The following is a 72,089-nucleotide window of genomic DNA, read 5'->3' as shown; positions in this document are numbered from 1 at the left end:
TTGGTGCACAGATCATCCCTTCACTTAGGTATTAAGCCCAGCATCCATTAGCTCTTCTTCCTGATGCTCTCCCTCCCCCCACCATGCCCCGGACAGGCCCCAGTGTGTGTTGTTCCCTGCCATGTGTCCGTGTGTCCTCATCATTCAGCTCCCACTTATAAGTGAGAACATGCAGTGTTTGATTTTCTGTTCCTGTGTTAGTTTGCTAACGATAAACTCAGTAAACTAGTTGGCTTCCAACTCTATCCATGTCCCTGCAAAGAACAAGATCATGTTCCTTTTTATGGCTGCATAGTATTCCATGGTGTATATGTACCACATTTTCTTTATCCGGTTTATCACTGATGGGCATTTAGGTTAATTCCATGTCTTTGCTATTGCCACAGCTTCCTTTTACTGAGTGCCTATTATGTGCCTGGCACCCTCTCTCTTCTATGCCCACAAAGCCAACTTGACACTTCTGGGCAATCACAAGGGACATCAAGAACTTACATGGCAGCAGACTTAACCATTTCTCTAGCCCCAGGCCAACTCACACGGGGCCCCAGGACAATGAGCGCTTCTGTACCACCATACAATATCCCTTTCAATGTCAAGTTCTGGACATTCAGAGCAAGTGAGGCAACAAGGGTTTATAAAAACTGGATTTATTGGCATTAACTCTGTCCAAACCTCAAACAAAACCACAGGATGGCCAAGAGCCACGAAAACTGAGTGCCATGTTTTTGGACCCAAGGCAAATCCACTCACTTGGGGTCCCATCCTTTGCTGGAACACAGATACCTCCCAAACTTCTTGGGTTTCCTCCAGCATGGGACTACCCAGCCACATCTTGGACCTTCCCCAATTATTATTCAATTCATTTGCATATGAATGTCTTTTTATCATATTATTAAATAAAAAGGTAATACTGTTTGCTGAGTCATAGACCCACTGTGTTCTTGGCTTACCCTATTTTCAAGACTGCAAGTGATTGAAAACAAGGAAGCCTCTAACCTCTGTATGTAATTGTTGAGGGCAAATTTCACTACCCACTCATTTTACATTTATTAATGCATCGTAAATCTTAACAATATGACTAGCCCTCCTTATCTTTCTATTGAGCCACCTATGCAAACTACTGAAGACATAATCCTTAAACTTAAGCATCTTAGTTATGTTTTAAACTGTTTTTAAATAATGTTAGATTTATGGATGTGTTATAAAGATTGTGCAAAGATTTTTTGTATACCCTTCATGCAGGTTCCTCCAGTGTTAACATCTTACTTACAAAACTAAGCTACTAACCTTGGTACCATGCTATTAGCTAAACCACAGGCTTAGGTTTCATCACTTTTCCCACTGGTATTCTTTTTGTGTTCCAGGACCCAAGCCAGGATACCATATTGTACTTAGTTACCATACCTCCTTTGTCTTCTCCAACTTACTGCAGTTTCTCAGCTTTTTCTTTTCTTTTTTTCTGTTTTATCTCATATGACCTTGGCACTTTTGAAGAATATCAGTCACGAATTTCATAGGATGTCCCTCAAATGGGGTTTGTCTGATATTTTCTCATAATTGGATACAGGTTATAGATTTGGGGGGAAAGAATGTCACAGAGGTGAAATGTCCTTCTCATCCCATTACATCAAGGAGTACATAACATCAGCATGACTTATTACTGGTGAGATTAACATTTATCACTTGATTAAAGTGGTACCTGCCAAGGTTCTCCACTCTAAAGTTACTATTTTTCCCTATTGACACTCTTTTCATAAGAAGCAAGTCACTAAATCCAGCCCACATTCAAAGGGAGGGAAATTGAAATCCATCTCCTTGAAGGATGAGTATCAAAGAATTTGTAGACCATCTATTTACCACCACCAGAATTAATAAATTTGAGGAGGGGAAGATATTTTAGGACTGGGCAACTCTCCTGTTTCTCCACAACGTTATCCACTAATTTTAGTGTTCATCTGTGAATCTGGCATGAAGCAATTATTATTACATTGTTGTCGCAATGGTGATTTTCTATGTCCTTCATTCCTTCTAGTTTAATTGCTTGAATTATTCTCTAAGGAAGATTGGTCTCTTCTCCTGCATTCATTTATTACTTCATTTATTTATTTATATCTGTATGGACTTGTGGATATTTATTTTACCTCTGGGTTATAATTCAATATTATCATTGAATTATTTATTTTGCTGCCTAAACTGTTCCAACCTAGCCATCGGGAGTTCTGTCAGGTTGGCTCTTAGGTCCTTTTGACCTGTCCTCATCTTTTTATTATTATTTTTTCATTTCTGGCACTTTCTTACTTACTCACACTGCAGGATGCTTCAGGTTCAACTTCTATTATCCTTATCACAGCCGTAGATTCAAGCATCTCTCCAAAGAGCCTTAATGTCTTTAGTTGGAGACTAATATTTAGAATCTCAGATCTAGGTGTTAATTATATTTTATCATCTATTTCTAATAATAATCCCTGCTATACTTCCCTCTTCCAATAAAATTAATTATCATTACTGCGTAAGACACTACTCAACATCAGGGCTGGTGCTAATCTTCTTATAAAAATACATACATTCGCTCAGTCGATCCTCAACAAATCCAGAAGGCAGATGCTAGTATTTATCCTTATTGTACCAAGCAAGGCTCAGAGACAATTATGTTTTTCCCTGTCACACAGCTGGTAGGTGGTGGAATTGGGTTTGAGCCAAAGTCTTCGTCTGGACCTCACACTCTTTCCTATCCACCTCTCCTGCCTTGGGATATAAGTTGAGTGGATTTGGAGTTAAACGAACCTGACATTGGTCCCTGGTTCTGCCACTTCCTAGCAATGTGACCTGTGTGAGTTTTAGCATCTGTAAAATGTCATTAATAAAACCTGCTCTGCAGGTTGCTGTCAGCATTAGGGAGTGTGTATATGGCACACCTAGCACTGAGCACGTAGGTGAGGACCTGTGGCTCCTGTGGGGCAGTACAAGCTTAGTAGTTAAGGGATTAGCCTCCGAAGACAATATTTAAAGCTTAAATGCTGATCTTCCACATCTAGCTGCTTAATGTCCCTGGGCCGCAGTTTCCTCTTCTACAAATGGAGTCACTCTATAAGTGGGATTATAGGGAGTACCCAATGCAATAACATCTCTGCAGAATTTACCAAAGTGTTTGATGCACAGGAAGAGCTGAAGTCATACTGATTGTTATCAGGATTATTATTTGAATCCCCAACACCTGCAAGAGTGTCTAGTTTGATATATTTGAATGAGCACTAAGCTCAGCAAGGGAAGCCCATCAAACACCCTTTTTTTGCTTCAGCATTAATATATGCATTCTTCCTATCTCTCTGAATGCCTCTCTGGTATTATATTCACCTGGCTGCTCAGTTCCCCACAGCTCCTCATTTCCCTAGGAAGGAGTCTCCATGTAGTGCCCCATGAAGAGGATACTATTGTGATGGATGGTTCTGTTGGAACTGCAGGGCATTGACAAACACCAACCCCATACATCGCAGGGCCATCAGGATAGGCACTTTGGTAATGTATTATGTGAGTGCATCATCAGAACGCTGTCACCTTGGTGATGGATTCATCAATACATGGGGCTTTCATGAAACAGAAGAGAACAGGGTGTAAGAGGAAGGGAAATCCTCTTAATGAAGAGGAAGTACTAATAGTAAAATACAAGGTGCACAAATCCTCTTGCCAATAGATGCGAAGAGGGACATAGTGGCAGGGAGAGATGGCAGAGTACCCCAGTGGATGGATTGTTAACCTGGAGCCCTGGAGTTTGGTCACAAGTCATCTCCTGACTCCTGAGAAGTCCTCCTGGCATTTTTTTTTTTTTTTTTTTTTTTTTTTTTGAGATGGAGTCTCACACTGTCGCCCAGGCTGGAGTGCAGTGGCACGATCTCGGCTCACTGCAAGCTCCGCCTCCCAGGTTCATGCCATTCTCCTGCCTCAGCCTCCTGAGTAGCTGGGACTACAGGCGCCCTGCACCACGCCCAGCTAATTTTTGTATTTTTAGTAGAGACGGGGTTTCACCGTGTTAGCCAGGATGGTCTTGATCTCCTGATCTCATGATCCGCCCGCCTCAGCCTCCGAAAGTGCTGGGATTACAGGCGTGAGCCACCGCACCCGGCCCTTCCTGGCATTTTTTCATTATCTACAAAGTGAGTTTGCTAGCCCCAATCAGTGCATCTCAAAGGGTGTTCCATAGGATGCTAGTCCTATGAGACCCTTTATGGAAATCCTGAGTTTAACATATTTACACAGGTTGATTTGCCCTGAAACCTCATAGAGACTAAAATACATCAGTGTTACTGGCAGATCCTCAATAGCATACAGAGTCCTCTTTCTCAAAATTACCTGACCATGCAATGCTTACTTTTGATGTGATACATGTTAATCCACTCCTCTGTGATAACATTATATTCAGTGGTCTCTGAGTTCCCTTTCAATTCCGGAAATGTAGTGACATGAGCACACGTTTTGGGACTAGAGAGACTTGGAATCAAAACCGGGCACCACCACATATAAACCTGAGACTGGTTCACTTTTCTCTACCACTACATTTCCATCTGTAATGCACAGGAGATAATCCTCAACTCAGGGTTGCTGCCAGAAGTACATGAAAAGATATTGTAAATTACCTACTACCCTGCCTGAATGTAACTTCTGTTCACTAACAGATGGCTCTTATTATTGATGATAAGAGCCAACATTTATTAAGTACTGTTAAAAATGAGGCACTGTACTTTTTACATCAATGATCTTCCTTAATCTACAAAATTCCACATGATTACTAAAATCATCAAATTATATATTATATATAATATGTAATTTATGTATATTATTATATAAGAAATATATATTATTATATAAGAAATATAAATATAGTATATAAAAATTATATAAATAATATATTTATTATAAATATATAATAAATACATTATATATAATTTATATATTATATAAATATATAATATAAATATATAATTATACAAATATATAATATAAATATATGATTATGTAAATATATATTATAAAATATGTATAATAAATATATTTTTATATAATTTATATATTACATATATATTTCATATATATAAGAAACTGAGGAAAGATTAAATGACTTGCCCAAGAGCACGTATGTGGCATGCCAGAATTCAAACCCCAGGTTCCACACTCCAAAGTCTATAGGCTAAATCACTATGTTATTATACATCCCTAACATAAATTAAGGGACACTGCTATCAGTTTACAAGTTCCCCCTGAGTATTAACTATTGACCTACAAAGTCTATTATGATATGCCTCAATTCTAAAAGGGCAGACTCTTGAAAACCTTGATTTTCTTGGAAGTTTTGCTCTGCAAGTACAAGGAATTCATGTATCACCATGTTTTACAATAGTATTATTACAATGTCTTAGAATATCAACTTCAGCAAATCCTCCACAGCTTTCATGTCTGGCATTGAATAGTGATGGCAATGAAGGAAGAGCATATTATTGTAGTTGGGGAAAATCTTTCTGCAGTGTTCAAACATCTCACCTCCTAATATGGTTTGGCTGTGTCCCCATTCAAATCTCATCTTGAACTGTAGTTCCCACAATTCCCACTTGTCATGGGAGGGACCCAGTGGGAGGTAATTGAATCATGGGGGTGGGTCTTTCCCATGCTGTTCTCGTGACCGTGAATAAGTCTCACAAGATCTGATGGTTTTATAAAGGGGAGTTGCCCTGCACAAGTTCTCTTCTCTTGTCTGCTGCCATGTGAGATGTGCTTTTCACCTTCCACTATGATTGTGAGGCCTCCTCCACTGTGTGGAACTGGGAGTCCATTAAACCTCCTTTTTTTTTTTAAATTGTCTAGTCTTTGGTATGTCTTTATCAGCAGCATGAAAACGGATTAATATATCTCCCTTCGGACATGTTCAGCCAACCAGTTTGCTCTTACATGAAGAAGTTATGGTTTGCCCAATTTCAATACTAACCAAGCATAATACCTGAATTAGAGCAACCTCCATATTGCAGCTATTTACCCATGAAGGATAGGAGAGGCAGAAGACTGTATGATCTACAGAAAGATCATGAGACTTGGATTCAGAATACCTGGGTTATTAATGTTCACTAACCAGCTCTCTGACTGTAGGCAACACATTTTTGCTTCTCAGAGCATTGTTCTCTTGATATTTAAAAAGAAAATATATAAGCAGGATAATCTCTGAGGTTTCCTCCAGTTCTGCATTCTGTACTTCTCTGAATATTCGGCTGCACACTCACCTCATTTGCAAAGTTCCAGACTAGAACAAGGGATACCAAAACACTCATGGAGCGAAGTATCACATCAAGTCTCAGCCACTGGCATGCACAAAGTAAAAATGCTAACACTACAGATTTGGATATTAACCCTGGTAATGGTGAGATTTAATTTCAGTAGAGAGCTTCCATATCACATAATGGTGTATCATTGCACTACGTTTTACTTCCCCTAGCAAATAAAGTACCCAGGAAAAAAATTGAAAAGAGCATGCATTGCTTTATTGTCTTGTGAAATTGCTGGGTTTCAATAGAATGCCTTAATGCTCAAGTTCTCCAGGGTGATACAAAGTGCAGAGCATCTCTGTTTGTGAAGCTAAATTTAATAAACAGAGTAATCCCCTGGCAGGCCCTGGGATTTTTCTAATATCCTGATAGTGTCAAGGGAGAGGGTCTTGATATGTGAAAAATAGCATAAGACCTTACAACCAAGACTTACTAGAAAGAATGCCCTTTAATTGCAGCATCTGCTTTCACATGTTGTGGTGCTGGATTGGACAGAATTGTGTGTGTGTGTGTGCTGTCCGCAAGCCACGTGACGGGGTGCATAGGGTGCTGTCCAGATGTCGTGGTGCTGAACCAGAAGCTTCTAAATCCAGTGTTGCCTAGCCCAGCCTTGAGACACAAAGACCACTTTCCTTTACCAGCTATGAAAACATCCTTATTCTATACCCTCTCTCCTACAGGGTATTTTAACTACACACTGGAAAAAAATTCTGCTAAGATATCTTACAATATAACTGCAGCACAAACAGTCATCATCATCCTCATCATCTCCATCATTTGGGGGCACCTATTATGCCCCAGTCGGTGACAAGTATTTTATGAAATACACAGTTTTTGTATATATGAATCCTATTGTGATGCTTTTTATAAAAAAAAAAAAAAACACTGTCTGTCTTAGGTCAAGTTTCCTAGAAGCAAAGCCTGAGTTGGGTGGAGGGAGTTCTTGTGCAAGTAATTTATTGATACAGTACTCTCAGGAGAAGACGGATGAAGAAGGTGGCATAGAGAAGGGGGGTGGAATCTTAAGCAAAGATAAAGAGAGAAGATTAAATTTGGACCACAAACTGCACCACGGAGCTGATTGCACCTTGAGACCTTTCAGTATCCCTGTCAGTCATTGGCTGTGGACTTCCCAGGGAAAGGAACACCCTCCCAGTTGAGGTGGCTCCCATTAAGCCTGGATAAGTTCTCTAAGGAAGGCTACAGTGAGCTGTTAGAAGCCAGCATTCACAGGAACTGGGAGATGGATGCACCAATGCAAAGAGAATCCAAACATATACACAACAGCACTACACTGTTAGAGCTCTATCCAGATTCTTAGATTCGTTTTACCATTTCCTTGTACCCTGTTCCAGTTACTGCTGAAGTCACCCCAAAAGCTTAGTTGCTTACTAATAAGTTGTTTAATTATTTATTTTGCTCATGATCCTGTAATTTGGGCAGGATTCGGCAAGGAAGGCTCATCTTGGTTCCATGCAGCCTTAGGTAAGACAGCTCAACTGGAAAACACACTTCCAAGAGGGCTCACTCACATGGTCAGCAAACTAGTACCAGCTGTCAGTGAGAGCTTAGCTGGGATCCTTGATCTCCCTACATGGGACTCTCCATGTGGCCTGAGGTTCTTTAAAGCATTATAGTTGGGTTCTAAGCACAAATGCTCCAAGGGAGAGAGTGATCATCCTTCATGACTCAGCCTCATATGTTAAATAGCATTTCTTTTCTGCTGTTTTCTATTCATGAAGAAAGTCATGAAGACCTCAAGTCAATAGGCTACACCTCCCAGTGGGAGACAAACAAGGTCCTTGATGAGCTTATAGGATGGGAAATATTGCTGTGGCCATTTTCGAAAAATACTGTCTTGGAACCTACATCTCCTTACCAGCTTTTGGGACATTTTTTAGTGGCTGATGCTTGAGCTTCTGTCTGAGAATTGCAGAGAGACCCAGGAGTGCCTAAGAGTGCAGCCCTCCTATGGCAGCCCCAGCCAATTATTGACTGAGAGCTTTATACAAAAGCTCCTTGCTGCAAGTTGAAGCAAACTCAGAGACATACTTTATATTCCAGAGCTTCTCTACAGGATTAGGCCAGAGCTTGGACTTCCTGAAACTCACCTTCTGTTTTGCTTTTTCCCCTGTCCTGCCCTACTTTCTCCACTCCTTTACCAGTTTCTACTGGGAGCATTTTCTTAATCATTTGCACATGAATTATCATCTCAGAATCTGCTGCTGGGAATCTCACCTAAGACAACCTCCCTCTTAGGAAGTCATAATGCTTATCCACTGTGTCACTTATCTAATGTTGAGACAAGATTCACCTTGTAATCTCCTGTTTTATATTGTTTCACAAACTTTGATATCATCATTTATCTTTATCTTTGATTTCCCACACACTGCATTGTGCAGCGTCTTATTTATCTCCATTTCTCCAATTTCTGAGAAGTAATGTGGGAAGAGAATGAATGCTATTGAGCACTTACTGTATGCCGGGTACAGTTAACCTCTTTGCATTCATTATCTCAGCTAATTATGAAAACAATTCTTTTGAAGATTATTTTATCAACCTCATTGTATAAATAAGGATGATGATGTTTGGAAACAGGGCCATTATTCTAGACAATGTCAGTGGGAGTCTTGAACAGAATATTCTATGTGAAAGCACCCCCGAGGAATTCAGGGTGACTGATGCCCTCTAGAGTTGTGCGATATGCTAGTCCTTCTCAGAAGGACACAGAAAATTTCCTAGAGCTGCTCAGCTGGAGAGTAACAGCACAGGTTTAACTATCTGCTTGATTCTGCCTGTTAAGATTTGTGGGTTATTTTTAATATCTTTCTTTTACCCCAAGTAGGCTTTTTAATGGTTGTATTCTCTGTGTGATGATAAAAGTATTTTAGTAATAGTAAAATAAAATTTTAAGAACCTAAAAAGTCTGTCTTATTCTTTGGCCGAAGTCTTTGCGCCGGGGCGGGCGGGGGGGTGGTGGCAGCAAGGGTAAGGTCTTCACAAGATTGGACAGCATAAGAAAGAGCTGTCTTCCAGCGGGAACTGAATGGGGAAGTTACTAGGAAAGGGATCAGGGCCCTGGTAAGCTCAAGAGAACACGAATTTTCTGCCAAGAGCAGCCACGTTTTTCTTTTCTGATTTTCTAACTGGCTGCCTCACTCACAGCTTTCTCTGCAATGGGTGCCTCCACCATTGTGATGGAGAATGACATGCCCCAGCATAACGCCTCAACCCAAGTGTCAGCCTGCCCTTGACAGAGAAGAGAACCCCAAATGAATCTCCCAGGGAAAGTGACAGGCCCTTCCAAGCAATTAAGAGCCTGGTTATTGAGGGCAGCCAGACATGAGTTTGAATCCTGGCTCCCACAACTGACCAGCTATGTCATTTGAATGTTGGAAGCCTCAGTTTCTTCATTTGTAAGATAAGGATTTATTTGATTATTATAAACATGAATAGAAGACTAAATTTAAATCACTTAAGAAGCATTTGAAACATATTGAGCTACTGTTATTGTTGTTATTGCCAATCATCCTTATAATTAGTCATAAGGCTATTCTAGATTCACAATTATCAGCTACACTTTTACTTGAATGAAAAGCTTAAATCAATTTGATTATCCCTTAAACCCTTGGGTTTGGTTGTAACTTTTCTTATGTCTAACATTATCTCATCTTACAGTACCCCCCCACCGCCAGTAAACACATATACACTCATATACATACATATACACACACGCCAACTCGTGGACATATTTAAATCATATTGTCCAAGTCAGTTGTCACAATAAATCCCAGGTTGCAGCAACCAGTGAGTGGCAGGGCTGGAGGTAAAACTGCAAGGAAACTGTGGCCTAATAGGCAGCACATGATTTTTTTTTTTAATGACTGCAATGACTTACGTCTCTGTGACATGGTACCATTTATCTTCTTCCTTGGGCATTCATTATATCACATGACCCTCTCCGCCATGCTACATGGTAGGTATAATTACTAGCCAAAACAACTTGCCCAAGGTCACTTAGCTGCTAAGTGGAAGAGCTCAGAGTCAGACCCAGTTGCATTTGCCTCCAAGCCTGGTGCCCTTTCCACGTTACCTATTTGCCTCCCAGTATTGTTGGAGCATTTAATAGCAGACACTTTTCCCATAGCTGGTTGATTCTAGGGCAGATAAGTAATAACCCAGCAGGGCCCACCAGGCATTGCTGAGTTTAAGATGTTGAAACAGAAAGAGTTTGAAGGAGAGAGGCAAGTGTTCTCCCCACCGCCACTCCAGGAGTCTGACACATCCCTGTGCTTACAGATGTCACCATTAATGTCCTTTCCCCCAGAAGATTCAGGCAAGAGATCTGGGCAAATTCATCATGGCCCTGAACATAATGTTGATGAATGATCTCATTAACCAGGCAGCCTGTACCATGTCAACAGCAGCCCCAATCCCTTGTGTGAAGCTTTGCTCAGCATTCTCATTCTTCTTCTCCCATCCCCAGTGTTTCTCCCACCTCCCAGCCCTACAATACACCAAGCTATGGCATCCCATATAATTGCTCTTCCTTCACACAAACCTGTAAGCTGGCTAATACCAACTTCAACCATACAGATAAAGACACTGAGTCTCAAAGGAATTAGATGTCCTCAAGCTCCAAGAGGCTTCAGTTCAGGCCTGGCCAACCCCAAAGTTCTGCTCTTATCTCAACACTGTACTAACTTTCCTAGACTTCTTAACAGTTTGCAAAGCCATTTTTATCCATTATCTCATTCATTCACCCAACCAATCCTGTGGGGTAAACTTTCTCACAGGAGGACTTTACCAGAAACTTGACAGACCAGTTTAAAATGTGAACGTAAGAATAAAATTCAAAAAATAGCTAAGGCAATTTTGAAGGGAAAAAAAGGAAAGGCGAAAGGGCAGAGAGGGTAACTCACTCAACCAGATATTATGACATGTCACCAAACCAAAGTAATAAAAACCAATGTGGTATTTGGAGCAAAAAGCAAATAGAACAGTAGAACAGAATAAGTAGGGTGGAACAGGGGGTGGGGGGATTTGACATACAATTGAAGTATACAAATCTGTAGGAAAAGCAATCATTTTTAAAACATTTTTGCAAATTTGACATGTATTACATGTATAATAAATTTGTTTAGAGATAAGATTTAATCCCTACCTCAAACAATGTATAAAAACAAACTCCAAATACATTAAAGGAAAGCTTTCAAGTGTAAACAAAAGAAAAGGTTAAATAGCTTTTGACCTCAGGGTACAGAGTGATTTCCTAGATGGGACCTCAAAAGCACCAACTTTAGCAGAGGGGGTTAATGGATTTGTCTACTTTTTGACAAATGTAAGAAGCCTTTACAATGACAGATATCACTGATGAGTACCAGACTAGAAGAAGATGTTTGGAATACCACAGAAGGAGAAAACAAATTCACTAGATTGTACATGACAACCAGCTCCCATGTTGAGCATTTAGTGAAATAAAAATTAGAGCAACAATGAGATGCCACTTTATAACCTGCAGATGGGCAAAAATATTATCTGGAGAGGATATGGAAAAAATGCAAGCTCTTTATATTACTGATGACAATGTAAACTCCTACAAATTGTGTTAGAATAATTAGATGGGCTTTAGTTTCTTTTTTTCTTGTTTTTTGTTTTGTTTTGTTTTTGTTTGTTTGTTTTTTGAGATGGAGTCTTGCTCTGTCACCCAGACTGGAGTGCAAAGGCGTGATCTCGGCTCACTGCAACCTGCGCCTCCTGGGTTCGTGATTCTCATGCCTCAGGCTCCTGAGTAGCTGAGATTACAGGTGCCTGCCACCGTGCCTGGCTAATTTTTGTATCTTTAGTAGAGAAAAGGTTTCACCATGTTGGCCAGGCTGGTCTTGAACTCGTGACCTCAAGTGATCCACCTGCCTTGGCCTCCCAAAGTGCTGGGATTACAGGTGTGAACCACCATGCCCAGCCATGGTTTTTAATTTCTATGATTCTGCAAACCAACTGTTGCATACATATCCTGCAGAAATTCTCACATAGGCCCACAAAGAAACACATATGAGGAAAATCATCCCAGGCTTGTTTGTGGTCACAAAGGGTTGGAGAAAACCTAGATGCTTGTCACTAGGGGAAGAGGCGAATGTGGTATAGAAGACTATAAAATACCATGAGCCATTCAGAAGTATGATGTAGATTTACATACGGCAACAAGGATGTCTCTCATATGACAGCACCGAGTGAAAACAGAAACAGAGAATCAAAACACAATACCGTTTATGCAAAATTTCATGAACACCCACCCAAAGCAATGCCCAAGGATGCACATATGTCTAAATAAACATATGGACCGTAGAGTGGAAATTCATACATTGAGACAGTGCAGGCTGGGTGTGGTGGCTCATGCCTGTAATCCTAGCACTTTTAGAGGCAGCAGCAGGAGGATCGCTTGAGCTCAGGAGTTCAAGACCAGCCTGGGCACAGTGGCAAAACCCCATCTCTCCAAAAAATACAAAAATTGGACTGGCTGTGGAGGGTCATGCTTGTAATCCCAGCCCTTTGGGAGGCCAAGGCGGGCAGATCACCTGAGGTCAGGAGTTTGAGACCAGCCTGGCCAATATGGTGAAACCCCTTCTCCACTAAAAATTGGAAAAAAAAAATAGCTGGGTGTGGTGGTGGGTGCCTGTAATCTCAGCTACTCTGAGGCTGAGGCAGGAGAAATGCTGAAACCTGGGAGGCAGAAGTTTTAGTGAGCCAAGATCGCTCCACTGTACTCCAGAATGGGTGACAGAGTGAGACTCCATCTAAAACAAACCACAACAAAAAATTAGCCAGGCATGGTGGTATGTGCCTATAGTCACAGCTACTTGGGAGGCTGAGGTGGGGGGACCACATTAGACTGGGAAGTTGAGGTTGCAGTGAGCTCTGTTTGTGCCACTGCACTGTGGCCTGGGCAATAGAGTGAAACCCTGTCACACACACAGAGAAAGGATAATACAGAGAGTGTCTCTGAGTTGTAGAAAAGAGAAGAAGGTGAAGATGGTAGATAAAAAAGAAAATAATACATTTTTAAAATAAAATAGGAGTCATGCACAGTCTAATTATGATAATACGTCATGGACTGAGGACCAAGACCAAGTGCATTATGTACACATAAAGTGCAAGAATGAGGCAAAGAAGAGGAAGAGGCCCATGGGTAGAGAGACAAACAGGGACTATCAGATTTTTGCCCCACCCCCACCACCAAAAAAAAAAAAAAAAGAAAGAAAAGGAAGTAAAAATTAGGGACTCAGGGGCTGAAATAAAGGAGGAAGAATCAAGACAGAGAAAAAAAACTTTTCAATGCAGTTTTAGAGGTGTCAGAGGGGATCATACCAGAGGTTTGGAAGTCTCCCTTAAGCTGTACATGACTAAAGAGTGCAAGGACTTGTCGGCCAGGTCAGCACAGAGAGACCTGCTGGTCTCTGGCTAGAATTATCCCAGGCAAAGCAACTGATACAAAAGCCAATGTAATGGGAGGGGGTTAAAGAAAAGTCTGTGATACCCATGAAACTTTCTTACTCAAGTAAGTCAGGTTCATCCATCCCCTGAAGCTAAACCACAGAACGTTTTCCCCATAAGATTAAAAACATATAATGGTTTGCCTCCCTCCTCAACCACTTCCCAGCCATTTCCTCTTGGACAAGTTCTCAGTCTCCCTGGGCCCTTGCTTTCCCAAAATAAAGGTAATAATAGTTCCTAATCCCAAGAGTTGTGCTCTTGTACCAATTTTCTGGGAAGTCTTAAGCAAGCCACCTTAGACTCATGGGCCTCAGCCTTCTTATCTGCCAAGTAGGTGGCTCATTCTCTCCCACAGACAGGCCAGCTTCCCAGTGGGGTCTCAGAGCACTCAGCTTCTATGGTGGGGTATCAGTCTTGGACCTTCCAGTTTGAAAGTAAGACCCTGCTGCAGCCATCCTCTCAGGACACAACCTTTATATTGCTATTTCCAGTACCAAGTCAGATGAAATTATGATAAAATCAGCATTTGTAACATGATGATGATTTCATACTTAAAATTACCTGCAGGCAAGTATTATTATTATCCCATTTTACAGACTGAAAAGTAAGGATCAAGAAGGCTGAGAGAGATCTGTCGAAAGTCCTAGCTGGTTGGTAGAAGGGATGTGATTCAAACTCTGGTCTCCCTGACTCCTGTTATTCTGTTCTTGTCTACCGAACTATGTTCCTAATGAAAGTCAGCGAGGGAGCTGGAAACTGAGCCCAAATGCAGGAAAGCAGTGGCAGTTGTTCGAGAGGCCAGGATCTGAAGGCACGTATTGCAGGTTCTCTAAGTGCCTCACCTCATGTCTACTTGTTGACACCTTTGAGCGGTGCTGCCTTTGGCGTCTCCCCCTTGTGTTCTGAAAATAAGATGGGATCAATAAGAGAGCTGCATCTGATAGAGCTGGTGATATGTGGAGCTGTTCGGTGTCATTCATAAGAGGCAGAATGGCAGAGTAGTAACAAGATTTTCAGCAGGTTAAATTGTCCAGAAACACATCCATGAGTGAAAGGGGACATAAGGCCAGGGATGAGAGCAAGGGATAGGGGTAGGGGAGATGACACCGCAAGTCTAGCAACAAACATTGCCATTCTGCATCTGTCCTTCTGACCCTCTCTTCCTTGTCCATCAGTCCCTTAGCTCAAACTCCACCAGGATTTATGACTTTGGATAACCCCATTTTGGCCCTTACTGTCTTACCAAGGGGAGGGTCTTTCCTTTCAAGCTGAGCCTCAGTATCCTTGTCTACACAATAAGAATATTAACAATTGGCTGGGCATGGTGGCTCACACCTGTAATCCCAGCACTTTGGGAGCCCGAGGCAGGTGTATCACCCAAGGTCAGGAGTTCGAGACCAGCCCAGCCAATATGGTGAAACCCTGTGTGTACTAAAAATACAAAAATTAGCTGGGCATGGTGGCAGACATCTGTAATCCCAGCTACTTGGGAGGCTGAAACAGGAGAATTGCTTGAACCCAGGAGGCGGAGGTTGCAGTGAACCGAGATCTTGCCACTGCACTCCAGCCTGGGTGACAAGAGTGAGACTCTGTCTTAAAAAAAAAAATTAACCATTAACAGGGTGGCTATGAGGATTCACTGAGCATTAATTTAGCACAATCCCTGTAACATAATCAACACTCAACAAATGGAGGCAGGTGTTGCATCACCAGTGAAGAAAAGCAAGTAGGTATGATCACAAAAAACCCCAGTTTGCCTACCAATGGGACAGCTAGAGTTTTTTCTCTCCCAGAAGGACGGATGAATTGAGAGCAGATCCTCAAAAAATTGAGAGACCCTCTTCTCCCCAATGCTTTCCGCCAAAACCCCCAAACCTAACCTCACCCAAGGCCACTAGGTGCACTGGCCACAAACTACCTGCAGGGCTGGTCTTTATGTTCAAATAATCTGACATCAACTTCTGCTTTGTTTGTTGAACACCTTGCTCTGTAAGAATGAGAGGTTCACAAGTTCCTCCGAGCCACAATTTGTTGCTGCCAGCTGAGACTCAGTTCAACCTGATTTAAACGGCCAAACATCACTTACTACTATTGGGGCTAATTTTTACCTAGCTTTTGTTATGCACATGAAGCTGGGCTAAGAGCTTTATGTAATATTAACCTACTCGTTTCATCTGCCATCTCAAGAGACCAATACTCTAGCTCTTTCCATTTTACAGATTAGCAAACTGAGGTTTGGAGAGGGGTAACTGACCAGAGTTGAGGCAGCCTTTAAGGGGAAGCCACCCCAGCTGGCTGAAGCTGGTGCTTGTAACTAACTGTATAATTCAGAAAGAATAGAAGTATCCCCAAATGGTTGTCAGGAACACCTCTGAGTTATAAACATTGTTCAGAAGAGAGAAGAAAAAACTTGGAGAGAGCTCGAAGATAATCCTATCACTGTGAAATTTTCACATAGTCTAAGATTTTACATATTGTTCCTTCTGAGATGAGGTATGATTGGGTATGATGTGGGTAGTTCGAGTATGAAATAGTGTGTGAGGGGCTTGTAGGTGTGTGGGAGAAGAGAGTGAGTGAGTGGAAGGGTGTGGGGGAAATATAAAGAAGAAACAAGAAGACTTCAAGAGAGTGAGTGTTCAGTATGATTGTTTGTGGTATGTGGTGATGGAATAGGGAATATGTGTTTGTGGTGGGTTTGTTCAGTATGATTGTGGTATGTGGTGACTGAATAGGGAATATGTGTTTGCGGTGGGTTGGTGATACACTTGGATGTGTGTGAGTCTGTGAACGGAGCCTGATAAGTGTGATGAGTGTGTTAGGTGGTGTATGAGGAGGCATGGTGAGTGATGCAGGTATGTGATGAGAATGTGATAACACAGGAGATAAATGTGAAGACGTGGTCATAGGCAGAGCATAGGAGAGCCCAGGGTTGTAAGGGGCATGTGTGTGTGTGTGTGTGTGTGTGCACGCGTGCACATGCATGTGTACACTTGTGCAAAGAAGCCAACATCCCAGTCTCTTTGGCCAACATTGTGACACCATCAACCCCAAAAGCCACCAACAATTCATCAGGGCTCTGCCCAACTTCACAATAAGTTTCATGCCTCAACTGGGTTCCACTGAAGGATTGATGCTGTCACTTTAAGTAGCTTCTGCAGAAGAGAATGGAGCAAGGGAAAGCTGTTATCAGTCCCTGGGTGTGGGAAAACATTTGTGGCTTAAAAGAAGGCTTTGTTCGACCACCAATTACTCCTGCTTTTGAAAAATGCTTTTGCTTGCATTTGATTAGGACTTAAAAGTCCAGCTTAATATTTTCTGTCTTGCCCGGAACTATGATTTCTCTCTTGCTTCCAAATGAGTCTCTGTAAATTCAAGCATTATTTCTCACTGCATTCTCTCACCTTTCAGGGAATTTGGGGCTGGGATTGCAAGCGAATAAGCCTGCCCTCTACAGGGTGTTTTTTGTAAATGAGAACCCTCTTACTTGAATCCTTCAGAAAGCTGGACTTGCTGAGTATCAACCACAGGCTAGAAACAAAATGTGAGTGATCTGTCTAAAACACGGATCGAACTCCATCACTTCCCTGCTTACTTTCCGTAATCCCCTGCTGCCCCCAAAATACAAGCACTGGCACAGCATCAATGCCATTCAAAATTCAACCTCAATAAGCCCTGGAGGCATTGCTCCTATTTCTAACTCTACTCCATACATCCTTTGCTCCAGACACACTTTTTGACATGTTGCACCTTCACATAGCTTCAGTGACATACCTCTGCCGTTGCCGTCGTCTACAATACCGCGTCTCCATCTCTTCTTCAGGAATTCTTTCCCCATAACTCCATATCATCTGAGCTGTATAAGCCTCCTCACCAACCAGAACAAATGCGATTCCTTCCTCATCTATATATCGAGAGCACTTTGGTCATTTCGCATTTGTGGTTTCCTAAATCACGTTCATCTGCAATTTATTCAAGTTTGTCTCTTTCATTAGATCATCATCTTGTTAAGTGCATAAACTGTGTTTTATTCATTCATTTTTGCATCTAGAAAACCTAGCACAGGGCCTGGTACACAGGAGATATTCAAAATGCTGGTTTTATAGAGTAAACAGACACCATATATGATGGTAGAAAATACTTGCAAACTATGCATTTAACGAAGATTTAATATCCAGAATCCATAAGGAACTTAAACAGATCTACAAGCAAAAAGAAAATCTGATTAAAAAGTGGGCAAAGGAAATGAACAGACACATCTCAAAAGAAGACACACACATGGCCAAAAGCATATGAAAAAATACTACACATCACTAATCATTAGAGAAATGCAAATCAAAACCACAATGAGATACCATCTCACACTAGTCAGAATGACTATTATTTAAAAGTCAAAAAAAAACAACAGATGCAAGTAAGGATGCAGAAAAGGAACACTTATATACTGCTGGTGAAAGTGTAAATTAGTTCAGCCATCGTGGAAAGCAGTTTGGCAATTTCTCAAAGAACTCAGAGCAGAATCACCATTCCACCCAGTAATCCTATTACTATGTATATACTCAAAGGAATATAAATCATTCTACATAAAGACATGCATGTATATGTTCACTGCAGCACTATTCGTAATAGCAAAGACATAGAATCCACCTAAATGCCCATCAGTGGTAGGCTGGATCAAGAAAATGGAATAGCACACAGCCATCGAAGAGAATGAGATCATGTCTTCTGCAGCAACATGGGTGGAGCTGGAGGCCATTATCTTAAGCGTACTAAAACGGGAAGAAAAAAGAAAATACTGCATGTTCTCCCTTATAAGTGGGAGCTAAATATTGAGTACACATGAACACAAAGAAGGGAACAACAGACACTGGGGCCTACCTGAGGGTGGAGGTCAGGAGGAGAGTGAGGATCGAAAAACTACCTATTAGGTACTACGCTTATTACCTGGGTGATGGAACAATCTGTACACTAAACCCCACCATGACACATAATTTACCTATGTAGCAAACCTGCGCATGTACCTCTGAAACTAAAATAAAATTGTGGAAAAAAATGCTGGTTTCCGATGCAAAACACTGTTACTCTCACTGGTACATTGAATTCTAGGTTAATAATCATGAATCAAAGAGTCAGGCCATGGTCCTACAATGTTTGGTATAACAGGACGATAGAAAGAGAAGGGGTGATGTGACAGAGGATAACAGAAATTCTGGTAATGGGGAGTCTCTTCCCAGGTCCTCAGCACAGGTGGCAGAGAGTTTCCCCAAATTGTCCAATCAGCAGCACAGCTGACCCAACACAGCAAAGTGAGTCACCTTTGAAGAGAAAGAATGACACTTATTTTCTCCTCCAAAGACCTACTTGGAAAGTAGACATGGTTTATTACAAATCTCTCCCTGCCTGCCCCAGGATGTTGTCAAGATGTATTAAATAACAAGGGAGGTAAGTTTTAGTGACCTACACTGCTACCACTCTGTGTGTTTTCTCCTTTCTGCTAGGTGCATCCCTCTATGGCTATAACACCTTCCTTGAAATGGGCTCCTTCTAGGCCATGGCCAAAATCTAAGCAATGTGGTTTAGGATCATTTCAATGACATCTAAGGATAAATACTTTGATATTTACCAGATTTCTTTAGAAAAGTGTTGTTTTTTGTTTTTTGCTGGTACATCTTGGTGTCTATTGCCTTCTAGGGGAGGAAAATAAGTTCTGGGAGATCTGCTGGTATAGAAAAGTGGGACAGTGTGCTGGGCCCTTGTCTTACCCCTGGGAGGCTGACAGTATGGAACACATCTGTGGGATCTCTGGATTCTGGTTGAGTCTGCCAGGGAGAGACTCAGGCTCCCTCCCTGAGTCTCCCCATGGAAAATCACATTGGACTGGCTCTGGCCCTTGACCAGAAGACACTGTGTTTCTCAAAACAGCCTCTTTTATACAGCTTTCTCCAGGGTTCCAGTAACTGCATCCTTCCCCTGCCCTCCCGGTTCAGGGTGGTAAGGGTTCTGGTATTTCTCCTGAGCTACAGTGTCATCTCCTATAGTTCCCTGCACCTCATCCTCGCTTGTGTAAAAGGTCACTAATTAAATATCCTTTGATGCCCCTAACTTGACTGTGTCTTAAGACCCAAACTGATACAGACAAGGTGATTGCAAATGTCAGGTGAAGCTTTGAATCCTGGTTCCAGCACTGTCAAAAGCCTTGGGAAAGAACATTTCATGTCTCTGTGTCTCAGTGTTCTCAGCCGTAAAATGGGAACAAAACAACACAACTATGACGGACTACCTGAGCATTAGATGTGTCCATGTAAGGAAAGTACCCAGAGACGTCCTCGTCATACAGTAGGAGCACAAGGAATACAAGTCCTCCCCCTTTCATGCCATTTTGCCCCTCTGCAACACTTCCTCCTGTCTTGTAACAATGGGAAACTTTGGACGATTTAAAGGCTCTTCTCCGTTGCATGAGTCAGAAACAAGTAACAAAACCAAGTGATAAATTTACCTGGACCACAGACAGCGGCCTTTTTGTGCTTGTCAATAAAATGTTTAAAATAGAACTTGATTTGCTTTCGCTTTAAAGAAGGTTATTAACTTGCTTAGATTTACCCGAGGAATAGAGGCAGGTGTTGTTCCCCATTACTCACCAGGTCTTTAATCAGCATCCAGGGCTCAGCAAGCCGTCGTGGTGGGGACTGAAATGGTTCAGGGGGCTGTGTGGGTGACTGGAGGGGGTGACAAGGACTCCTTGGTGAAGATGTTGATAAATGGAGAATTCAGCTCCAGCCCCAGCTCTTCCTCAGCTGGTTTGCCTGTTTAATTGTGACCAGCTTCTAATCTCCTTCGCATTCCAATATCCCAGGTCTTAGCCTGCAAACAAGTAAAGAATCCAGGAAGATAGACTGTGGCAATGCAGTAAGGTGCATTCAGAGCTATCCTTTGCACTTAAAACCAGCAAAAAATGCATGCTGTTATGCCAAGCCTGGAGTACCACCACTAAAGCTTCATTTCCCTGATTACGTTTCCCAGAAAAATTTTTGAAATGAAAATACCAAGATCGTCTTCCTTTGAAGTTCAAATAAAAATAAAACAGAGGGAGGGCCGGGCACAGTGGCTCATGCCTGTAATCCCAACACTTTGGGAGGCCATGGCGGGCAGATCATGAGGTCAGGAGATCGAGACCATCCTGGCTAATATGGTGAAACCCCGTCTCTACTAAAAATACAAAAAATTAGCAGGGCGTGGTGGCGAGTGCCTGTAGTCCCACCTACTCGGGAGGCTGAGTCAGGAGAATGGCGCGAACCTGGGAGGCAGAGCTTGCAGAGAGCCGAGATCGTGCCACTGCACTCCAGCCTGGGTGACAGAGCTAGAGTCCATCTCGAAATAAATTAATTAATTAATAAAAGGGAAAAAAGACCAGGGTCAGACTCCTTCAGGGCAAGAAGAGAGATAAACTCAACAGAGCCAGGGTGCCTTTGCAAAGGTCAATTCGTAAGACCAGGAGGCACACAACAGCCTTCACCCAGCTCCAGCGTCCTCACACCCTTAAACGAGGGCCAGTTGTGCACTTAACTCTTCAGAGATGTTTTCATGGAGGTGTTCTCTGCCCTTTAGGGAGTTTCGCATTGCAGACACATTTTGTTTAAGTAATAGAATAATTACCATTTTGTTTATTCATTTATTCTATTAAGTGACTCTCTACCTATTTTGTGGACAACCACCCTGGTATTTGTGGAGTTCATGGCGGGAAGGCTAACAGGACAGTGACATTTCTTTCTTTTATTTTTTTTAGACAGAGTCTCGCTTTGTCGCCCAGGCTAGAGTGCAATGGCGCAATCTCGGCTCACAGCAACCTCCGCCTCCCAAGTTCACCTGCCTCTGCCCCCCTAGTAGCTGGGACTATAGGCGCGCACCAGCATGCCCGGCTAATTTTTGTATTTTTAGGAGAGACGGGGTTTCAGCATGTTGGCCAGGTTGGTCTTGAACTCCTCACCTCGTGATCCACCCGCCTCTGCCTCCCAAAGTGCTGGGATTACAGGCGTGAGCCACCATGCCTGGCCAACAGTGACATTTCTTTTAAAATTGTCTCATCAAGGGAACATGTCATGAAACATCTCAAGCCACATCGCAAAGGTAAATTTTCTCAAGAGTCTAGATGACTCATTCCCCAGCCCCTCACACCCTAGTATCTTTCCCAATTCCTTCCCCATTTTTCCTTTTTTCCAGTACCTAAATATCCCACAGGCAGGATCATTATAGTGAAAAAGACTGAACATATTACTAGTAGTCTCATTTCAAGACCGTCATATGATAAACCTGTGACTGAGCAACTTATTTAGCCTCTTTAGATATCAGTTTCCTCATCTGAACAATCAAGACAATATTACCTGCTTTGTAGACTTGTAGGTATTCATGAGATATACACAAAAAATTTCTCGTGCTGCCCGGAACAGAGCAAGCATGCAAAAAAGAGAATGCAAATTGTCTTGCCACTTCTAAATTGTCATTGTCATCATCATCGTCAGCATCACCCTTGTTTCCGTTTTTGTGGCTTCTTCACAATTTGTGACATGTAGGAGCAATGCATTAACGTGAAAAAATACATGTTTCAGGCACCTCACCAATATGCAACAGAGACCAAATTGCAAAAATCCTAAGAGTACTATTTAATTCCTTTGTAATCACACCCACGAAGAAGCTAAGAAATGCTCCTAGAGAAAATGAACTCAGCATCTCATGACAGTGAGGATAGTGACAATTTAGAAATGGCAAATAAATAAATAAATCACGTGTGTTCCATGCTTGCTGTGTCCCAGGCAGCACAAGAAATGCTTTGTGTATATTTCATGAATACTCACAAATCTAGAAAGTGGGTAATATTGTTTTCATTGCATAGGTGAGAAAACTGATATTTAAAGAGGTTAAACAGGCAAATCAATGACCACCAAAACACTAAACAGAAACAAGAGAAAGAAAATAAACTAAGGCAATCTTGAGCATCCACCTCACATCCTCAGCCCCTTTAGGGAATGCGTTCATAGCTCAGACCTCTAGCTGGCTCTCGCAAGAGGGGAGGAGTTACTAGTCTGATTGTTCTGAGCCCTATACATCCACTGAGCCACGTTCACTACTGGATGTGGTTACTGTTTCTTAATGGTTTGCTTTCTTGAGTGGAACTTTCTCTGCTTTCCACCCCCATATTGTCACCACATCTAGACAGGAAATAGCAACCAGGGACCTCAATGAACCCTCCTCCCGCCCGAATCCACATTCCCCATCTAGTGTTTTACCGCCATGCACTGGGGAGTACTGGGTGCTTACAAAGCTATTTAAAAGCAGTACTTTGTTTCCCATTTAGCTGTTGCTTTTTGCACATACTGTACTTTTCCTCACTCAGGAATCTTTGGAAGGGAAAGACTGAGTGTCAAGGCAGAATTGGAGCATGTCTTTGTTTGGGTTCTCCCAGAAGCAGACCCTTGAGACGATAATCTGAGCACAAGTTGTCTTTCTGAAAGTTCATGGAACACTGGAAGGAAAGAGAGGAAATCATATGGGGGAGGAAGTCAGCCAGTAAAAGGTAAATTAACAAGCCAATTTCCACAGCAGGTAACTAAAGCTTAATCCCACAGGAAAACTTTGGGGAAAGGTGTGAACACATGCCTCAAAGTCATTTGAGCACATTGAAATGAGATGCTTCTTAGAAATCGTAGCATCTGTGGAGCTAGACCCCAAGAATATCTCATTTCCCTTCAAGTGTTCCCCTCTGGAAGCCTTCCCAGCCCTGTACACACAAAGCACACCTTAAGGGACTGTGGGCTCAGAGCAGGGTAACTCATCAAGTTGGCATAGCAGAGTGGTTAGAGCATGAATTATAGTATGATGCTGTCCAGGTTGAAAGACTCTGTCTCCACCAAAAACAATTTTATTAAAAAATAAAATAGCTAGGCATGGTGGTGTGCACCTATAGTCCCAGCTACTCAGGAGGGTGAAGCAGGATTGCTTGAGCCCGGGATGTGGACAGTGCAGTGAGCTGTGATTGCTCCACTGCTCTCCAACTTGGAGGACAAAGTAAAACCCTGTCTCAAAAACAAAAGAAAAGAAAATCTCAGCTTTGCTACTTACTAGCTAAATTACTAACATGAGTAGTAAATTACTTAACATTCTTTGTTCTTCTGTCTCTTCATTTAACAAAGGCAGTGACAATACCTACTTACAAGAGTGGGTATGAGTGTTGAGTGAGTTAATATATGTAATGTGTTTAACACCTAGTCAACATTATATAAGTATTGCATAAAATAAATGCATATGGAAAGAAGCCCAGTTAGTTTGAGAACCACCATGAGCCACTACCTAGTATAATCTTTGTGACAATCCTTTGAGCTATGGACGACTGTTATGATTTTACATACATGCAGACTGACTCTCAGAAGCCACAGACTTATTATTGGCTTATTTGATCAATTGCAATCCTAGCATACCAAATACAGCACTTAAGAAAACAATCAGTGTTATAAGAGACCAAGCAAATATTACTTTCCTAATCCTTCCTGCCCCGCATTGTAACTTAAGCAAAAATTACTCAGCCAACCAGAACGATTGCATAAATATGTTTCCCTGGATGATGAACTGGTTTGATAATAGCTTCTACAGAGTCACTCTGAAGCCCACAGAAGAATCAGGTCTTTCTCAAGGAACTGGCCCAGGGCAAATTCACTCGTGTGTATCTCAGCACAATGTAGAGAAATTGAAAAAGCTTCGAGAAAAAGGAGTATCGTAGAAGAATGGCAGCATGAGTGCCTGGGTGATGCTTTCAAAGACACAGGCTGGTGGTTTTAATTCTCATCACATCTGGTAAGCTTCAGTCTTCCCTGGACCCTGGGCCACTGCATACAAACACATTGTCTTCCCATCCGGTCCCTGCTGTTCTGGCATCCTTTCTGACCATCCTTCCTTTCTCTGATGTAGCTCTGATCATTTGCAGAGCAGCACTATCTGCCCTCTGGGTGTGTTGCCTTCATCAGAATTGAACTTGCCTTTTTAGACTTCCCGCTGATGGAGGAGCCAGGCTTGGTGGCCACTCTGTTTACCCTGAGCTCTTAGATACACATGGCTTTTCACTCCCAGAGCCAAAGCACCGAGGCATCCCTGATGAGAGTCTGGCTTAATTAAGACCAGATCTCTATCAACATTCCCTCGTGTTGGTGCTCAGGTACCTGGAGGTCCCGCACCTCCTCCAGAAATTCCCATGGAAGATAAATCACTTTGTATTTTTCTTACTCTGCAGGACATTCATTTTAGATCAGAGAGATTTTGTGGAGTAATAAACAGAGACCAGGATACACAGTCGGATAAACCAAGATGTAAATCTCATAATTTACTGATTCTGATCTTGGTTGATTTGCTTAAATTATCCGAGCTTCCCATTTTTAATCTATAAAGTGGGAAGAAAAACCTGGACTCATAAGTTCCTGTGGCCAGGCACGGTGGCTCACACCTGTAATCCCAGCACTTTGGGAGGCTGAGGCGGGTGGATCATGAGGTCAGGAGATCAAGACCATTCTGGCTAACATGGTGAAACCCCATCTCTACTAAAAAAATACAAAAAAATTAGCCAGGCATGGTGGCAGGCTCCTGTAGTCCCAGCTACTCGGGAGGCTAAGGCAGGAGAATGGCGTGAACCCGGGGGATGGAGCTTGCAGTGAGCCGAGATCGCACCACTGCACTCCAGCCTGAGTGACAGAGTGAGACTCCAACTCAAAAAAAAAAAAAAAATGCCAGGCGTATATATATATATATGCCTCGTATTAGAGCCTGAAGTACAATAGGGCCTCATAAATAAATTCCTATTTGTCTAATATACATACCTGCCACGCTCCAGGCATGAGGGTAGACTAAGATTACAGTGGTGAATACAGTTCCTGTCATCAAATACTTTTTTTTTTAAGCTGGGATTACAGGCATGCATGACCATGTCTGAGTGATTTTTTTTTTTTATTTTTTTTGTAGAGATGAGGGTCCCACTATGGTGCTCAGGCTGGTCTTGAATTCCCAGACTCAAGGGATCATCCGACCTCGGCCTCCCAAAGTGCTGGAATTACAGGCATGAACCGCCATGCCCAGCCAAAGAATCTTTACTCTCAAAGCATTCCCTAAGAGTAATACTTGACAACTGTCCACAAATTGCCATGTATCCCTAGGGTGAGAAACTAATTTTAAATTAATTTTAAATTGTGGTCCCACCCAAATGTCCCAGTTTCTCAGCTGATCGTGGCTGGTTTTGAAGGGCCTCCTCCTCAGGCACCACATTTCTCAAGACACATTTCTATTGCAAAGAGGGGCTAATTTAAGCCAGCTATTTTCTTACCCCCTAACCCAGATATCCTTAGGTCAGATCTAGCTAGCAATTGATGTAGTAGCCTTGGATATTCACATTTGGGTGTGTTTTCCCCCCTCAATTTTTCCCTCAACCTTCGGAGCAGGGTTTCTGGCCACCATATTTATACTCAGCATCCTATCCCTCACCCCCTCAGGCAACTGGATTTCAGACTAGTAATGAACATCACAACCCATTTGAGAAATTAGGCTTTCTCTCTGTGAAATTTGAAACTGGGACTTGATCCAAGATGGGAAAACTCTGGAGGTCATCCTATGTCCATGGAATGAGCAAAAAAGAAAAAAAAAAAAAAAAAAACGCAAAAAAAAAAAATTTTCTCCCCTGTAGAGGGAGAAAAAATTAATCATATATTCAGAGAGAGTCATAAATGGAAGATGATCGGAAAAAAATGTCAGTTGTTCAATTGATCTGTTACAAGGGTACCAAGGCACCTTTCCTTCAAGAGATAGGATGAAAGAACTTAAAGGTATTTTTAAGTGAATATTTTCTAAACATTTACTGTGTGTCAAACAGTGTTCTAAATGTGTTCTATGCATTTTCTTGTTGAATCTTTGCAACAACTCATTCTTTTCATGCCCATTTTAAAGACGAGGAAGCTGAGTTGTGCTGTCTCTCCAATTCCCAGTTCCTGACTCAATGAGAGGTAGAATTCTGGACTCCCATGAGATATGCTGACAGTAACCTTCAGTAACCCTTTGCCTCTCACTTTGTATTTTCTTATTGCAATTCCACTAAGATTGTCCCAACAACTAAGATGTCTCCTCAAAGGCCCTGGACCCTAAAAAATAACTCATGTTTTCAACTAGGAGTCCCTGTTTCAGTCACATCACTGCAGTGGTCTCCCTTGTGCCCATTCGTTGGAGAAACACTTTGTCCAACATCTTCTGTTGGCATGGTCCTGAACTAAACTCAAAGGACTGAAGAGATGAATAACATCCCTCGTCAGACCAGAAGTCACCTCCATGAAGGATGTGGGGTAGGAGAGGAGTTAAGTGTCTCACATCAAGAGGCAGCATGCATAGTCTAAAACAATTCTAATCTCTGGAGCTGGGTCACCCTCCTGCAGTTTCCAACTCCATAATTTCCTAGCTTTGGCAAGGTTGCTTTTTTCCTCCAAGCCTCAGCTTCCTCATCTTTAAAATGGGCATGAAAAGAATGAGTTGTTGCAAAGATTCAGTGAGAGAATGCATGGAACAGATTTAGAACACTGTTTGACACATAGTAAATGTTTAGAAAGTATTCATTTAAAAAAAAAAATACCTGGATGGGGGAAAGATCCAGAAGCCCACTCCTGAGGCTGACAAGTGTCAAGAGACTCCATCGGGGGCCTGTGGAAGTCAGAGGAGGGAGGAAAGAGAGCACAAGTTGCAAGTTATGTCCCCAGCTGAGTTTCCTGCTGCATAGAACAAACAGACCAACTTGGTGGAGTTTGTTAACATGGCATTTGCAGGGGAAGACTTAGAGGCATGAAGTTTCCTCACTCAGTACCATGTTAGTGATAATTTAGGACTGTGCAGTTTGTAAATAAATTGAGGTTGCCTCCTCTGAAAACTTTTGGGGTCATAGCAAATACTCTGGTTTTGCTTGCCCTGGACATTTATGAAAGCCACATTATTTCCCAGGAGGTAGAGGCAGGACAAAAGCTTCTGACAGCTGGTATTGCTTCTTGGCCCACTGGCTGCAGCCCCTGTCTCAGTTACAACACACCAGCCTGGGTGGTGTCCCAGGTTTCCTAACTCCCATACTCAATGGCCAACTTATTAGACAATGCTAATGATACTATTATGTAGTAACGTTATTTATCATCCACATTTGTTGAGGACTTACTATGTGTAAGATATGATGTTAAGCTCTTCAACTTCCAATTCTCAACTCTCCTATAAGAATGACATTATTATTACCTCTATCATGCAGATGAGGATTTTGAGACTTAGCCTGGGTTCTAGTTACTATTGCTGCTTTACAAGCAACCCTAAAACAAATGATGTGAAACAATCATTTTTCAATCCTCATAGATTCGATGGGTTAGAAATTCAAACAGGGTGCAGCAGGCATGATGTGTCTCTGTTCCATCACACTGAGGGATTCAGCTGGGAAGATTTGACTGGCTGGGGTGACTCCAATAGCTGATATCTGGAAATAATTGGAGGATCTTCACTCACATCTGACACTTGGCTGGGGAGACTTGAAGGCCCAGATCAGCTGGAGCTGTCAACTGGAGTAATGACAGATGGTCTCTCCATGTATCTGAGCTTCCTCACAGCATGGAGACCTTTGAGTAGGCCAGCAGCAGATACTTTGCCTGTTACTACTTCATCTTCACTGTTCACTCTTTATTGAGCTACACTATGAGCTCGTCCCAGAGGAAAGCACTGAGGCCACAAAGGTGAACAGAACACGACCCACTGCCTGCCCTCATGGAGCTTAGAGTCTCCTAGGAGAGACAGACACTAAATAATCATACAAGTAAATGTCAAAATGCAACTGTCACAGGCGTCAGGCAGAAGGATGCAGAGTATGATGAGAACTTATGATAAGAGATATGCTTCAGTCAAAAAGATCAAGGAAGTCTTCACACAAGGAAACATCTCCTAAACCAACATCTACTTTAACCATTGGAAGTCTACCTAGATGCAAGGGAAAGGAACCTTGAGCCCACATCTCAATGGACATAGCATCAAAGAATTTGAATTTCTTATTCTAACCCTCCACAGACAGGTTAAGTTCTTGCCTACGTTCACATACCTAAAAAGAACCAGAGCCAAGATTCCAATGCAGGCTTTGCAATTCCAGAGCTCATCCTCTTAACCACTCCTGCACCTGCCATGGTGGTAGGTTATTCAGACATACAGCCTCACCTTTCATTAGACATAAAAAAGAAACAGCTTCTTCTGGGTCATCATAACAGCCCCGTATGATCAGCACCAGTCAGAGGAACAGAAAGAAATAGAAGAACTGGGTCCTGATGTTGACTCCCACATTCTCCCTGTGTGACCTTGAATATGATACTTTGAGCATGTCTCTTCAACCCACCTCTGAGTGTCCTCACATGTGTGCAAGGAGATAATTCATAGGAAGCACTTTTATTACCTGTGTTTCTATTTCTTATTTACACATGAAGATGCCAAAGGAAAACTTCCTGGGTTCTTTTTGTATAGGTTGCCCCCAAATTTCCACAAGGATATGTTTTACTTCAAAGCTTCCTGCAAAGCAAGAAGGGCCAAATGGTTGATGACCCTCTTGAATGAGGCAGATGAACAAAACAGATTCTTGACTATAAGAAGCTAACATAAGGCAGGTATTATTACTAACTCCATCAGACAGATGAGGAATTGGGGTTCAGGGAGGTTAAGCAACTAAGTCAAGGTCACAGAGCATGTATCTATATATGGAAAACCCGGGCTCCTGGCTTTGAAATCTACCCTTCTAGTTTAGCTATTAATTTGCGATTGAGTAGTTCTCTTACGAATATCAGAAATATCTTCCTTCTTCTCTATATTTTTTTGTTTCTATTCTGGCTGAACAACCATATGACAAATTGCATATCTCATTAGGGCCAGTGAGATAAAGACGTACATGGTGATCTTCACGGGCAGCGTTTGACGTTAGGCCTTGAGAAGGTGATGAAACACCATCACTAATCAAGTTGACGAGGTCAGCAACACTCATTCTCTTCATTCTTTTCATTCTTATTAGGATAATTTTACACTTCCTGTGCTCGGCAATTGAACAATGATTACTTTGCTAAATACTACATGAGTTTTGACAAAACAAACCCCCGAGGAATCAAAATAAGCAATTTCTATTCCGCAGAAATCATTCTCAGATGAGCCTGCATGCAATATTCTACAACCCAATTATCTCAATATGCAGACATGTATAATAAATAAAGAGCACACCAACTCACATAAGCTGTGGTTGAGCAAGAGGTAGGGGTGGCGGCATTTCTGATTAGAAGCTGTCAATTTTTAGCCTGGTACCGCCAAGAAATGAAACAGAAAGAGGACTCAGACCTCCATCCTAGCAATGCTGAAAATCTTTGGTAGGTGACTTTCTACCTCCATATGTGTCATGAAGATCCATTTCCTCATTTATTTAAATTTTTAATGCAAGCAACATTCACTGGACCTAACATGTATGTTCAACATGGCTCTGGGGATACAAGGTGAACACAACCCAACTCCTGCCTCAAGGCGGCTTGTGTTGAAATGTAAACCTGTTGACCTAGGTAAAGCACGTAGTACCATATCTGGTTTGTAGTATGATATGGTTTGGATCTGTGTCCCCACCAAATCTCATGTAGAACTGTAATCCCTACTGTCAGAGGTGGGGCCTAGTGGGAGGTGAGTGGATCACAGGGGTGGAGTTCTCATGAATGGGTTAGCACCATCCCCTCTGTGCTGTTCTCATGATAGTGAGTGAGTTATTTTGGGATCTGGTTGTTTAAAAGCATGTAGCACCTCCCCTTTCTCTCTTCCTCCATCTTTGGCCATGTGAAGATGCCTGCTCCAGCTTTGGCTTCCAGTATAAGTAAAAGCTCCCTGAGACCTTTCCAGAGCTAAGCATATGCCAGCATCATGCTTCCTTTAATTGGAATCATGAGGCAATTAAATCTCTTTTCTTATAAATTACCCAGTCTCAGGTATTTCTTTATAACAGTGTGTGAATGGACTAACACATAGTAGATGTTGCTAGATGCTCAAGTTAGCACCTTCCTCTGTCTCCTCTGCAGATTCTGACCAACACCATCCACATACCATCTTTATTCATTAATTACTGTTCACTCTATTTTGAGTTACGCTATGAGGTCATCCCAGAGGAAAGCACTGAGGACACAAGGGAACAGAAGACAACCCAGTGCCTGCCCTCATGGAGCTTACAGTCTCCTGGGAGAGACAGATACTAAATAATCATACAACCAAATGTCAAAATGCAACTCTGACAGGTATCAGGGAGAAGGATGTAGAGTATGATGAGAATTTATGATAAGAGATATGCTTCAGTCTGAAAGATCAAGGAAGTCTTCACACAAGGAAATATCTCCCAAACCAAGAGCTAAAGAAGGAGCAGAAAGAAGTCAACTAGGTAAATTGGGGGTGAAGCAGAGAAAAGGCATGTCTTAGTCTGTTTGGGCTTCGATAACAAAATGCCATAGACTGGGTGGCTTATCAACAACAGACATCTATTTCTTACAGTTTTAGAGGCTTGGAAGTCCAAGATCAAGGCCCCAGCAGATTCAGTGTCTGGTAGGGGCCCATGTTTTTATTCATAGGTGGCCAACTTTTCACTGTGCCCTCACATGGTGGAAAGGGCATGGGAGTTCTCTGAGGTCCCTTTCATAGGGACACTAACAGCATCCATGAGAGCTCCACCCTCATAACCTACCTACTGCCCAAAGATCCGACCTCCAAATGCTATCACAATGAGGGTTAGGTTTCAACAAACAGATTTTGGAGAGGAAGTAAATATTCAGTCTATTCACAGATCACTGAGCTTGTGAATAGAATTTGTGTGCAAAGGCACAGTATCAGTGATTTTACAACAATACTAAGGGAGGGGCTGAGAATGTCCCTACTTTATAAATGAGGAAACTGAAACTTGGAGACTTAGGAAAACTCTCCAAGGTCACACCGTGAATACCAGTGAAGCCAGGATTTGAGCCTAAGATGGGAAACAGCATGGGGCTGCTTTCAGATCATGGCCTCTTTATAATGGATATGGGTCACTCTTTTATATCCCTTTGATAGTTGCTACCTAATAATGTTCAATGCAGAAAAAGCAGGTGGATAAAAGTAACCAAAACTTCACAGATGGTCACTTAGACTTAACTCAGCCTTCCATGTCACACATTTTAGCCCACATGCAAGAGCCATGAGTCACCTGGTAGTGAGTCACCCGTTCATCCCTACACCAGTAGATTTACCCAATGCTGTCTGTGCCAAGCTAAGAGCAAGCACAGAGGGCTCTAGGAAAAAAAAAAAATGCCCAATAAATGGGGGAGGAAATGGGGCAGTATACAACCTTCCTGAAATGCCTGACAGATGCCTGACCTTCCAATGGCCTTGGGTATGCATGTGCTTCAGAGCTTCGCCAGTTCCATTTTCTAAATAAAGGCTAAGGCTAAGTTTGAGCCCCTGGGTTATTTATTAGGCAAAGCGAGGCATTTAAGGTTCCAGTCAGTGAACAGAGAGACTGCAACGAGGAGCTGTTTCTGATTAGATGTGCTCAAAGGAAGCCTTGTAAAACAGGAGCTTGGCGCTATAATTGAACAAGTGGCACCAAGCACAGCCAAGACATTAGCAGTGAAGGAGAAAGGGCATTAGCACAGCCAACATTATCTTTACAGAAAAAGGCCCCTGAGATCCCACCTGCATTTATTTAATTTTATTTATTTATTTTCAGAGCCCCGCCTCAACTCCACAAAATCTGAGACACCTACAGAAATAAAACAACACAAACATAGGTAATGTTTAAAACTAGAATAAAGGTAATATAAAAAGTAGAAATACAGCCAAGGATAAAGTAATACACAAAATGCGTAACACAAGTTCTGTGCACTTGCTAGAAGTAGGGCCAACATTTGACTTTGAGCTTCCCGGCAGCCAAAGCAAAGAGGGGAACTGTTTCCAGAAAATTATAAATTAGCCAGCTGCTTGAGTGAGGTTACAGTCTCCTGGTACTAAAGCCTGAGAGCAGTTTATCCTCATGGGAACATCATTATATGACCTCAATCATATCCACAATAAATTCATTAGCTGGCTTTAATTCGAATATTAACTAATTTAATTCTATTATTTCATAATAACGCTTATTAACAAGAAATTTAGTACAAGTAGCTGGAAGAAGCCAAAACAAGGCAAGCCATGTGCAAAGCTCCCTGATCTGCCTTTATTTAGGACTTAGACTTTCAAATATAAACAGCATGCTTCTACAACTGGATCATGTGGAGCAGCAGTTATCCTAAGAAGATCCACGACCAAAAAGCTCCCTGGTGAAAACTGGTTTGGCAATTGGTTTGGGGATATTCATGCTAAAGACTCTGAGTAGTTCTCTAGTCAGGAACTCTGCTCCTTTGCACAAATATATGAGCAATGGACCCTTTTATTCACATCTCAATCCACAAGTTCTGAGGATGACCAGCTTGTGGATTGGGGTGTGAATAAAAGGTAAATAAGAAAGTGTCTATTAAGTGTCTGGTGTCTATCATCAGTGCTCCTCAATAAGTGGTTATTATACATATCATTATTAACTTTAATCCTTGATAATGGCTGTGAGATGAGTAGTATGCCACCACTTCCACAGTTGGAGAAACTAAAAAGCAGTGAAACTGAAAAGGACATTGCTCAGGCACACAGCCAGGATGCAACAGGGCTCCAGCTCTCCACTTCCTGTGGTGCTGGAAGAGCCAATCACACTCCCTAGGTGTGAGACCCGGACCAATCCCTGATCCCACCCACAGCTGTTGTGATTGGCTCAGGGTTGGCACATGATCCCAGGCAAGGCCAATCATTCTACCCTGAGATGAATGTTGAGATAAGGGCATTTTCTACTCCCTGGCTACTGGCAACCATCTTGCCTACCATGGAGTGATTTCCTCTGTGAAGAAAATGGCAGGCTGTTATTTACAATAGCAAAGATATGGAACCAACCCAAATGCCCATCAGTGATAGACTGGATAAAGAAAATGTGGCACATATACACCATGGAATACTATGCAGCCATGATAAGAATGAGATCATGTCCTTTGCAGGAACATGGATGAAGCTGGAAACCATCATCCTCAGCAAACTAACACATGAACAGAAAGTCAAACACCGCATGTTTTCACTCCTAAGTGGGGATTGAACAATGAGCACACATGGACACAGGGAGGGGAACAACACACACGAGGGCCCGTTGAGGGTGGGGAACAAGGGGAGGGAGAGCATTAGGACAAATACCTAATGTATGTGAGGCTTAAAACCTAGATGACGGGTTGATAGGTGCAGCAAACCACCATGGCACATGTATACGTATGTAACAAACGTGAACATTCTACACATGTATCCCGGTACTTAAAGTAAAATAAAAATTTTTTTTAAAAAAAGGCTGAAGCAAGGAGAGATGGGAGGTGGAGAGCCAGAGAGACAAAGTCCTACCAACACATTTGATTATGAAAATCAGTCTGAAATTAGACCGCCCTCAAACTTCTCACCTACACAAATCTCTAAATTTCCTTTTGACTGGTTTGATTTGTGTTTCTGTCACTTACAACTAAAACCATCTTGAACAAATACAGAATCCATGTGTGTTTGTTTTCTTATGAAAGAGTATGTGTGCGTCTATAATAAATATATTTACACCTGAGCCACACATGATGACAGTGGCAATGAAGTTTATTTTGTCCAAATGTCAGAACTTGTAATGGAGCTAGATTCAGAACTAGACAGAATAATAATACGGGTGAGAAAAGACATTTAAAGCGATCTCAAAATCCCTAAAGAACTCGATTTTGTTGGGAAATGCAGACAGAAGTCAAACCACAAAAGCTCAAATGGCCCCAGTATAATTAGTTTACGTTTCAATTTTATCCGAATTCAACTCCTGAGGACTTGGACTGAGCATTTTGAGAGGAACAAAGTCATAGGCATGGGTACCACATCGGAAGTCCCTGCAGAGGTCCTATTGACTTTGCTAAGTTTATTCTGCATAACCTCATAGCAGCCTAAAAGATTGCTAACAGCAGCATGGAATTCCCTTATGGGTCCCAAACTCTGGATTGCAGTCTTAGGGAGTCCATGTCAGCAGGCGCTGAAACACCCCAGGTGCAGGGTGTTTAATGAATGCAGAGCACAGAGCCAGTGGGGCATTTGTTAATGGAGCAAAAGAGAAGATTCATGTACAAAGCAAGACTGAGTACAGTTTATATTGCCACTGTTTAATTACATCAAGCTTCAGGCTCCTGAGTCCTTTGCTGGTGGAAAAGCACCAAAGTTGCGAGTGCACACACACACACACACACACACACACACACCACACAAAGAATGAAAAGAAAGAGAAAAAAAATCCATGCCAGGCATTCACAGTGCAGCTCCTGATTGATTCGCTAGCATCCTCCAAACCCATTGATGCCAGCAACCCAGTGTCTGCAAGCTCTCAGCTTCTGTTTTAGGAAAAAGGAAAAAAAAGAAGAAAGAAAAGGAATGCTGGCTCTCTTCTACCTTTGAAATGGTTATGAAATAAAATTATAGGAAGATAAGAAAATACTCTAGCCTTATATGACAGAGTAGGGAGACTGAAAGAAGAGGGGACAGTCTACCACCACATGGACAATGCAAGTGGCGCCCCCTAGAGTTGTGCAATGCATGGTATTCCTAACGGTGTGTGAGGGTCTGCCTCTGGAGAGAAGAGCCAAGGTTTAATGCCTGGCCATTTCCCTGTTGCTCCCAGTGTTATTCCCAATGCCGCCATCTTCTTACATATTTATAAAAATGCCTGTTGTATTGCCCCAGTTTCTTTCTCTGCAACATGGGGCGTTGGACCAGATACTCTAAGCAACTGTGAAACTTTATCAATTCTATCTTTGAGATGGAAAAGATCTAGAAAAGCTGCCTGATCCCGTTCCATATGTTTCAAACTCCTACGATGAACATAGTTTATTAGTTAAGGATATAGATTTTGAAGTCAAACAGAACTGAGATAGACTCATCTCTTCTAATTCATAGTTGTATGCAATTAGACAAATTATCCTCCAAAATCTCTATTTTTCTAGTCTGTAAAATGAGGTGATAACAGAATACCAGATCTATTGGTTGTTGTGAGCATTCAGTAAAATAAAGCACACAAGACTCTGAGTCATGCCTGGCCCATGCATGGGAAGGATCTAAAAAATGTACCTCTTGTTACTATTCATATAGTGATGATGCTCATTTTTCACATGCGGTGAGATGAGTCCCACAGCTGGTAAGGAAGCAGAAGGTAGAGAATGTCTCCCATTTTAGCATTTCTTACACTCATTGTTGACACCATGCAACAGCAACAAGTAGAATAGAAAAAACTTTATCCTGCATGGAAAAAGTGAAATGGTAACATGTCATCTCCACCCCAACCCCAAAGATCCACAACATTAGCCTTGGAATCTAAAAGAATAAATAACTGCAGATGTAGCTGAATTTTCAGGGCTCTGAGAAGGCCCTGGGTTGCCAAAAACCTTCCCCATTTAATGGAAAGATCCGAAATATCACCATTAAGTGTTTTACCATTTGGATGAAAATTCTGATCTTCGTTAAAAGCCAAATATCCCTGGGCAAAGAATTGAGTTACTAGGATTGAAAAATGACTTGAGAACAGTTTTTAATTGAAAGAAGAGAACTGTGAAATGCTAGAGAGGAGAGAGAATGCAGCTCCGAGAGATGAGAGTAGGGAATGGGAGCTTCAAATTTTCCCAGCTTCCCTTTTGCCAAAGGAATAATATGGGTCTGTAGAGGATACATAAGTAGTCACATTTTTTGGCCCTGAGCCAAAAGTAACATATAAGGAGTTTAAAGTAAACATATAAAGAGCTCAGAGAAATCTAATATTGTCCCCCAACCAAAGTAAGCCAAGTCCCGAAGAGGAGAAAATAATTGTTCAAGGTCCTATAGCAAGTTGGATAGAAAAGCTTATTTCTCCAGTTGCCCAGCCCTGAATTATTTGCATTAAATCGTGCCACTCCCTCAGCTAAAGGAGCAGTAGAGGGGTAATCTGGATTCATTCAAGTGTTATGGTGCTGGCAGAAAGTTACGACTTCAGAACTATTCCCAAGGACCTGCAGCCCTCCTCCGGAAAACAAACAACTCCAATAACATAGGCCATGCTTTCATTGATGGTTCCTCAGATGTGGAGGTAGGGATTTCAGATCCAAGCCCTGATCTCTGTGTGACCTTGGCCATGCTGCGAAACCTCAGTTCCTCCATCTGAGAAACAGAAGTAATGGTCTCCCTATTTCATAGAGTTGCTGGAAGATTAACAAAATTAAACATAAAAAAATTCTGTATGTGCTGGGTCAGTATTTCCACTTTTTTTTTTCCAAAATTCCTCTATATGCCTCTGAGTCCTGACCTTATAGTAATCCCACTTCCAACCCCCTCCCATTTCCCCTTTTTAAATTTTCCCAGATATCCAGTGCTCCAAAGTTCTGATTAAATGAGAAGACCCACACCTAAGTGTATTTGACAAATGAATCTATTTATTTTCATTTCTATTCCGTACGACGCATACCAGTCTGCAACTATCTTTACAATCATATCCTGTGAAGAATACCTGAAGGTACCTTTCTGACTGACTTCTTCAATCTATATGCAGATTTGTGCTAAGCCAGTAAATAATTTGTAACAATTTGCATTGAGTTTATGGTTTCTCTAATCCAACCCTGATCATTTGTAAATTGTTTCTATTCGTGTGCAGATCAACTGTAATAAAATTGCTAATAAAAGAGTGGTTAATAAAATTTATAATGGGAAGACGAAGCATAATTTAGAGGCTGGGATTTTTGACATAAGGGCTTTTCCAGGCCATAGGCAAAAATAGATTAATAAAATTCTATTTGTTTTTATTTTACATTCTAAAGAATACCTCGTGGTGAAATGTGGTCTTAAATCCTATTTCTTCGTCCTAGCCTTCACTGCTGGTCTTGAGCAACAGTGTTTCCTCATGTCTTGAGAAACTTTCCCAGTAATGACTCCGTCTCTCTGCAACCCAGCATTCGTGGTTAGGAAGGATATAAATGACTTGTATGCATTTGTCTATTCATTTCTTCATGAAACATTTTTTGAGTGCCCACTGTGCTCCAGATAACATAACAGGTCATAGAAATACCAACATGCATGAAACAAGGCTAATTCCATCAATGAACTGACCAACCGCAACAATCAAGATTTTATATGTGTTACTGATCATTAAATACTCAATGCTTAGAAAAGTACTAATTCATAGTATGTGATTAATGAATATTTTTGAAATAAATGAATCTACTGAAAGAGTTAGGCAAGTAAATTATGCTAAAGCCATCAAACCTCATCCCACCCATCCATTACTCTAGCCCTTCATGACCAGTATCCTGAAGTAAATGAAGGCAAAGCCCATTTGGCTGAAAGAAGCATAAAAGATTTTATTAGTCATATGACATGTATCAGATCATAGGAATCAGGTAAAGCCCTAGACCAAATCTGACTCCACTGGAGATGTTTTCATAAAATTTCGTGAACTCTCCTAGAAAGTACCTTAGGAATTGGAAGAGTCTGGACTCTACTATATTATGAGTTATAGCATCCCTGCAACTTTGGTGCTATTATTCTTATTTTGCAAATGAGAAAACCGTGATTCACTGAAATTAAGCAACTATTTGAGTTTCCAACCAGAAAGTGACATACCTCTCTCAATTGAGAACCCATGTTTGTGACTAGCCATTCTCCTTTAGGTTTATAAAGACAGATGCATCGAGAGAGCAGGGAGAATGTCTAGGGGATTACACTAGCAAAGATCCTTTCATGAGAAAAGAAGCATTATGAAGAAGGAAGCTGTGTTCCCCTTCCCCACAAAAGTGTCTTCTGCTGTACTTTGAACATGTTTCTTCTTATTTAGTTATCTGTTGCTTGGTCCAAAACGTAGTACTCCCCCCACGCCAGGGAAGATAGCCACCCCCAGCCCCGTACTTGTCATTCTAATCTTCTGCTCATCATACAAAACCAGCTCAGTTCTTCCTTTTAAATTATCCTCCATCAATTCCCCAAAAGGAAGGGTGGAATTCCCTATGGAAGAGAAGTCAAAGCATATGTGCTTGAAACAGAAAGTCCATAGCCAGCTTGGGCCTAACATGTCAAATATTTATAGGACTATAGCAATGTGGTCCCAAGCGGTAGTTGTCAAAGGCCTGTTGTAGGAAGATGACCTCAATTTCCCCTTCTGTCAGTCAGGCAATCTTCCCAGGCCCCCTGTCTAATTCAGAAACCTCCTCTACTCTTCAAATTCACCCTGCTTTACCCCTGGGGCTTAGGGACTGAAGCCAATGGCATCCACAGCTGCCTTTCTCTTTCAATAGTTTTTATAAAATAAGGAGTGATTGAGAGTGGGAATTGCAGATCAAAAGGAGATAGTGAAATGTCATCAGCATTACATAATTTGTACTATCACTTGTCAACATTGATCCCCTTAATACCATCCCTCTGACTGATGAACGAGTCAGGATTGTAGAATACTAACAAGTAAAGGAGAGGGATAAAAAGACAACCATGTTTGATTGCCCTCTGCAGTGGAAAGGATTTGGAAGTCATGACACTGGTTATTACTACAGTCTTCGGAGAGATGAACAGAAACTTAATCTATCTAATAAAATTGCCTTGAGAGATAAACTTAATCTAAACTTTCTTTCAGCTATCTCTAAGTATAATCTAATGGATTTTTCTTGTTCTCCATTGCAGCACAAGACAGCGAGGTAGACGACAGACCCACCGCATTAAATAATCCACTTCTCTCTTGTCAAATGGACATGGCGTGTGGAAGAGAAGTTGGTACTTCTGCATGGATGGGGGCCCATGTTTAATAGAACTCATCTGATGGGACAATCACAGTCTTTCAGACTAAGAAGACGGCCAGAGTGGAGGTGGGTGTGGCTTGCAGAACTTTTGGAGGGGTACAATGGGGAGGTGAGAGTGAAAGGGGAAGTCAGGGATAGCCAATTGCATCCTTTTAAGAATTTCTGACCTATCACTACAGAAAAGTGCTTGGGAGTGGAGAGAACTGAGTAGTTACTAAATGCTGGGAATGGGGCTAGACTTTGGAAAAACAATGGTGTATGTGACGGACAGCCTGCCCTCATAAAGCTTACAGTCTAATGAAGAGATAATCGATTTAAAAAGCTCATCTCCTGGTGTGTAGTATATGCTAGTTGACACCTGGCTGGAAGAAGGACAGCTTGGGAAAGAATGTTGAATTGGGTCGGACAACTGTGTCCTCACCTTAACAAGAGAAAACACTTTTCCAGGGAGAGTTTGATCATCCTAAGTTCTCCAAGCTGTATCAGATGCTGTCTTCCTTTCACAGGTCAGAAATAAAACCAGCCAGCATACACTTGGACCAGTAGTGTGCAACCCAGAGGACTGGCGAGTCACAGAATTTATCTGGCAGCATCTCTGCCCTCGAAGGTGAGCAATTTCCATCGGAATTTCTTCCTTAGATCCATTTCTTCCTCTGAAGGCTGAAGAGAGGTTCTTGAAATGGAATCAAATCTTATTTTAAAGGCTGCAGCCCCGACTGATGGGAATCATACAGGGATGAGTCACAACCGTTCATGTGCAAAGCAAGCGGTTTCCCTCTGCACCCTGGGGGAGAGGGTCACCACTGCTTTCTGACTCTCTAATATCTGTATCCCGTTGTCTTTATTTTTAACTTTTTTTCTTTGTAATATATGCTTTTATATGTGAGATGAAGGAACTGATATTTACGCATACTTAATATGTTCCAGACCCTAGGTGATTTGGATAATTATATAAAATACTTTTTAGCAGAAGGAGTGAGGATTCATCTTAGAAAGAGATTTGCTTGCGGTGGCTCATGCTTGTAATCCCAGCACTTTGGGAGGCCGAGGCGGGCGGATCCCGAGGTTGGGAGATCAAGACCACGGTGAAACCCCGTCTCTACTAAAAATACAAAAAATTAGCCGGGCGTGGTGGCGGGCGCCTGTAGTCCCAGCTACTTGGAGAGGCTGAGGCAGGAGAATGGCGTGAACCCGGGAGGCGGAGCTTGCAGTGAGCCGAGATTGCGCCACTGCACTCCAGCCTGGGCGACAGAGCGAGACTCCGTCTCAAAAAAAAAAAGAAAAGAAAAAAGAAAGAGACTTGGTTTCATTGACATTATCTGATAAACCTGCTATAGGTTAGAAGCAAGGCGTCTATATCCTGGTACCAGGTCTAATATAGAAGAGAGGAGATACTGTGTTTGATGGTGGGGGAAGATTTAATATTGAAAAGCAGGTGAAAAACAGGGCACAGAACTGGTCACTCTATCAGGAAGGGAAGGGATGAAGAAGAGGATCTCTCCTGATGGCCTCACTGGGGTGGAAATTGGGGATGAAAAGAAAAATCAAATGGGGAATTCATTGTGTGGTACATGCCATGCCAACACTCCACTCACTCCCTTAAAAATATTCAGAAAAGGCAACGTTGCTCTTCAAAGCACCATAAAGTAGATTTACTGGGGGAAATACAATGAGAAATGGGGGAGTCCACCCTGTTTGAAAGGATGCAAGAGGGAGGGAAGAAAAGCTTCATCAGACATCTCTGCTGTCAAAGCAAACATTTACTCACTAACTCTTCCCAATAATCCTGTAAGACAGATATTTCACGTTCATCTTACAGCTAAGGAAACTCATTCATTTATGTATTCATTCAATCACTTATTCAAGAAACATTCAGGGACTATTAGATGCTAGAGAATGTGCTCAGTGCTGGGTTACAACTGAGCGAGCCAAGCTTTTGGTTTTAGTTTGTTTGTTTGCCTTGGGCTTTTCTCCCTTATTTAACTTACGGTGGAATGGAGATAATCCTCACTCCAGGGTGGGGCCCACACACAGGCATGAATACTGGAGCTGGGGGTCACTAGGGTCATCTTTGGAAGCTGCTTCTCATATAGCTCGTATAGGAAGTCACCCCTCCCGCTCTCTATTTTGGTAGAAATCATGTACAGTGCACTCTAGAATCTGTATTAGTTCTCTATAAATTGGGAATGAGATGGAGTACGGTCCATCCAGCACAGTGCCTGCTCAATAATAAGAACTCAGGAAGTGATAGCTACTTATGAATGGGCTGGGCTAAACCCCTTTCAGCCTTATGAATCTGACTTTCCTGGTTCTTTCTAACAGATGCTTGTCCTATAAACACCTTTCTTAGACCATTGGCTAATGATGTCCTGATCCTTTGGGTAGCATTTCCTCAGCCCCTTTCCAAGAGTTATGCCTCTACTATTGAAATAAACTCATGAGGTCACAAGAGACTGTTCATCTTTAAAGAAAACATTTCTAAGCAGATGAAGGCAATCCATTAGACAGGTTCCCCTGTGCATGCTAATACAGCCCCCCGAATCATCTCAACAGCCTGAGGTGCTATAAAACCCAGTCACACCTTCTTACTTTTGTAATGGAAACAGCAAGTCGGTTTGTATGTAACCCATTCAAAATGTCCAATTTCATCCACCATCTAATCTGTTAACTCCCTTTCAAATGCCCACTTTCTGATGTTTTTCTCCCTCAGCATCCATAAGAGAACACACTCTGGGTCTCCCAAAGATGAAAAAAAAAGTCATTAAAGACAAATCTCAAAGTTCACTTTTTTCTTGGAAAGCAGGCAGCTGATGGGACAACAAAATTGACTGGGCTCCCAAGACACGGCTTTCTCAAAGACATGGCAGAGAAGTCAGTTTGGCAACAGGGAAGTTGTTGTTGCCAGGCATAAAGACAACTTGCAGTAAACATTGGAGAGGACCACAGGAGAAGACCAACAGGGGGAAATGCATGGAAAAGGGAAAGAAGGTCCCACCAGTGGAAAATGACCACTAGGGACAGCAGCTCTAGACAGACCAACGTGCGAGTGCATGGCTTGCTGGCTCATTCATTTATATAATTGTGCATTTTCCCCTTAAAAACATATTTCTCATCAGTGTTATCAGCATGGCCTCAAAATGACTTTCCTACTACTGCTTATAAACAAACCTTTATCACAGATAGCTTGCCTGCTGAATTAAGACACTATGTTAAGCAGTATATTGCTTCTGTCTGGCAGATCAGCTGTTTGCAGGAAGATAATAATACCAAAAGCAACCACAACAATCAGCTACTGTAAATTAACTTAACTGTGTGAAATAATGCCTCCCCTATCAGATTAGCTTTCTGAATGACTTTATCCTTAAATTAAAGCTTGCTGGGGCTGAAGAGTAAATCATTTAAATGGTGCTGGGTTTTTCAGGTAATGTGTTCATATATTACTGTAATTTCAATCCGCCAAGGCATGCAGATGGCTTTGGTCTCTAGCTGCTTGTCTCCAGAAAACCTCTCCTGCACTGCCATTTTGTAATTACAGTGCGGCAGCCCAGTGCCTGCCGCTACTAGATTTCCCAGGGTGCACCAGCAGCGAAGGCAATGTATCTTAAAATTATTATTCTTGTGTGGCCCTCGTAACATAAATGTAAATCTTTTATGCTAACGCTGTCAGAGGGTTAGCTCTGGGGCTCCAAGGTGTGCTGATGTAGAAATCACCCACCATCCATCAACCACGGACCATTTGGGATCTGGCAAATAACCTGCTTTTGGGGGAGGGGAAGGGACTGCAAGCTGAATATTGCTTCGGAGTCTGGGTGCTATCAAACAAGTCACTGCTTTCTGGGGGGGAAAGGTGGCGGGGGTCAGCCTGCAAAGCCATCTGTAGCAGGGGTTCTTAGGTTCAGCAGTCCTCTCCTGGGAGGGTAGGAAAGTTTGATGCAAATGTAGGTCACTCTCATTTTGCCATGATGTCTGCTCTAGATTACATTGTGGAGGAGACATGGTAAGTAATATCTTCAGAAACCTTCCTGGAAAATAACCTCTCCGAGTTTCTGTCTTGGGTAGGCTGGGTTTAAGGAGTACCTCTCTCCTGCAACAAAAGCAAGCTTATAGGTATCTGAACTTCTAACGTGTTTTGTTCGTTGTTGTTGTTTTTTGTTTGTTTGTTTTTTGTCTGCTTGTTTGTTTGTTTTTGAGACAGAGTCTCGTTCTGTCACCCAGGCTGGAGTGCAGTGGTGCAGTCTCGGTTCACTGCAACCTCTGCCTTCCAGGTTCAAGTGATTGTTCTGCCTCAGCCTCCCAAGTAGCTGAGACTACAGGCACATACCAACACACCCGGCTAGTTTTGGTAGAAATGGAGTTTCACCATGTTGGCCAGGCTGGTCTCAAATTCCTGACCTCAGGTGATCCACACACCTTGGCCTCTCAGAGGCCTGGGATTACAGGCATGAGTCACCGCACCTGGCCTGAACTTCCAACCTTTGTATCCCAGTCCCCATACCCCTCCCCTCTAGGAGGGTCAAGAGATCAGATGGAGGGATGGTTCCGGCAGGCTGGGATGGGAACAGGGAGAAAAGGCAGCAAAGAGGCCACAAAGGCAATGAAGCAACAGGAACTGATGTTCAGATACTAGAGAGACAGGTGAGCGCTAAATCCAGGGGGTCTTAAGACAGCAATCAGGGCAAGCACCTGGGAGGCAAAATGTTTTCTAAATAGAAGAGGAACTAGAGAGAATATGCAGATCATAAGACCTTGAGCGAAGAGAATATAATAGTAATAATAATGATAGCGATAATAGTAACAATCATAATAGCAATACTTAAATAGCAATTATCATGTGCCAGGCACTGTTCTTAGAGATTTACATACAGTATATTCTATCTTTACCCACCAGTCTTTGGGGCTTTTCTTTGTAAACTCAAGTGAGAATGATAGGTGAGCAACTCACTCTAGTGTAAAGACAGACAAGAGGTAAACGTTTTGGCTTTCACTGCCCTTTAAGCATTTAAATTGGACAGTAGAAACTGAGCTTCACCCACTGTCTGGCACATGGAAAGCAATAATTAAATAAGCATTGGATTGGGCTGTAGCTTGCCCAAGACATTTCTAGCAAAAGTGTCCCCAGTTGGTTTGATGGACTATGAAGGCAGTGGCCAAATTTCATGAGTGTGTGAATTCTTTATCCAAGAATTTTTTTTTCCTGATTCATAAGTTTATTGATAATAGTAAAAATCCTGGTTCAACAGCAGAGAACTTTATTGCTGCTAGGCACCCACAAAGTCTATTACATAAATCATCTCATTTATTCCTCCCAACTACCCTATGGAAGAGAGACTAATTAACATCTTTGCTTTACAAATGAGAAGCTTGTAGCACAAAGAGGTTAATTTCCTTGACCGGAGAGTAAGGGGTGGAGCAAGAATTTGAACCCTAGAAATTTGACTCTCAACCCTGTTAACTGTTCTTAATCTTTACAACCTTGGATCTGAAATATACCCAACGTGACCCTTGCGCAGGGAGGAAGGGGACTAACATTGGCAGAGTGCCTTCTAATGCCAAGCCTTATTTTAAATATTCATTATTTTTATTCAACTATATAAAAGCTCTACAAGAAAATGGTAGGTTTCATATGAGACATGTTTGGGGGGTACCTATCCACACTTGTCCTCCTTCCTTCTTCCTGGGAATCTGACCCCCTCCACAGCCTCTGATATTTATGAAACACCCTTGTGTGTATACAGGGATATATATAGGAGATAGATTAGATAGATGATAGATAGATAGATAGATAGATAGATAGATAGATAGATAGATAACAGATAGATAGGTAGATGATAGATAGATAGATAGATAGATAGATAGATAGATAGATAATAGATAGATAAGTAGACACCCCTATTGGTTCTGTTTCTGTGGAAAACCCTAATACAGGCAGTGAGCATCTTACAATAATATGATCTATCCCCCAACCCCAGCCATGAGGGCTGCTATCCCCAGCTGCTTGGACTATGGGTAAGTACTCAATGCAAAGACAGTTCACCTCAGCTGAGGCCATGGAGATTCATCTCCTGGGAATTCAGAATAAGAATTTTGGGATGAAGAACTTGAAGCAGGAAGGTCATGCTGTAGACTGGGGAGGGTATGAACAGCCAAATACACTAGCGGACGAGGAAACGGGCAGTTTGTCTGTGGGACAAGGAGAATAATACACGCAGAGAAATGGAAACAGGAGAGATCATGAAGCCCTGGAGGAAAGAGAACAGACTTCCTTTCAGGTGGTCTTTCAATTTGATTTTTAAGTTCTGCTAGAGTCACTGGAGTTGGTTTGAGTTTCTGCTTCTTATGAACAAAACTACAGCCTCAGAGAAGTTAAGTCACTTGCTTGTACTCAGCTTTTCAGCGGGAGGACTGGATTTCAAATCTGCATCTCTGAATAGGCCTTGATTTTTACTTTTATTACGGAATGTCTTGACCTCCAAAAAACATAATAATAGTAAAATAAATATCCATGCACCCATGACGCAGCCAAGAAAATAAAATTTTACCAGTGGAGCTGAAGCCTCTGTGTGTTGCACCTGGACCCTGTTTAGCTTCCCCTCCCCTGCCCCTGACCCAAGAGGTAACTACTCTTCTGAAATTGGTGTTTATCATTCCCCCACCTTTATTTATACATTTGCAAACAGGGTACATATGTTTGTGTGTTTTAAAGCATTATAAAAATGGTACCCTTGTGTATGTTTTCTTCTAAAGGTCTTTCCAACCCAAATGTGCTCATTTTCTCACAGTCACTGGTACATCAAGGTCTGTGTTAGGATGGATTCCCCAGGGAAACAGACTCTGAGATTTTCAGGCAGGAGGTTTCTGCAGAGCACCAGCAGAATCAACCCTTGCTGCAGAAAGAGAAAACCAAGTTTGAGGAAGGGGAGGAGAGATGCAGTTGCAAGAAAGACCTCAGCCAATCCCTGGGGAGTTCTGGAGAGTGCATGGCTTTTGGAATTGTCTCAGATGGAGGCAAGAGGGCCAGGCCTTTGTTCCCCACCATGTTCACCTAATGCATTTGGGCTGCTCCTGGGGAGAACACGTGGCCGTGGTCCATGTAGCTTCCTCAGGCCAAAAGCATGTCTGGGAGACCATACTGGCTGAACTGTGTCAACCAACAGTCCCAGCAGCAGGTGGAACAAATTCCTCAATCCTGGAAGGGCACCTGGACAGTGCCACTCACTGTCCATCACAGGTCCATCGCAGCTCATCTTTTGAGAGAAGTTGCTACATGTTCATTTTAAATGTAACTGGAAACTACCGATTATTAATCCCCCCATCTCAATTATAGTGTGAGAAAGGGAATGCCTTGCTTAAGATTTTTAGAGTAATAGGCCACTATTTCTAAGGAGAAAAAATCATCCCTGAGGGCCACTGACCTGCAGAGCTTTTCCGTTTTTCTCCTTCCTTTTAAAGCTTTTGCGACCTGAAGTATCGGAGCTGCAGTGTTATGTAAGAAGCTCCAAGCAAAGAGATTTGAACTTGACTTGAAGTCTTTCTTTAATATTCAATAAAAAGTTGGAAATTTATTGGCCTATGGCAGAGACCAATTTCCTGTTACACGGACCAGAGAGGAGATTAAAAGAAGATTTTTAGAGCAGCGCCCATATTTCTTAAGACAGGCAAAGAACGGAGCTCACCTAATTTGGCGGATCAGGCCGCTAGCATGGTTCTTTTCTCTAGACTGATCTGAAATTAGAAGGCTGGAACTAAAATCCTGCAGTCTCCCCACAGGGATGGTTTCAATTTTCGTCTGAGTAACAGCCCCGTAAGAATTGTCTTCACGACTGTAAGGTCAAGGTTGCAAGAGGCTGAGTGTGGAAAGATTGAAGACCATGCCACAGGCTTTCGGTGATGTACATTGGCATGCTCTCCGCAGTCAGAGGAAGGAGGAGTGATTCCAGCAGGTTTCTGAATTTAAAAGCTCTGCTGCAAAGATCTGGGACGGGGCCATGGGAAATATGGCAGAAAGGCCTAACAACAGGTTGGTAGGAGCTATCAATTCCCAGAGTGCACCCAGCACAGGGTCAGACTCTGAGTTGGAATCCTGGTTCTGTCCCTTATTGCCTATGTGAACTTGGGCAAGTTAATTAACATTTCTGTGCCTTCTGGCGGTCCTGCCGCAGGGGTTATTCAGGGATGCACCGAGAAGTAGTGAGAGGAATGATGAAAGAAAGACACAGAGAAGCGGGATTAGGAGGGACGGTTCCCTGATAGGGAAGTGCCGACAAGCTCTGGTTTATTCAGTGCTTTTATACATGTCAGGGGTTAAAAGTCCACACAATAATTGTTTTTGTCTTCCTTTGATGCGGCCTCTGCAGTCTGTCCTGTGCTAACCATTAACTATGAAAAGCCATTCACAGCGCTTCACTGATCTGGTAAGAACAGGAAGCTACCCATAACAGGACCTTCAGTGGTCAGGTCTTTGCCATGCCACCTACTTCCCTGTCTGCAGGCTTTGCCAATGCATGGGAATGTGAATTTGGCTCCCCACAGTGCCTCATTTGTAAAATGTAGCTACCTCTGTCTTACAGAGTTGAAATGATACTGACACATAATAAGTGCTCAAAATGTCAGGTTATGACTATTATTATATTTGCCCATTGGAAAGCCCCCTAAATATGCATTGAGGCTGAACTCTCCAGTGGTGGGCTCTGAATGGATATCTCAGAAGAAGTCTCAGCGGTCTTAGGAAGCAAGAGATTTAGTTCAGCCAGGCAAGTCTTTATTTATGTATTTATTTATTTTGAGACAGAGTCTTACTCTGTTGCCCAGTTTGAAGTGCAGTGGCCAGATCTTGGCTACCTGCAACCTCCATCCACCCCCCAGATTCAAGTGATTCTTGTGCCTGAGCCTCCCAAGTAGCTGGGGTTACAGGTGTGCACCACCACAGCTGGCTTCCCAAGTAGCTGGGATTACAGGTGTGTATCACCACGTGTGGCTAATTTTTGTATTTTTAGTAGAGAAAGGATTTCAACTTGTTGGCCAGGCTGGTCTCAAACTCCTGGTCTCAAGTGATACGCCTACATCAACCCCCAAAAGTGCTGGAATTACAGGTAAAAACCACTGTGCTCAGCCCAGCCAGGCAAATGTTAATGAGCCCATGATATGCTGTACTCTGAGCTAGGCAGTGGAGATACACATATGCAGAAAACATGATCTCTGCATTCCAGGAATCTACAGTCCTGGATAGGAGGTAGATGCATGAAGAGCAACACACAGACACAGCTGCCACCCTATAAATTATGTTCAAAGCACAGAGGAAGTGCAGAACATGGAGTCATTAAGCCTGTTCAAGAGTGGCCTGCAAAGGCATCCTAGAAGGGTGATACTGGAATAGAGTTTTGAATGATGAGTAGGAGTTTAACAAAGTTAACAAAATGGGAAGAAATGCCAGGCAAAATGATAGAGAGTGAAAATGCACAGCAGCCTGAAAGAATATAATATATGTGGATTTAAAACTTGAAGTTTCACCATTTGACCCAGCAATCTCATTACTGGGTATATACCCAAATGGTAATAAATTGTTCTACCAAAAAAGATAAATGCACTTACTTGCATGTTCATCACAATACTATTCACAATAGCAAAGGCATGGAATTAACCTAGATGCCCATCAATGTTGGACTGGATAAAGAAGATGTGATACATACACACCATAGAATACTATGCAGCTATGAAAACGTATGGAATCATGTTCTTTGCAGCAACATGGATGTGCTGGGTCTTAATCTTAAGCAAATTAACCCAAGAATGAAAAAACCAAATATTGAGTGTTCTCACTTATAAGTGAGGGCTGAAAATGGGGTACACGTGGATATAAAGATGGAAACAGTAGACACTGAGGTCACTGTTGTGTGGGGCAAAGTGTGAAAAACTGCCTAGTGGGGGCTGCACTCACTAATTGGGTGGGATCATTCGTACCCTAAGTCTCAGTGTCATGCAATAGTCCCATGTAACAAACATGCACATTTACAGCCTTGAATCTAAAATAAAATTTGAAATTATGCAAACAAAATAAGTAAAAAAAAAAAAAAAAAACAAAAGAAAAACTTGAAGCTTCCAGTAGTGTGAGTTTGTGGTAAGAAACTTTAGGTAGAGAGGTTATCAGGGACAAGAGCAGGCAGGACCCAGTGAGGACTGTGAGCATCCTGCAAGCAGCAGGAAAGTAGGGTTGTGTGTCTCCCTTGATTTCCCCTATGCGGCTCTGTTGCTCATCTTGTCAATATCACCCGTCTTTTCTTGCTGCACTCAATAGCACTTTTCATTCATTTAAACTGAAACTTTTCTTCAAGTCGGGTAGAGTGCCATCCATTGGGATGGTTTCAAAAATAAACAAGCCAGCATCTCTGTCCTGGACAAGCTTAAAGTTGAGAAAGAAAGACAGACACTCACCGTGCAACCTGATTGGTCCCATGATACAGGTGTGGGATACTGCAGGAGCACACAGGAGAAAGCCTGGAGACTTAAAAAAAAAAAAAAGTGCCAGGGAGAGCTACAGAGAAGAAGTGGCATTTGCATGGGATGTTGAAGCATGAGTCAAAGTTCCATCAGCTGGAGAACAAGGGAAACAACATTCAAGGCCTAAGGAAGAATTTATTCAACTGTTCGGGAGCATGTAAATATTCGAGGTGGCTGAAATTGTTAAGTGTGAGTGAAATTTCTCCCAGAATCCCAGCTTCCTTTAAGATCCCATTGGTCAGAACTGCATCACATGTTCATCCCTAAACCAATCATGAGCAAAGGGTCATGAGGTCCCCCATAATTGGCTTAGATCCCATAATGGATCATCCACTAGGGATGGAGAAGTCATCTACTTTCCCTGAACACATGCCCTGTCCCAACTTAAACCAAATGAAAATCTGTTAACAGAGAAGGGAGGATGACTATCAAGTAGGAAGCCAATGGTCTGCACCACAGGGAATGGATGAGATCTCATTTAGGGAAAGTTCAGATAGAATAGAAAACAGGACTCATGACTGATGCCTGAGGAATGTCAGTATTTTGAAATTGGTAGGTGATGGGGAAGGAGATATCAGCAAAGAATCCTTAGAGGAAACAGTCAGTGAGATGGGAAGAAAGCAAGCAGGTTGTCGTGTCATGAGGACACAAAGAGGAGGAGGTTTGAAGCTGAGGTTATATGAGAATGTCAATCACAAGAAGGCATAAGTAACTTGAAATGACAAAGAGTTTAGGACATTTCTATGTTCCAAAAGGAGCAGCCAGAGGGAACAATGACAGCTGACGACCTGAGGAATAACTTTTGACTGATAGGATTTTGAGTACAGAGGCACCTAGCGGAAAATCCTTCCAATCTCAACACAGAAGCAGTGGCCTCCCTGTAAGTCAGCTCCAGCTCTCCAGCTGAAGCCAAGTCCAGAAGATTTCTGTCCCAGAAAGGCTGGCAGTGAGTGGCTTCAGGGAAAATGCTTCTCTGGGAGGCAGGGAGTCTTTTATGTTTCCTGAGCAGAAAGAAGGCAATCTCTTATGGCAGTGAGGTGACAGGGTTCCGATGGATTCCCCTCTCCCAGATCAGAATTAAACTAGAGCCTGTCAGCCAACTCGCTGAACACTCAATCTTCCATCTTTGTGGGTTTAGCTGTGATGTTATTGCAGGAGTCTTTCAGCATGTGAAAGGGAAGTCATCCTGGAAGAATATATGCACAGAGCCTTCTGAGTTCTCTTTCTATGGGCTCCAGACATTTACCTGGGCTTGAAAGGTAACATCTTGGAAGGACAGATGAACAGTCAGATGGGCAGTACTCACCATGAATCCCAGCCACAGCTAAAGCCAACTCCATCCTTAGATACCCCATTCTCAAAAGCCAATACATTTTCTTTTGTGCCTCTGCTAGGTGGAGTTGGTTTCTGTCTTGTGTTTCAAAATAGTCCCGTCTATTATGCCATCTCTGGCTTACTCTTTCTGAGCCTTGGTTATTTTCACTCACAAAATGGAAAGAAATAGCATCAGTCCTGCCTCGCTCATATGGCTGGCATGAAATTGTTCTTGCAAAACGTCAAGTGTTATAAGGATATAAATTATTCCTGGATACATGGCCCTGCTTATGTAGAGGGCTAAAGAACTCTTGACCCAGCAAAACTTGCTCTTCTCTCTTTGTTCCTCATTTCAATAAATGACAGCACCCAGTTGCTCCATCTAAAATACATGGGGTCATTTTATGGCTCTTATTTTCCCAAACTCCACTTTCAATCTCTTAGCAAATTTTATTTAGTCTGACTTCAAACTATGTCCCCAAATAATATGTTTCTCAGCTCCACAATGACCCTCTTCATTGGGCACCCACAGTCGCTTCATCACTGGCCCCCTTGTTTCCACCTTTGCCATCCTACAGTCTCCTCTCCATCAAGCAGCCAAGGCAGGAGGTCCTTCTGAAATGAGAATCAGATCATGCTGCTGCCTTGCCTTGCCCTCAATGCTCCAGTTGCTCCCCATCGGCTTCATAAATTCCAGGCTGCTTCCCTTGACTGGCTCCCTGGGATCCTGCATGAATGCAACTCCCAGCCCTCTCCCTCAGCTTAGTCTCACCTCATCACCTGGGATTCTCTGGTACTCTTTGAACACAACACATACCTCCCTATCCCAAGACCTTTGCATGTTGTCTTTCTTCTGATTAGAGCTATTCTACCAAAACATCGCCATGGTTCTATCTTTCTCCATCAGACTCTGCCTAGGCAGTACCTCCTTAGTAAGAGCTTTCCTGAAAGTCCTGTTTAATGTAACACAGACACACCTGGACACCATACACAGACACATACTGTTTTCCATGTCATATGAACCCTCTACCCTCCTCTGCTTTTTCCCCTCATTGAAGTTATCATAACCTAACATTATATTACCTATGTATTTGTTTGTCTGTTGATGTCTGTCCCCCTCCAGAAAGTAAGAGCATGGAATTTGTCTGTCTTATTTATCAACCTTTCCCCCAAATTCTACATCAGTGGCCTGGGATATAGAGAACTCAAATATTTGTTGAATAAATGCATGGAGTTACTCCCCATAATTGACTAGCTTTGGAAGACAAAAACCAATATTGATATGTGACTGTGTCTACCTCTAAATCTCTAATTTTAACTTTGCTCAATTTAACTTAGATTCTACTAAGCCCACTATTTCTATCAGAGGTAGAAACTCTGTCCTTCCCAGGGTAAACAAACGGTGTTACAGGTCGGAATGCAGTGTATTTCTCTTCTTAACCTGTTGGGAAATACAAAGTATAGACAGTCCCTGAAACCTCATCCTGAGTTTTTACATGTGCCCTGAACTCTGGAATTCTTACACACAGTAATAATGGTTGACTCATTGTTTACTGGAAAGGTATGAATCCTTACAGAATTTCAATTATTCGGAAATCTGCTCAAGTTAATAGCATTGTGATCCCATCTGAACGCAGGAGTGCTGTGGGTTATGTAAGGATATGTAAGTTAGTAAGGTATGTGCTTAATAACACTATCTGCGGGTCAGGAGGAATTCATTTTTTAAATGGTGTATCATCAAGCAGTTTTATTGGAATGACCATGTGGCTGAATTAGGCAAGGCAAATCATTAATGGGCTTTTGAATTATTTCCATGGTTCCACTTGATTCATAAGAAAAATAAGAATTGCTAAAATCTTTAATGGTATCCTGTTCTGTGCCAGGCAGTATGCTAAGCACTTTACTTACCTTGTCATCTCACTTAGGAAGTCACTTTCTACAACCAGAAGGGGAATAAAATTGATGGTAATTTCCAGTTTCTTGCACCTGTCTTGAAGTTCAAATCTACTTTTCCAGATGCTTAACTAGGCACCCCCATCTCAATTCCTACAGGCACCCCTAATTCACCTGCCCCCGAATGAATTCATCATCTTATTTCCCAGTCTCTCCTTGGACCACCCATCTCAGTGAATGCCATCACCATGCACCAAAGCATCAGAGGCAGAAAACAAGGTACACCCCTAATATCTGTCCTCTCCTTCCTTCTTCCCATCCATTGTCTCTGTGTAAGGTCAAGAGGCTCTGTCTCCTCATCTCTGTTAATTTTGCTTCTGCCTGTGGTGCCCATCCCTATGGGAAGATTTTACAGTCCTGCCTCATTGAGCCCAGGAGTAACCAAGGCACCTGCTTTGTCTAATGGAATATGAGTAGAAGCATTGTGTGTCTCTATCAGGCATAACCTGTAAGAGCCAGCTTGTGACTTGCTATGTCTATTTTGCCCTCTCCCACAAAAGCTAAAATAGTTTAGATAAAGGCTTCTCTGTCAGTCTGGATCCTGAATGAGGATGGGAAGGAGCAGAACTCCAGTTAGCCTACAACAGACATGAATTGCCAGTGAGAAACCAGCCTTGAAATCCAGTGAAATCTGTACTTGTTACTGCAGCACAATCTAGCATATCCTGACTGATACATTATCTTAATAATTATCTGGCTTGGACTAATAACAGTTTTCCACCTAGATTTCTCAGCTTCTGGGTCATCTTCCAAACTGCTGCCATAGTGATTTTTGTAGTGTGACCACATTATTCTCAATTCTCTAACTCAGGCATCAGCAAACTTTTTCTGTAAAGGGACAGATAGTAAATATTTTAGGCTTTGCAAGCCATGCAGTCTCTTGCCACAACCACTCACCTCCGCTGTTGGAGTGTGAAGACAGCCACAGGCAATAAATAAACAAATGAGTGTGGCTGTGTTCCAGTAAACTTTTTTTATGGACGCTGAAATTTGGATTACATATCATTTTCACATGTCACAAAATATCATTCTTCTTTCTATTTTTGTTTTCAACCTTTTAAAATCGGACAACCATTCTTAGCTAGTGGGCCATCCAAAACCAGACAATGGACCAGATTTGGTCCTTGGGCCGTAGTTTGCTGACCCCTGATCCCACTGAAGGTTCCTGAGTTCTGTACGGCATTGAAAGAGCTTTGCAATATCATCTCAATGGACTTGTCTTGCTGTACCCCTGCCCCTTTTCTGCTCCACACATGCTAAGCCTCAGCCTTATTGAAGCTATTATCATTCCCTAAATCCACCTTGCTCCTATATGCTGCTAGACCTTTCCACATGCTGGTCCCCATGCTATAAACGCCCTTTCCCTTCTTCCATAGCAAATAAGCTTTTATTAATCCATGAAGGCTGAGCTCAAATGTCACATTCTTCATAAAAACCTTTCCAACGCATGAGGCTGATTTAGTTGCTCTCTTTCTGGGCTTCCATAGAACCTTTTTGTGCCCTTATTATAGAACTCACTTAACCTAATGTAAAATAGGGTTTCTCAGCCTTGGCACTATGCACCTTTGGGGCCACATAATTCCTTGTTGTGGGACTGTGCGGTGCACTGTAGTATGTTTGGCAGCATCCTTGGCCTCTACCTACTGGGTGCCAATAGCACCCTCTTCGCAGTTGTTTTTTGTTTGTTTGTTTTTGTTTTGTTTTGTTTTGTTTTGTTTTGTTTTGTTTTGTTTTGTTTGAGACGGAGTCTTGCTCTGTCGCCCAGGCTGGAGTGCAGTGGCGCGATCTTGGCTCATTGCAAGCTCCGCCTCCCAGATCCACGCCGTTCTCCTGCCTCAGCCTCCGGAGTAGCTGGGACTACAGGCACCAGCCAGCAAGCCCGGCTAATTTTGTTTTTGTATTTTTAGTAGAGACGGGGTTTCACCACATTAGCCAGGATGGTCTCGATCTCCTGACCTCTTGATCTGCCCGCGTCGGCCTCCCGAAGTGCTGGGATTATAGGCGTGAGCCACCGCGCCCGGCCCACAGTTGTTACAATGAAAAATGTCCCCAGATATTGCCAAATTCTCTTTTCACCCCGCACCCCCCACCACGACCCAGTGAAAACCACTTCCCTAAATATCTGCTTAGACATTTAAAAATGGAGCTCCTTGAAGACAATGGCTAGATGTTCTGCTTTATGATCATAAACACTGAGCACATGGTCTGGTATAGAGCAGACCTTCAGCAAATATTTGTCGAATGAAGAAAATGAATGAGACATTGAAAATCACTGGCCTCATTAGCATCAATCTAAGTAATTTTTAGAAAGATCTCATTCTAGTAATTGTGCTGTGATTTTTTTCTTTACCTTTGCAGAGAAACCAGTTTTGTAAAATCTGAGCATCGTAAAAGGATTTTCTAGCACATGTATTGTTTTATTTATGCTATTCTCACAAGTGCAATTAACACTGCATCTGTTTTACTAACAACCCCCACAACAATATATGGTGCTTTATATTTCTCTGAATGTGTACAGGCCTGGGCTTTGCACAATCTGCAAGTGGATAAATCGCTGCATATGAATGGGGAAAAAAGACAACAAAAAAATCTTCTAGAGTCATTTCTCCATTCTCTGGCCTATCTCATGTTACATATGCTATTTAGTTTACAAAACCCATCCTACTTCGAGTAGAACAGAGAAGAAGAGATAGTGCTTTCCAGAAAGACCATGCTATCTGGGGTCCTGTTGAATCCTCCTTTTTTTTTTTTTTTTTTTTTTTTTTGACGGAATCTCACTCTATCACCCAGGCTGTAGTACAGTGGCTCTGTATCAGCTCCTTGCAACCTCCATCTCATGGGTTCAAGCAATTCTCCTGCCTCAGCCTCCCGATTAGCTATGATTACAGGCACCCACCACCATGTCCAGCTAATTTTTTTATATTTTTAGTAGAGACGGGTTTCACCATGTTGGCCAGGCTAGTCTCGAACTCCTGACCTCAGGTGATCCACCAAACTTGGCTTCCCAAAGTGCTGGGATTACAGACGTGAGCCACCGCGCCTGGCCCCTGAATCTTCCCTTTAATTGATGTTTTAGTAGGTGCCACTAGAGAATCTTTCCTTTTAACCATCAGAGATGCTTAAGTAACAGTCACATGGAAAAGCAGCCAAAAAGCAGTCATAAGGAGATACCCAGTGTTCAAGGAATCTGAGGCCCATTTGATAGTTTGCAAACATGTTTTGGTCCAATATCCCAGATTGGCCAAATTGATGCCAGAACAGATTTCCTCCTTGGTTTCGATATCAAAGATGATCCAAGAGTGCTTGAACTAATATTCATGAGAATTTCACCTTTAGGGTAATTAGGATAAAAAAAATTTTAGAGACACAGAGAAAAGTGAAATGGTGAGGAGCTTGGACTGTCGTGCCTGGGCTTCAAACCTGGATCTGCCATTACTTGTGGGAACTTGGGGCATGTTCCCAACCTCTCTGTGCCATGATTTCCTCTTTGGTAAAACAAGGATCATCAGAGTACCTACATTCTATGATTGTTATGAAGATTTAAAGAATACATAAAAAGAGTTTAGCAAAGTGTTTGACACATAGTAAGCACCCAAAAAATGCCATCTATTATGAATACAATTCCCTGGTGCTTGGCACAATGAAAACACCCAATTAATGATAGCAATTATTATACCAAGTGTTTAAATTGTTCCTTGGTGATCATTTGGTTCATATCTTTTCTTTAAGAGATACGCACCCTTAATCCCTGCACACACAAACACACACACACATTGTTAATCCCTGCACACACACATCCCCGCACACACACACCCTTAATCCCTGCACACACACATTGTTTGAGCCCAGAGGTGCTGTGACAGCCGTCAGTCAGATGAAAGAAATAAAGACAAACTTCCACTTCCATGTTGTGGGTACCTACTATGCACCAAGTATATTGTTTCACCCAAGAATGTAAGCTCCATGAAGTCAGAGATTGTGCCTGATTTATACCACACACTGTGATAACACTATGACATAGGAAGTCATAGGATGTTTGGCAAGAATAAAAATACCGAAGTTGGCCAGGCGCAGTGGCTCATGCCTGTAATCCCAGCACTTTGGGAGGCTGAGGCGGGTGGATCACCTGAGGTCAGGAGTTCAAGACCAGCCTGGCTAACATGAGAAGACCTCATCTCTACTAAAAATACAAAAATTAGCCAGGTGTGGTGGTGCACACCTGTAATCCTAGCTGCTCAGGAGGTTGAGGCACAAGAATTTCTTGAACCCAGGAGATGGAGGTTGCAGTAAGCTGAGATCACACCACTGCACTCCAGCTTGGATGGCAGAGAGAGGCTCTGTCTTAAAAAAAAAAAAAAAACAAAAAAAAAAACCGAAGTCCCATGGATGAAGCCCCTGATAGAGATAACAACTGAGTCAAGTCTTACAGAAAAAGTAGACAAGAAAGACAAGTGTTGTGTGTTCGCACTGCTGTTTCACTTCTTTTTTTTTTTTTAAGGCCAAATCACCAAACCCTCCCTATACTTATGCCCTAGGGAAACATGAGCAAGACACAAATGTTAACATTGAAGACCATTTTTTATTAGTATTTTTTTACCTCTGCACCGAGGGGAAAATAGATTTATTCCAAACCTTAACAAAAGCTTGGTTCTAAGCCTTGATGAAACGTTCCTCATTCCTCCATGAGTAACCCGTTTTGATAATCCTCCCCTAGAGATCAAACCCGCTCAAAGCACAATGATTGCCACATTCTAAATTTAACTGACCACACAGATGCATTACTAGCAAACAGGAAAGAGCCTTTGCTTTCCTGGCTTGGAGGAGCAGGATGTTTATGACCTGTTTATAAAAGTCTGCATAAAATACAGCTTCAGAGTTCTGTCCGTGAGTGGGCTACCTGGAGTCAAGTGTGTCGTTTAAAATATGATGCATCACTTAAAAGAACGGTTTCTTAGTCTCTAGCCTTCCCCTCATTGGCCCCCTCAAAACCCTTGCTCTCCCATAAATAACAATATGAAGTGATGTCTTGACCACGACTTTCATCGTGCCCCCACCTGTATGGGATGTCTTCCATGGTGGATTTTTGTTAAGAAACAAAATACAGCTTTTATTGAAATCAATAAAAGATTAAGGTGACAAAGTGATTTATTGACTATCAAGGAGGCTCATTTTTCCCTCACAACTGCTATAGCTACCAGAAAGGATGTTTTTTTTACCCTGGGTCTTCAGGAAAGTTGTGAGAAGCCAAGACTCATTTATCAAGTCAAAAGAGAATGATTAAAAACCACAAAGAAACAGACCAAGAACACACATGAGAAAAAAAAAGCCCTATCATGGACTACTTTGCTAAAACACCCAAGTTGTTGAGTGTGAAGAGATGGAGGAAATTCATGGGGTGTTTTGTGGAATGAGGCTCAGGAGGATGTGGGGAGCAATGGATCGGAACGGCTGGGGCTGAGGTCAGGGCAAGGAAAGAAGTGAGCATTGAGAAATGGGAACACAGGCTGAAAGCCGTGGTGTCTGCCATTCACCATAGCGAGGGGCAGACTACAGTCTGAGCACCAGCATGACACCCCAGCAGGAGGATTACCTACTATGATATGAACAAGATTTGAGGCTGAGGCAGGAGAATCACTTGAACCTGGGAGGCGGAGGTTGCAGTGAGCCAAGATTGTGCCACCCCACCAGCCTGGGCAACAGAGCGAGCCTCTGACTCCAAGAAAAAAAAAAAAAAATCAATGTGGCCAGAGTGAACAATGAAGAGAGCAGTGGCCAAGGAGGTGACGGTGGGGCATATCATTTGGGTCTTCCAGGAAGGAGTTTGGCGAATACTGTGAGGGAGAGGGGAGCCGCTGAAGACTTGGAGACGATAAACGGCGTGAACAGTGTGACTGTTAATGGACACTCTGACCGGGTGCCATGGCTCACGCTTGTAATCCTAGCAGTTTGGGAGGCTGAGGCAGGAGGATCACTTGAGCCCAGGAGTTCAAGACCAGCCTGAGCAACACAGGGAGACCCCATCTCTAAAAAAAAAAAAAATTTTTTTAAATTAGCCAGGCCTTGTGACACATGCCTGTAATCCTAGCTACTTGGGAGGCTGAGGCAGGAGGACCGCTTGAGCCCAGGAGGTCAAGGCTGCAGGGAGCCATCATGGCCCCACTGCACTCCAGACTGCGTGACAAAGTGAGACCCTCTCTTAAAAAAAAAATTCAATCTGGCTGCTGCATAGAGAATGGACAATCTAGGGAACTACAGAACCAAAACAACCACTTAGGAGGCTGTTGCAATAAGGGAGAAAACACTGGCCTGCAGCAGGACAGTGGTGGCCATAGGGTGGAGAGAGGTTGTTGAATTCTGGATATCTTTTAAAGATAAATTTAGCCAGACTCAATAGGGTATCACATGGGAAGTATGAGAAAATCAGAGAAGTCAAGGATGACACTGCCTTTTTAAAAATTATTATTTTTTAAATTGGCAAGTTGAACTGTTTTATGTGTGTGGCATACAACAGGTTGTTTTGAAATGATGTGGACCCTGTGGAATGGCTCAATCCAGCTATTTAACATATGCATGACCTCACGTGTTTATCTTTTTGGCGTGTGATAAAAACATTGAAACGCCTACTGTCAGTGATTTTCAACCATACTGTACCTCGTGATTAGCTACAGTCACCATGATGTCCAGTCGTTCTGTTGAATTTACTCCTCCTTTCTAACTGAAATTTTGAGTCATTCGACCAACATTTCCCCATTCTCCCTCAACTGCTCCAGCCTGACACTGATATTCTCTGAGCCAATGGCAGGACACGTGTGTGTGTGTGTGTGTGTGTGTGTGTGTGTGTTTACAGGTAAACCAATAGTCAATTTGGCAGAACAGGGAAGCATCTGAGAAGAGACTGTTTCGCTGAGCCGTCAGCTTAAGCCACGTCCGAAGCTCTAAGTCCATCCTCAGCACCACTGGTCCAAGGAGACTCAAGGAGGCAGGCCACGCCCAACTCTAGGATCTTGGCCAGATCAGAATCTCTCCACTCCATGGTGGCTAAGAATACGGGCTCTACATCTAAAACGTCTGTGTTCTATTCCTCACTCTGCCACTTACTGGCTGTGTGACCTCAGACAAATTACTTAACCTCTCTCAGTGTTTCCCTGTCTGTTAAATGAAGATAATAATAATATCTACTTCCTCGAGTTGTGCTGAATATTAAGTAGTTTAATTCATATAAAGGACTTAGCATCATGCCTGACTCGTTGTGATGGTTCAGTCAATAACAGCTGCTGCTGGAAAAATGGAAATTATTTTACTTGTGTCATGGGTTTCACTTTTGGATTGAAGTAGGTAACGTGTACAAAGCCCTAGACCTTTGTACTTTTTAAAGTGCCATGTAAACCTAAGTGGTGGATTGACGATGGTGGTGATAATGATTAATGCTGTCACCATCATCTTAACTCTCGATAATATGATAAGGTAGAAGGATTGAGCCCTTCTAAGGAGCTCGGCGGGGTGGGGGTGTTGAGGGAATGGGGCTGGGATACAGAACACCACAGAGGACAAGCTGGTTAAAGATAAGAATTTGGTCAAAAGAACCAATAATTCTGCTTCTCCTGGACACAAGAAAATTTCAGGGCAGGGAATCACCCATAGCTGGCAGGAGAATAGATTGTTTTTGTCTCACCAGGTCTAAGCACCTTCCTTTGCAGGGACTAGAGAATGTGGTTGTGGAGGTGCTTGTCTGTAATCCTTGCTAGCAGCAGACAGGAAGGAGGCGTTGGTTTCAACACAGATAATTCTGCCCCTTTCGAATGTTTTCCGCACACAGCTGCACAGAGCTGAGACTGGTGACAGTCTCAAGAGGCCCTGCAAGCCACGCCTCAGACACATCACAAGGATGGCTGCCTCATGCCACAGAAGTCCAAGCCAATAATTCTCCTCAAGCTGGAAAATGGATGATCTGGCTCCATCCATGGAAGAAGGCAGGATGATGGGGAAAAGAAAAGCATTCACCAGACATGCACATAACACACACACACACTAAACCCACACACCAAGTTAGACCCACAGATAAGCCAGTCACAGGCACACACAAACACATACACAGACCTGTACCAGCGCGGAGAGACACAAAGACATAGAGAGAAACTTCCCACATAAACACAGATAGGCATACAGACACCAAAAGACCATGCAAAGTGCCACCACAGAGAGGCCATAGAGACATGCAGGAGATAATGTGTAACACAAATATACACAAATGCAAATTCAGACAGACACGGTGACAAATACAAGACGCAGATATGCATAGACCCAAAAAATGCACACATAATGCATGCACACACACATGCATGTACATGTGCACACAGATATGCACACGCACAAATACACACATGCACACACATACACACATATGCACACACATGTACATACACATGCATCATATAATGCAGTAATTAAAAGCTAAATGACATCTAGGAATCAGCATTGAAAAGTAAAAAAGAACTGTGGTGAGAATTCTGTGAGTTCCCAATGTTCAAAGAGGGTGGGATAGTCTGCCCCCTCCCTCGTATCCATCCGATGTGGCTCTCTGTCTGGTGCAGTTTGCTCTGAACATAAGCAGTTCTGATTTACATGATAGATAGAAACCATTTATACAGTTAAACACGGTAGGAGTCTAAATGCTGTTCCCCGCAGAACACCAGATGTGAATAGATGAACATTTGATTGTCCTCGTGCCTGTTTCTGACAAGCTAACAGATAAGAAACCATCCCACCAAATTCCCAGAAAACTGGAGACCACGAATACAGATAGCAACACGCAGGAAGAGCCAGGATTTATTAAGGCAGATTCCTAAATATTAAAGAGATGGCAGCTGGCTGTTCTTTCCTCAGCAGACTTTGTAGGCGAGAAATCACTTGATAACAAAGATGAATGAGTAGAGCTCCTACCAGGGAATTGCATATCCTAGAGCACTGGGAATGGCCTCATGCAGGCATTAAACAGGCATTGTGCCCACTTCTGGACTTTAGGGTATCTGGAACTGGGAAATCCCACTGCTGGAATCATCTCTTCCTTAGAGCTGCCGGCAATTCCATTGCTAAATGCAACCCATTTACTGGAAAGGCTTGGAGTCTCCCAAAATCATTTTATTAAAATATGAAGATAGCTGGGCATAGTGGTTCACACCTGTAATACCAGCAGTTTGGGAGGCAGAGGCAGGAAGATCATTTGAGCCCAGGGGTTCGAGACCAGAGCCTGCGCAAATCATAAAGATACCCCATCTGTACAAAAATTAAAAAAAATTCACTGAGCATGGTGGCATGCACCTGTAGTCCTAGTTAGTCAGGAGGCTGAGGTGGGAGGATCCCTTAACCCCTGAAGTTCAAGGCTGCAGTGAGCTATGAATGCACCACTGCTCTCTAGCCTGGGCAACAGAGTGAGATGCTGTTTCTAAAAATAAAATAAATAAATAATTATATAAAATATATACATATATACACACATGAAGATATATTCAGCATCACCAGTCAATAGAGAAATGTGAATCAAAACCACAATGAAATAATACTCACACCCATTGGGATGGCTAAGAAAAAAAAGGAGAGAATAATAAATGTTGTCAAGGATGTGGTGAAACTGGAACCCCTGTGTACTGTTGGTGGGAAGGTAAAATGATGCAGTGACTCTGGAGAAAACTCTGGAGGTTCCTTAAAAAATTAAATATAGAATTACCATATAATCCAACAATTTCACTTTTGGGTATATACCCAAAATAAATAAAAGCAGAGACTCAAAGAGATATTCACACACCCATGGTCATAACAGCAAATGGCAATCTTCACCACAGCCAAAAGTGGAACAAACCCCAGTGTCCATTGGCAGATGAATGAGTAATTGTCAGGTGGTATATACATGCAACTGAATGTCATTTGGCCTTAAAAAGAAGTTTTAAAACAGCTACAACGTGAATGAACCTTGAAGACAATGGGTTAGTGAAGCCAGTCACAAAAGGACAAATATTATATAATCCCCTTTATACTCGGTTACTAGAGCAGTTAAAGTCATAGAGAAAGTAGCATAGTGGTTTCCAGGGGCTGGGGAAAGGACAGCAGAGAGTGTTTAATGGGCTCAGAGTCTCAGTCTGATAAGATGAAAAGTCCTAGAGACATATGGTGGTGATGGTTACAGAACATTGTGAATGTACTTAATGCCACAGAACTGTACACTTAAAAATAAAGTGGGGCCAGGCACATGGCTCACGCCTGTAATCCCAGCACTTTGGGAGGCTGAGGCGGGCGGATCACGAGGTCAGGAGATTGAGACCATCCTGGCTAACATGGTGAAACCCTGTCTCTACTAAAAATACAAAAAAATTAGTCAGGCGTCATGGCGGGAGCCTGTAGTCCCACCTACTCAGGAGGCTGAGGCAGGAGAATGGCATGAACCCAGGACGCAGAGCATGCAGTGAACCGAGATTGCACCAGTGCACTACAGCCTGGGCGACAGAGCGAGACTCCATCTCTAAAAAAAAATAAAAATAAAAATAAATAAAGTCGTAAGTGTTATGTTATTTTTACCACAAAAAAATGTGTTTGTGTGTGTATATATAACATGTATATACATATATGTGTATATATGTGTATATACATATATGTATGCATATATGCACACATAAACACACACATACAGTGCATTATGGACTAATGCATGAAAATACCCCCTTACAGACCACAAGACCCTAAGTACTAGTTTGCATCCAGCAGAGAGGAAGATCTCCTCAGAAGAAAAGAGAAATATTTTAGAAATATAATCACAGAGAAACACCCTCAATGTTACAGGAGATCTGAATGCCTGCTGTGATGACCCCCCTCCTCAGCCATGCCTACTGTCACAAAGCTGGCGTGTCCTACGTCCAAATGCCTCCAGTCATCTTCACCTGAGCAAGACAGCTCGACCTGCAGGTAAGACTCCTCTGTTCCTATTGTTCCATCCCCAAAAGATTATCAATCAAGAGAGAATAAAAGACAACAGCGAACCTAAAATAGCCCAGATGACTAAATGTTACTAAATAGTAAGAATAACTAACACATTAGGCACCTTCTTTTGCATATAGTCCCTGCCTTAAGCATTTTGCTTCTATCAGGTGTACTCACAATGGCTACCTGAGTTATTATCTCCATTTTGCAGATAAAGAGACCAGAGCAGCCACAGAGCTAGCAAGTGTCAGAGCCAGGATTCAAACACTAGAATCTCCACTTTCAAAGCATAAAGCCCATACTCTTAACCATCTATACTGGCTCCCAACAAGAAGGGGCATTCCATGAAACATTTCTAGTATTTGCGAAAGTCTAAACAATTGTATATTGGTTCTAGGTAAAACAACGTTAGCCACCTTAAAAAAAAAATAAATGTTATTTACTTTGTGCTGGAATTACACCAATGATTCTCAGCTGGAAGAGATTTTGCTGTCCTCTCCAGGAAACATTTGGCAATGTCTGGAGAAGGAATGAGGGTATCCCCGACAATGAATGAGTAGAAGCTATGCAAGCTGCTAAACATCCCACAGCACACAGGAAGCCCCCCACAACAAAGAATGATCTAGCCCCAAATTTCAATAGTGCCAAGGTTGAGAAACACTGAATTATATCAACTGTATGTGAGAATGCTGCTCATGTATCTCCCACCATTCCTGCTTTTACCTTTCCTCTTTCCAATTCATCTGCCCACTCATTCACCCAATATGGAAAACACCCACCCATGCTGAACATTTATTTAGAGTGTTGTCATGTTCTAATTGCTCATCAGAATTTCCGATCAAACATAGGCAGAGTGGGCATGCAGAAAATGACTGCTGATAAGAAAGCCCATGTTTCATGGAAAAACCAATTATTCAGAAAACATGGATTGGTAGGCACCATTTCCCGTACCATGTAAATGATGTAGAAATCATAACGATAATCATTCTGTTTTTGAGGTGCACATTAGCACCCCTGAATTCAGTGAATCTTATCAAATTGGCTTGGAGACCTAAAACTTACATATTGTCCATTACTATATATATATGTATATATATATTTTCAGGAGACTTGGCCAAGAAAAGAACTTCATTTCTTCTTTTGAAACTATTCTAAAACAGGACCACTGCTTTGTCCAAAGCACCCGATAAATAGACTTTTTCTTCCTTTCCTTTCCTTTCTCTTTCTCTCTCTTTCTTTCTCTTTCTTTCTTTCCTTCTTTCATTCTTTCTTTTCTTGCCTTCCTTCCTTCCTTCTCCCTGCCTCCCTTCCTCCCTCCCTCCCTTCCTCCCTCCCTCCCTTGCTTCTCCCTCCCTTCCTTCCTTCCTCCATCCTTTTCTTTCTCCCTTTCTTTTTTTTCCTTTTTCCTCCTTCCTTTCCTCCTTTCTTCCTTCCCTCCTTCATTCTTTTCCAGCAGCCCAGGTTAAACAGAACTGACTTGATCAACCTATGGAAGTGAGTTAGGGAGATGCAGTAACAGACTCTAAGGTGACCCCCAAGGATTTCCCACCTTCCACTATTCACACCCTTGTATTATTCCCTCTCCATGAGCGTGGACAAGACCCATGACTTGCTTCTAACCAACAGAGTGTGACAAAGGTGATAGGCTGGCCCTTCCATGACTATGTCATGTGTTACGTAAGATTTCATCTTGCTGATAGACTCACTAGAGACTCTTCATTCTGGCTGGATGAAGTAAGTAGCCACGTTGGAAAAGTTCATGTAGCGAGAAACGGTAGGGTTAGGAGCTAAGGGACAACCCATGGCCAATAACAACAGATTTAAGCTATGGTCAAAAGGAATTGAATACTGCCAACAACCATGCAGATAAGAAAATGGGCCCTTCCTCACGTGAGCCTCCAAATGGGAACCCAGCCCTGGCTGACATCTTGATTACAGCTTCATGAGATCATAGGCCAAAGACCCAATTAAAATGTGCCTGGAACCCTGATCCACGAAACCATAAGCTAATAAGTGTGAGTTGTTTTAAGTCTCTGCATTTGTGGTCATTTGTTATGCAACAATAGAAAACTAATATAAAAGAACTATATTAGTAAGGCATTTCTTTACACCCTTAAATTTCTCCTATTAACACAGAGCCTTCCAGAAACAGGGACATTTTCTTTGGCTCTGAACCCCGTAGGATGAAAAGTTGTGGAACCATAATTCTGTCGGAGCAGCCCTAGATTTATGAATGGCTCCAACTTCCATTAGGTTGCAGGAAGGGGCTAGGGTATCTCTGTTCATGTTTAGAAGTCCATTTGTTTCCATTCCTTGTCAGCAGTTTGCATAAGTGAGTGGTTTTATTTCTTGTGAGAGAGGAGGGAAAACGCATGAGTTACCCCAGCAGTGGAAGATTTGTCAAATAAAGCTTTTAATAATGGGTCTGTTTGACAGTTTTATAGTTCTTCAACTTCCCGACCATTTGAAGGTGGTAGGTTTTCAATAAAAATTAAGTCCTTTTCCAAGAGAAACTCGGTCCCCTGTTATTTTAAAACAACTAGTCCAGGGTGCACTGAAGCACCTTAATTCCACCACCGAAAGTAAATCACCCTCCTTTTCCGTATTAATAACTTGGGCAATCCATCAGCCTGAGACGGACTGTGAGCTTTTTGCACTAGTATATCCAGGTGGCCTGATGAACCACATCCGTAACTAGACTTGCTGGGTGATCATTAGGCTGTTCTCGAAAATAAATTGCCTGGCCTTCTCTGCAGCTTACTTAAGTAAACCAGGGAGGGGGCCAGCAGCCTAGACTTCATTCTTTAATTTCTTTGGATTCTTCGAAAGTTCTTCTGGGACAAAAGTAGTGGTTCTGAAATTAGTCCATTAGGAGGGAGGTAGCATGCTGGAAGGGACCCAGAATTGGAGCCTGAATATCTTGGTTCCTGAGTGAGCTCCATCACCCCTAATCTTCTGACCGTGGGTTCACCACCTGACTTCTCGGATTTGTAGTTTCTCCATTGGTCAATAGAAGGGTGGTAAAAAAAGAAGGTGAAAGCATGGGCTGATTTCTAAATCAGAGTTCTGGGGTTCAAATCCTGCCTCCGTTATCTACCAGAATGATTGAGGGGTGTATATTCAGTCCCTCTGTGCCTCATTTTCCTCATATGAAAAATGTCATAGCATGGGGGAATGAAAATTAAAATCACAATGAGATATCACCTTCGCCCTGCAAGAATAGTCATTATTAAAAAGTTAAAGAGCAACAGATGTCACTGTTGGCCAGACACGGTGGCTCACGACTATAATCCCAGCACTTTGGGAGGCCGAGACAGGAAGATCACCTGCAGTTAGGAGTTCAAGACCAGCCTGGCGAACATGGAAAAACCCTGTCTCTACTAATAATACAAAAATTAGCCGGGTGTGGTGGCATACGCTTGTAGTCCCAGCTACTCAGGAGGCTGAGGCAGGAGAATTGCTTGAACTTGGGAGGCAGAGGTTACAGTAAGCCAAGATTGCACCCCTGCACTCCAACCTGGGCAACAGAGCAAGACTCCATCCCAAAAATAACAAAAAAAAAAAAAAAAAAAAAAAAAAAAACTAGATATTGATGTGGATGTTGTGAAAAGGAAATGCTTATACACTGCTGGTGGGAATGTAAATTAGTAAAACCTCTATGAAAAACAGTACGAAGAACTAAAAGTAGATCTACCATTTCATCCAGCAATCCCACTACTGGATATCTACCCAAAGGAAAAGTAGTCATTTCATCAAAAAGACTTCTGCACACATATGTTTCTTGCAGCACAATTCACAATTGCAAAGATATGGAACCAACCTAAGTGCCCAGAGACCACTGAGTAGATAAAGAAAATAAGGTATATATACACCGTGGAATACTACTCAGCCATAAAAGAAGAATGAAATAATGTCTTTTGCAGCAACTTGAATGGAACTGGAGACCATTATTCTAAGTGAGGTAACTCAGGAATGGAAAACTAAATGCCATATGTTCTCACTTAAAATTGGAAGCTAAGCCGTGAGTACACAGAGACATATAGAGTGGTATGATGGACACTGGAGGCTCAGAAACAGGGAGGGTGGGAGGAGGGTGACAAATTAAAAACTGCATATTGGTACAATGTACACTACTGGGGCAATGGGCGCACCAAAATCTCAGACTTCACCGCTATGCAATTCATCCATGTAACCAAAAACCACTTGTACCCCAAAAGATATTAAAATTTTTCAAAATGTGATAACAGCTTCTAGCAGTCCTTGGAGATCAAGAAGACTCATCTCTGTACAGTTTTCTTGATTCATCCTAAGTGTCCATTCAATGCTTGTTGTCCTATTATTATACTTATTACTCTTATGATTATTGGGTATGTCATTTACCATCACAAAATTTTATTAAGCTCAGAAACCAGAAATTCAGATTAAGTGGGAGCCAACCCATTCTCTCTGCCCCATCAGAGAAAACATCCAGCATTCCATGGGTCCCTTGTGGGTCCCAGTGTTCCCATACAATCAGTGCCCTTGCAGATGGCATCTGTGAATGTCCAATGCTGCTCCAGACCCAGGGGAAACAGCCAAAGGCTCTGAGGATAAAGATTCAGGGATGGGAAGTGTTGGGGAAGAGACCATCGCCTTTCATTATGAGTCCTTTGTATAGTTTGGATTTTTGCAATGTGCCACTACTACTTTGATTTAAAATGTGCTTTTATTATAAATGCAAAAATAAATGGCATAAAGGACATCAAATTTAAGGCACTAAAGAGGTGCTAGCTGTTACTTGGGTTGACCCTAGGCCTGGACATTCGAAAGCATCTTCCACCAAGCCTGAGGTTTTCCTTGTCCTCTGGGGCTGCAGAACTATCAACAACCACACAGCAGTTTCCCAAACTCATCTCCTAGGAAGAAAATAGAGTATGTCAAAGTCTTTCCCTTTTCAAAGCCTGAAAGCCCCACCCACCACAGGCTCTGTAGCCTCTTGCCTCCTATTCTTCTCACTGGATGCACCCGTTTTTACCTGGTACCCCAGCTTCCTACCTAGAATCTACTACCTACCTATGACCTCCAAGGTATGTACCCCAGTAATGCCCTTCTACCTACAGCCTATTGTCCCCAGAGGCTCTTTCTTCTCATGGCACAAACACAGAGCCCTTGTATGTTAGGAGAATCCAGAGTTCCCAACTAACTCTCCATTCATTGCCAAGTGCACCTATTACAGGTGTAAATTGTCATCTCGTCTTAATCTTCATCATCTCTATCATTATCCTTTTTATCAGTTACTCTTCTTAGGAAGTCAGTTCACAATTGCAAAATTGTGGAGCCAACCCAAATGCCCATCAGTCAACGAGTGGATAAAGAAACTGTGAGATATATATATACATATATATATATGTATATATGTATATATATATATATGATAGAATACTACACAGCCATAAAAAGGAATGAATTAGCAATATTTGCAGTGACCTGGATGAGATTGGAGACTATTATTCTAAATGATGTAACTCAGGAATGGAAAACCAAATATTCTATGTTCTCACTGATATGTGGGAGCTAAGCTATGAGGACGCAAAGGCATAAGAATGATACAGTGGACTTTTTGGGGACTTGGGGGGAAGAGTGGGAGGGAGGTGAGGGATAAAAGACTACAAATATGGTGCAGTGTATACATGGGTGACGGGTGCACCCAAATCTCACAAATCACCACTAAAGAACTTACTCGCCAGGCGCAGTGGCTCATGCATGTAATCCCAGCACTTTGGGAGGCCAACTGGGGTGGATCACCTGAGGTCAGGAGTTTGAGAACAGCCTGGCCAACATGGCAAAATCCTGTCTTCACTAAAAATACAAAAAAAAAATTAGCCAGGCGTGGTGGTGTGTGCCTGTAGTTTCAGATACTCAGATGGCTGAGGCACAAGAATTGCTGAACTTGTGAACTGAACCCGGGAGGCAGAGGTTGCAGTGAGCCAAGATCCTGTCACTTCACTCTAGCCTGGGTGACAGAGTGAGGTTCCATCACAGAAAAAAAAAAAAAATGGAACTTACTCATGTAACCAAATACTGCCTGTACGCCAATAACTTATGAAAAAAATAATTAAAAAATCTAATAGTAGAGCATAGAGAGGAGAGTCCATGAGAGACCTGAAACATTTAAAATAAAAGAAGTCAGATTCAGCAATCCCACCGCTGAGAATTTATCCAAAGAAAAATTTTTTTTAATTTATTTTTATTTTTTTATTATACTTTAGGTTTTAGGGTACATGTGCACAATGTGCAGGTTTGTTACATATGTATCCATGTGCCGTGTTGGTTTGCTGCACCCATTAGCTCATCATTTAGCATTAGGTATATCTCCTAATGCTGTTCCTCCCCCCTCCCCCCAACCCACAACAGTCCCCGGAGTGTGATGTTCCCCTTCCTGTGTCCATGAGTTCTCATTGTTCAATTCCCACCTATGAGCGAGAACATGCGGTGTTTGGTTTTCTGTCCTTGCAATAGTTTACTGAGAATGATGGTTTCCAGTTTCATCCATGTCCCTACAAAGGACATGAACTCATCATTTTTTATGGCTGTGTAGTATTCCATGGTGTATATGTGCCACATTTTCTTAATCCAGTCTATCGTTGTTGGACATTTGGGTTGGTTCCAAGTCTTTGCTATTGTGAATAGTGCCACAATAAACATACGTGTGCATGTGTCTTTATAGCAGCATGATTTATAGTCCTTTGGGTATATACCCAGTAATGGGATGGCTGGGTCAAATGGTATTTCTAGTTCTAGATCCCTGAGGAATCGCCACACTGACTTCCACAATGGTTGAACTAGTTTACAGTCCCACCAACAGTGTAAAAGTGTTCCTATTTCTCCACATCCTCTCCAGCACCTGTTGTTTCCTGACTTTTTAATGATGGCCATTCTAACTGGTGTGAGATGGTATCTCAGTGTGGTTTTGATTTGCATTTCTCTGATGGCCAGTGATGATGAGCATTTTTTCATGTGTTTTTTGGCTGCATAAATGTCTTCTTTTGAGAAGTGTCTGTTCATGTCCTTCGCCCACTTTTTGATAGGGTTGTTTGTTTTTTTCTTGTAAATTTGTTTGAGTTCATTGTAGATTCTGGATATTAGCCCTTTGTCAGATGAGTAGGTTGCAAAAATTTTCTCCCTTTCTGTAGGTTGCCTGTTCACTCTGATGGTAGTTTCTTTTGCTGTGCAGAAGCTCTGTAGTTTAATTAGATCCCATTTGTCAATTTTGGCTTTTGTTGCCATTGCTTTTGATGTTTTAGACATGAAGTCCTTGCCCATGCCTATGTCCTGAATGGTATTGCCTAGGTTTTCTTCTAGGGTTTTTATGGTTTTAGGTCTAACATGTAAGTCTTTAATTCATCTTGAATTAATTTTTGTATAATGTGTAAGGAAGGGATCCAGTTTCAGCATTCTACATATGGCTAGCCAGTTTTCCCAGCACCATTTATTAAATAGGGAATCTTTTCCCCACTGCATGTTTTTGTCAGGTTTGTCAAAGATCAGATAGTTGTAGATATGCGGCATTATTTCTGAGGGCTCTGTTCTGTTCCATTGATCTATGTCTCTGTTGTGGTACCAGTACCATACTGTTTTGGTTACTGTAGCC

At 42.2% G+C, this 72,089-nt stretch overlaps 1 long non-coding RNA gene across 1 annotated transcript; it reads left to right on the top strand.

Annotated features, from left to right (window-relative positions):
- Positions 1-48,173: 48,173 nt before the first annotated feature.
- On the top strand, positions 48,174-70,115 carry LOC115831301. Its single transcript, XR_004026824.1, has 3 exons — positions 48,174-48,258; positions 55,257-55,262; positions 70,104-70,115. It is a non-coding gene; the product is annotated as an uncharacterized LOC115831301 (long non-coding RNA).
- The last annotated feature ends 1,974 nt before the right edge of the window (positions 70,116-72,089 follow it).

The sequence above is a fragment of the Nomascus leucogenys genome, chromosome 18 (assembly GCF_006542625.1).
Source record: "Nomascus leucogenys isolate Asia chromosome 18, Asia_NLE_v1, whole genome shotgun sequence".
NCBI lineage: Eukaryota > Metazoa > Chordata > Mammalia > Primates > Hylobatidae > Nomascus > Nomascus leucogenys.
This window is presented reverse-complemented; position numbering and strand designations above follow the sequence as displayed.